The sequence below is a fragment of the Micromesistius poutassou genome (genome assembly GCF_964030765.1).
Source record: "Micromesistius poutassou genome assembly, chromosome: 22".
In the NCBI taxonomy this organism is placed as follows: domain Eukaryota; kingdom Metazoa; phylum Chordata; class Actinopteri; order Gadiformes; family Gadidae; genus Micromesistius; species Micromesistius poutassou.
The window spans coordinates 8,547,266-8,601,061 of NC_140292.1; the positions used below are offsets into that span (position 1 = coordinate 8,547,266).

Here is a 53,796-nt window from a genome sequence, read left to right on the forward strand (position 1 = left end):
CACAACAAAAATGCATGAAGGACATTTATGATGGGTCAAGCCGGTTCTGTCCGGCTCTGTAAAGCGTGCATGTCCCGATTAGAAAAGGGGAGGAAAGTATGGATGAGGAGGTGAAGAAGCGAACACATGAGCAGACTGAACCACGGTGAGGAGGCTGTGCAGTGTGCACGCCTACTGAGCCGGAGCACTGAGCTGGAGACCACGCTGTACACGAGACACGAGCACACCAACTTCATGTGGGTCGGTCCCGGTCCGGTCTGCCCCGGACCCGGACGGGTCTTCCCGGACCCGGACGGAGGGGACCGGGATGAGATGAGGCTCAAAGGTGAAGGTGAGTTTGACGGGGGTTGACACTCACCTAACTTTTGCTGCAACAGAAGATATCGCATCGTTTCTTAAATTCTTCCTTTTGGACACCGCAGTTCCCATGCTGGCATGGAGACGACGCGGGCGGGGAAGCGGCTCATTACAAACACCCACCAGGACAGAGAAATGCGACGGGGGGGAAAAAAGAGTGAAAACCCAAAATATGGACGGAAAATCCCCTGAGCGACGAGTGATGAAATCCCACCGTGCTGTCGTGTTGGATTGAACTGCACACGTAGTCGAGACACGCAAAAGAAAAAACGTAGAAGAGATGCAGGCGACCACCACCTCCTCCTTGGTCTGGAATTATGTTTTCAGAGAGCGTGCGTGTGAGTGTGTGTGTGTGTGTGTGTGTGTAGGGGGGTACCGCACACCCGACGTGCTCTGAAAGAATACACAGGCACACACGCCTCCCTCTCTCTCTCTCTCTCTCTCTCTCTCTCTCTCTGAACAGGATTTGGGGTGAATGGGTTGGTGATGGTGGCATTACAACCGTTTCACAGTAATCAGCCCTCTGTGTGCGTGTGTGTACCTTTATATATAAATAGATAGAAATGCACTAGACAGAGACATGACCAGTGTGTGTGTGTGTGTGTGTGTGTGTGTGTGTGTGTGTGTGTGTGTGTGTGCGCGCGCATGGGTGTGTTAGTGTGTGTGTCTGTGTGGGGGGGGGATAATCATTCAGATTGATTGTCTCTCTCCATTCTTGTATTTGATTGGAATATCAGACATTGACACTCTCACACACATGCACACACATGTTTACAGAAAATACTATATTGACACCATATTAACCTGTGCCCAATGGGTATATATGCACATACCCATACACGCCAAACACACACACACACACACACACAGATAAAAATGATGAAAATGGGAACATGAGGCAAAGCTCTGGGCTGCTCTGCTGTTGGCCATCAAGAGGTAAATAATAAATAGTGCTAGACCAGGGGAGCACTCACATGCATCTTTATGTAGGTGTGTGTGCATGTGTGTGTGTCTGGGCCAACGTATTTGTGTGTGTGTGTGTGTGTGTTTGTGTGTGTGCGTGTGTGAGTGTGGAGTGTCTGCGTCTGTTTCTGTGGTTGGGTGTGTGCGTGTGTGTTTGTGTGTGTGTGTGGAGTTTCTGTGATTGTGTGTGTGCGTGTGTGTGTTTGTGTGTGTGTTAGTGCATGTGGTTGTGTGTGTGTGTGGGTGCATGCGTGTGTGGAGTGTGTGCGTCTGTTTCTGTGGTTGTGTGTGTGGTGTGTGTGTTAGTGCATGTGGTTGTGTGTGTGCATTTGGGTGTGTGCGTGTGTTTTTGTGTGGAATGTGTGCGTCTGTTTCTGTGTGTGTGGAGTGTGTATGCTTGCGTGTGTTTGTGTGTGGAATGTGGATGCTCACGGGAGAGTAGGAAGGATGATTGAGGGGACAGAAGACAAGCCTGTGAGGAAGACGAGGAGAGAGATGTGTGAATGAGCAGGAGGAGGGAGAGGAGGAGGAGGGAGAGGACGATTGTGAAGATGACTGGAACAAGCACAGGGCTACACACAGACACACACAGACACACAGGCACGCATACATACACACAAACAGCCGCACACACACACACAAAGGCAAGCATACACACACGTACACTCAAACAAGCACATACACACAGATAAAAAAGAGCTTCAAAGATGAATGAAAGGAGGAATTGCAAAGTGTTTCCTAAGATCCCTTAAGGTGTTTCCTAAGATCCCTTAAAGTGTTTCCTAAGATCCCTCAAGGTGTTTCCTAAGATCCCTCAAGGTGTTTCCTAAGATCCCTCAAGGTGTTTCCTAAGACGTTTCCTAAGATCCCTCAAGGTGTTTCCTAAGATCCCTCAAGGTGTTTCCTAAGATCCCTCAAGGTGTTTCCTAAGACATTTCCTAAGATCCCTCAAGGTGTTTCCTAAGATCCCTCAAGGTGTTTCCTAAGACGTTTCCTAAGATCCCTCAAGGTGTTTCCTAAGATCCCTCAAGGTGTTTCCTAAGACGTTTCCTAAGATCCCTCAAGGTGTTTCCTAAGACGTTTCCTAAGATCCCTCAAGGTGTTTCCTAAGATCCCTCAAGGTGTTTCCTAAGACGTTTCCTAAGATCCCTCAAGGTGTGTACTTACAATAAACACGTAGAATATGTGCCTCTGCCCACATCAGCAATCTGTTAGGAAATATGCTGGATTGACTATTGCCCACTGGGTTGGAAACCCAGAGTTAATGATGGAGAGGGCTAGAGGCTGTAAGGTGTGTGTGTGTGTGTGTGTGTGTGTGTGTGCGTGTGTGCGTGTGTGCGTGCGTGTGTGTGTGCGTGTGTGGGTGCGTGTGTGTGACTTCCAGCTCAATTTCTGGGTTTGATGCCAAATGTCCTCAGTGAGGACATCTGTAATCACCGGGGAGCCTCCTCGGATGAGAGCGGCTCATGAATGAACAGAATGAATAATGACGATGATGACATCAACGAGGCGAGGGGTTAACTCCTTCCTCAGATATCAGTGGATCCCTTTATCTGGAAACCACAGCTCTTATCACTGATCTGCCATGGCTTTAATTAAACAACAGCGGGGCCAACCAACCAAAGTACAGAAGTTTATCTGATTATTGCCCATCAGATGACAGAAACGATCGCTTTTCCTTTTAGTTGGACCAAAGCTATACGTAGCTAGCATTTTTCAGCACCATAACGACAGCCTTGTTGTATTTCTGTCTGTAGCACGATGATGCTACTTGGGCCGGAACAAGGCAGGGGGACGGCTGAACAAATAACTTTATTAAATGATGGAGTGGACACAAGCACTCAGCCCAGGGGTGACAATATCTGCAAGGATTAAACCAGTCCAGGGTGGCCAACTATAGGAAAATAATGGTGGTGTGGAGGGGTGATTGAATGAGAGGAAAAGAGTATTGTATAGGAAACTATTTTAGAGAAATTTAGGGATTTTTTTAGGGTGAACTAGCCAATTGATTGACTATATACAGGCCACATCCTCCAATAATTAAACAGTCAAATGTAGTTTAGAGTTAAGTGGTGTAAAATATAGTAGGTGCTCAAGTCAAGCACCCTTCCAGGTTCTGGCACACCACCAGCATGACACGATTAAGTTATTAAGTATCTAAATCCTGTTACACTGATCGTTAAGAGGTAATTATCATGATAGGCCAGAAAATCACTGCTTCATGTTCTCTTGAAAAGCCCTTTCTGTGTTTGTAAGTGTGTAAGTGTGTGTGTGTGTGTGTGTGTGTGTGCGTGTGCATGCATACTCATGTTTGGAGCTTCAGGGAATAGCAAAAGCATAAAGGAAGCGAGGCTCCTATGGATCTATTGAAGGTATTGAAGGTGATCCAGGAGGGAGGAACCCAGGGATTCACTGTTAATCCATCCGATTCTCCTCCTCCTTTTGGATGACACTATGAAGTCATACTTGCATCACTTGACTCCTAATTTGCTGGAATGTTTCAATGGATTTGTCTTCAATAATGCTCTCTCACACACACACACACACACACACACACATGTACACAGACCCGCACACGTGCACACGCACGCACGCATGCACGCACACACACACACACACACACACACACAATAATCCATATGGCCTGTTGAGGGTTAACAATAGGTTCCAACGCCTCTCCATTCTGTCTTGCGATGAATATGTGGATAAAGAATGTGCGATGAATGCTTCTCTGTGCTTTATAATACTCTTGGCTGCCGATGGCTTTCACTTAGAGCGAAGGCCGAGTGTTGGACAATAGTCGCCAGCTGTATTGTATGCAGGCAAACCCCAGCTTCTTGGCGGAGCAGGACCAGGCTAAGCTGTCCTCCTTGAGTGCTCTGGATGGAGCTGCATAGACGGCTAATGAAAAGGGACACGAGCCTACGAGTGAATCACACGCAGGGCTGGTGGGCTCTGCATGGGCCCTGAATGGGTCATTTGCATGCGTTGAACGATGGCTACGCTTCAATTAAGGGGCTGCTGGTACTTCACCAGTCAGCAGAGGATGCACGTCGGGTGGATGAGGATGAGGTTTGTACGGAAGACGTTGAAAACGTGTGTGTGTGTGTGTGTGTGTGTGTGGGGGGTTTGTGAGTCCGTGACGTCTATTCTCGGGCACCATTCAGTGGAGATCTTTTGAAAAGGTTTGAAAAGGGGAGAAATTAAACGTGTTGTACACTCTGATGCTCACAAGCCCCCCTCCGCCCCCCCCCCCCCCTCACCCTGGTTTCCTCAACGAACAGGGTGAGCTCCTTGAACTAAATCTGAGCCCATACAAAAAAAGGTCTCCCCAGGTCAGGGCCCAGGTCTTGATGGCCCAGGCATTGATGGCCCAGAGCAGGTGATCAACAACTACCAGCCTCTAGCCTAGGTTGGTGCACAGACTCTAAACAAACCCTTGTGCTTCAGGCCGAGCCCGTCCAGCGGTTCAGCCAGCCGGACGAACAAGGTCAGCCAATAGGGGGCGCTTATTGCCTTTGCCTGGCATTGCATGTGCAGTGCAACTCCCACATCAATCTTATTAGGACGACAGGCCTAATACTAACACAGTGGCACACAGCCGTATTCAGCAGCATGTGGAACGGCGCGTAGAGGGGACGGCAGCCAGGGCGCTAGGGAAACAGGCACGGCGGAGAATTGTGCTTGACAACGTTCATTGCTCATATTTAGCCTTTGATTCAAAGAGCGCCACATCATTTAAGCACAACTCGGATGGGGACAGGAGAGGACAGCTCTGCGTGGTGCGGACGGTAGAGAACAAGGACAAAGACGCTCTCTCAAGAAGAGAAAAGTCTACACATCCTGCGTGGGGAAAGCGTTTTTAAAGGACGGATGCGCGGGCGTGGCGGGCAGTGCTGCTGACTGCAGGCTTTGCTCGCTGGGCCGATCAACTGATTGCTTTCATTTAGGAAATTGAATCGGATCAACCTGCGTTTGATTTATTTTTCCATTATTGGAATGAATTAATTGCAACGTGACATATGGATGAAGGAAAACCTCCACACCAGAAATACATCCTCAGAGGACTGCGTACTGTAGGCCTGCTGGGGTACAGTATACCCCAGATGGCACGCACAATGAGGGCGCAATCAACCACTAAGATGTTTACCGGCCATGGCTTCAGAAATATGATTTATCTAACAAAATATATTCCTGTTGATTATTTATACCTCGTGTTGGAACAGCCGTGGTCGTTTCTCTCTGTCACCTGCGGCTGCTGTAACTTAGGTTACAGCTCTGCAGAAGAATGATCTCATGTCTGGGCGAAGGCCGGCCGTAACAATGCGATTGGCTCGCGTCGTATGTCTTCCCAGGGGGAGCGGGTCATATCTGTCCACAGAGAGAACAACAAACCCATCAGTCTGAAGATATACACTTAATGACAGGGTTCATTCCGGTGCAACACATCATCTTCACACTGTCTGAATGTTGACACAACGTTGGCCCTCAAGGGGATGTCATCCACAGGATTATGTTCCTCTGATGCACATTATAAAACAGTTAAAAACTGTATTGCACTACAAAACAGTTTGACTGTATTAGCATTCACGCATCACTAGACCCATGACCTCAGGTGTGTCCTCAGTTGTTCTGAGTGAAGAGTCTGTGTGTAGTGAGTCTATAATAGGACACTGCATGGCCTGGGCTGGCCCGTGCTGAGTGACGGGTGGGATGGGGGGGGGCGGGTCCTGAGATGAGGCGATGAGGACAGTGATGAGGAGAGTGGCTCAGGAAAATCAGCACTTTGAATACTAATGTTGACAACGACCTCGACAACTGACAGCTGTTTGGCACACATCCGGACGCACACAGACGCCCTGACGACGGGGAGGAGAGAGGAGGAGGAGGAGAGGGAGGAGGATGAGGGGGAGGGGGAGGAGGAGGGGGCGGAGGAGGAGGAGAAGAAGGAGGAGGAGGAGGAGGAGGAGGGGGAGGAGGAGGAGGGGGAGAAGAAGAAGAAGGAGGAGGAGAGGAGGAAGAGAAAAATAAGAAAAAGGAAACCGGAAGTTAATGGTGGGGTGGATGACTAGACAGGAAGCTGAAAAAACGGCAGGAGAATATCACTATAGAACGTGGTATTGATAGTTATAGTTATAACAAAGAGAGAGAGAGAGGGGAGGGCTGCGATGCGTGGGTCAACACTAAACAGAACTACTTTAAAACGGCCCATGGGACTGGGAGTCAAAGCTATGATTAAGATCTGCAGCATCGCCACGAAACACACCATCCCACGTCGTTAGATAAGCTGTCCGCACCGCCAGCCGTCGAGCACCCGCCCTCGGCGCGCCGACGCTACTGAGCGGAAGGGAACGTACGTACGCGCGTGTCTCATCAGAGAGGCGTGTCAGCACCGCCCGTCTCCATGTCAACGCAGGAAGGAGAGGGAATCCCACCACCCACGCCATTTTATCACCTGTGACATTTCGGCAAATGGAAATCCTGCAGATGCCCCGAGGTCTTTGGGATTATAATTACTTTGAGAGAGAGAGAGAGAGAGAGAGAGAGAGACTAGAGAGAGAGAGACTAGAGAGAGAGAGAGACACTAGAGAGAGACGAGAGAGAGAGAGAGAGAGAGAGAGAAATAGAGAGACTAGAAAGAGACTAGAGAGAGAGAGAGAGAAAGAGAAAGAGAGAGAGAGAGAGATAGAGAGATAGAGAGAGTGACAGAGAGAGAGAGTAACAGAGAGAGAGAGAGAGAGAGACCTTAGTATAGGTGGAATGACAGACCTGAGCCGTAACAAATTGTTAATCCCAGAAAGGAGATCAAGAATTCACTTTGGATTATTATTATGTTTGTTTTATTTGTTTCATTTATTGGATGGTTTCACATCACTAAAACACTGAACCGTCTTGGTAAATTGTTTACCGTGTTGTTTATCTGTCAATATTGTAACGTAGCCTTGCACTTATTACCGCTCTGTATGAGCGTATTGAGTATTGACTTTCAGCCTCCACTGGGCTGTTTTCTATGAGGCGTATTTCAGTTGACAGTGAGGAGAGATGACACACGGCAGAGCGGGGAGATAGGCTCTGGCATTATGGACGGAGCCGTCAGCGACGTCTGCGGGCTCCGTTAGATATGGGCTGTGGAGGCTTCCTCCGTTTAACGGCAGAGCGGCGACAAGCACACTGTACGTTCCCTCTCTGCCCCGTCGCTACGGATTAAAGCCGACTGCATCGCTGCCCCTCTCTCGCTCTCTCTCTCTCTCTCTCTCTCTCTCTCTCTCTCTCTCTCTCTCTCTCTCTCTCCGACATGCTATCATGCACAGAACACATACAGACACACTTATACACACACACAAACGCACAACACACATGCACACGCACAAATGCGCACACAAACACCATACATAAGCACACATGCATGCACACACTAGTAGAACACATACAGACACACACATACACGAATGCAGAAATGCACACGCAAGCACACACACACACACACACACACACATGTACACACACACACATGCACATGTATATACACACACACACACACACACACACACACACACACACACACACACACACATACACACCCTCTCCCACTCACATGGATACACGCACACATACATGCACAGACATGCACGCAAGCAAACACATCTGTTTTATGCTTGTTATCATTCCAGTGTTGCAGTGTCCAGTGTGTGCGTGCGTGTGTGTGTGTGTGGTTGTGCACGTGTGTCACATTAACATAGATAGAACCATAATAATACGTTGTATTGATTATCCATAAATCCCGACGGGAAAACTCAACAGCTTCCTCGTCTCCAGAAAGACACGGCCCCTTCAAGAGAGACGGCAGAGAGACGACTTGAGTGATTGAATGCCCAGGCACGATTCAAAAGGGGGGCGGGGCCACGCGGCTCACACAAGACACGGTCTCAGGAGCGCGGGCCTCTATTGGTTGTTGTTGGCCAGCGCTGTCAGCGGCAGGCATCACTCCGGCAGGACAGAAGCGATCTGATCACAGGCCTGGGATCACCTCGGAGACAAATGGCCTCCCTTTCACCCAAGGTGTCAGCCATGGCCAGTGTGTGTGTATGTGTGTGTGTGCGCATGCGCGAGTGAGCGAGCGAGAGACACCGGGAGAAGAAGAGAGCGGGCAAGAGAGCGAGCGAGCGAGAGAGAGAGAGAGCGAGAGAGGGAAAGGGAGACCTTTGCTGTACGTGACGCCCATGCCTATCCCCCACCTTGTCTCACCTTGGCACTGCTGCAGTACCCCCATTACCCCCACAAACACCACCCCCCCTCCCTCCCCCCATCCAGCCTGCTTACATCGCTCCAAACATCTGCTCCGAGTGACGGATTCTTGCTATTTTCCTTATTAGATCTCCCCCCCCCCCACACACACACACACACACCTCCCCCCCAAGCTTTCCCATTGGCTGAGGAGCGATGGTCTGATTCATTGTGAGGTAAAGAAGGAGGCCAGCCACTGAAGGTGAGTACGGCTGGGGGAGAGGGGGGGTGGGGAGAGAGGGGGAGGGGGGGGGGGGAGAGGGAGAGAGGGGGGGTGAGGGGAATCGCGAGCAGATAGATGGGGAAGGGAAGAAATGAAAGAAGGCGAGATTAACAGCTGAGGAAGGCGAAGGGGTGGGGGGGGGGGGGGGGGAGTGTGAGGAAGGGAGGGAGGGGAGGGAGGGAGGGAGGGGAGGGAGAGCAGAAGAGAAGCACGTCCAGATGGGAATACTCTGCAGGAAGCAACGATGTACATCACTCCTGTCCTGTTGTGTTCTGTGGGCCACGTTCACGTCCGTCCATCTCGGCTGACGGCTTGGACTGCGTTGAAATAATACCCTGACGGGTCTGCTGGTATCCGGCTCCGATCCCGCCCACTCAGCAGCGAAGACGCCCCGAGGATTCTAAAGGCGAACCAAACCCCGCTGACCCCCGCTTGTATCAGGAGAACCTGAATTACTTCTATTACATCTTATTGTACACAAAAATAAAATTCTTAGGCTTGGTTCCTTCACTGCCACATAGCAGCAGCAATGCAGGATAAAGAAAATAAAGACACATCACTCAAACCCTCATTCCATCCCTCACTCGTTCACTCTCCTCCTCAGTCGTTCTCACTGCCTCCCCGTAGGACACGCCTCCAGGCCGTGTCGGTCGTCGGGCGTCAGCCGTGCCGCCGGCCGGCCTGGGAACGCTCCTCCAGGTCAGCCTCACTAAGGAGAGGACAGGCGTGACGCAGCCAGGCTTGATCAGCAGACAGACAGACAGACAGATGACAGACAGACAGACTGTTGCATTCTGTTTGTCTCTGCTTGCCCGATCCTACTTCTCCTTGTTTTGAAGTGCTCATCTCCACTGAGGTTAGACTGTGTGTGTGTGTGTGTGTGTGTGTGTGTGTGTGTGTGTGTGTGTGTGTGTGTGTGTGTGTGTGTGTGTGTGTGTGTGTGTGTGTGTGTCTGAGACAAGCCAAGCGATGATGTTAACAGACAACAGCAGAGTATTGATTTCCCTCTGGTACAGGACTGTACTTAAGCTGATAGACATCAATCACTCATTCATTCACTCACTCACTTCGTCACTCATTCACCTCAAAACTCACTCACTCATTCACTCACTCACTCATTATTCACTCACACATTCACACAGTTATTCACTCCCCCACTAACACACTCACTCTATCCTGGATGTATGGATGATGGATAGATAGATGATTTAATAGATGGATGGATGGATGAATAGATGGAAGTAGGGAATGACAGATGGATGTATAAATAGATGGATAGATGGACGGACGGATTCATATGCCAAAGAAAAGCCCTCATGTATTCATCTGGATCTCTTTTTTGTTTTGAAGCAGAAGTTGACCTGGATCCTGTGTGACGGGATGCTAGCCAGAGCCAGAGCTGAATGGACGGGGAGGACAGAACAAGTGTCTCAAGTCTCCTCCGTGCTTTGGAAGCAATAACAAAAAATAAACACGTTCAAACAACAAAGAAAAGCACAGGGGGTGAATGACGGCCAAACAGTAACCCAGAGCGACCGACACACTAACAGGTGGATTGTATTTACTTGTATTTGCACCACGCCGACAAACACATAAGGAGATAAAAGACCGGGTGACGGTGGGGAGAGGCCAACGGGACCGGGGACACACAGACAGACAGACAGAGATGCGGGCTGACAGGGCTGACAGCGGGGGGACAAAGGGCACGCGTGATTAAAACCTCCTCCTGCACTCCGTGGCTAAAGGTCGGATCACACGTCCTTCACATCATGTCCTGGTGGATCCTGAGCGCACACCACCGACACACAACCACAACACCACGACAGCTCAGCTGGAAGGGAGGGGAGAACAAAGAGACGTTTTAATAAGAGGAAACCAAATAAGAATCATTAAAAGAAATACAAACAAGTCTTGTTTTGTTTTGTTGTTCGCTCTGAGGGGGCCGGATTGTATTCACAACCCATCGACACTATGATAATTACTGTTGAATTTGAGCTTGTCTGTGAGTTAGCAACAATGGTGTTAGAAAAATAGTTGCGATGTTATGCAATTTTCAATAATATTTACACATAGTACATGTGGCCTTTAAAATCATATTTGGTGGTTGTATTACAAACCATAAATGGTTATCTGTCTATAGTATTAGCAGGTAGCGGTTAGACAGTAGCTACAGAGGCAGTTAATTCGGTTAGACAGTGAATACAGAGACAGGTCATTAAGGAGCAGGTAGGGGTCAGCCAGTGACTACAGAGACAGGTCATTGAGAACCAGGTAGGAGTTAGACAGTGAATACAGAGGCAGTTAATTGGGTTAGACAGTAAATACAGAGACAGGTCAATAAGGAGCAGGTCAGGGTTAGACAGTGACTACATAGACAGGTCAATAAGGAGCAGTTCAGGGTTAGACAGTGAATACAGAGACAGGTCATTAAGGAGTAGGTCAGGGTTAGACAGTGAATACAGAGACAGGTCACTAAGGAGTAGGTCAGGGTTAGACAGTGAATACAGAGACAGGTCACTAAGGAGTAGGTCAGGGTTAGACAGTGAATACAGAGACAGGTCACTAAGGAGTAGGTCAGGGTTAGACAGTGACTACAGAGACAGGTCATTAAGGAGCAGGTCAGGGTTAGACAGTGAATGCAGAGACAGGTCGTAGAGACAGGAATAGAGAAGGTCCTGAACGTGAGAGGGGTAAGGGGCGAGACAGTGGGCAGCTTGGCGCGATCACTTTAAAGTCAGCCGGTGGACTTGGGAGAAGGTCCACGGTGGATTTATCAACCTGAACGCCGTGCCCCCACATACCAAGGCCCGGGGGAGAAAACGGTTCTCCTGGGGACTTTAATCATTCCGTTCCGTTCTGCTGAGCGCCCGGGGGGGGGGGGGGAGGACGGGCTTATGATAGAGTGATGGTGTCCTGGTGGGGGGCTTGGGGGGGGGTGGTGGGGGTCTCTGGGACTAAACTAGAACCTCCACCTGTATGGGAAGAGGGGGGGGATGGTCCTGCTACTGCTGATGTTCTGCTGTATCCAACAGTTATGTAACGTATTACTGAAGAGTCTTCTGAAGGATCAACTAAATGTTCATATTGGAGTCGCTTTCAATTATTAATAATAATAATTTTGAATTGCTATTTATTGGGTTTCTAATTATTTGATCTAATTAGAGTGAAAGAGACTTATATAGGATAGGATTAGTTCTAGGCACAAAACTAACAACCCATTATAGTTCTCTTGGGAATGCAAAGCTATATGTTCATATTCACTGTTTGTCTTTTTCCCTCTTAGTACAGTATGTGCTGTTCACACCTATGTTTAATTGGCCAGCTTGAATGCCTGTGATTTGGCTGTGTGGTGAACGTCACATGTAGCAGGAACGCTGGCAACGTGCTACTGTGTGGACTGAGACCAGAGCAAACAGCAATAATATAGCCCCCCCCCCCACTCCCTTTCAACACTATCCATGCTGCACGCTGCCAGGAACATATGTCTGTGAGAAAAAACAATGGAGTTTATTTACGTCTGCACCTTCATGAGGATGACAAAGAATAAGTAGACAAGCACAAGTAGAAGAACAACGAATGAAGAGGTTTTCTGTAGTTTCTGTAGTTCTGTGTGCATGTTTGTGTGTGTGCGTGCGCTCGTGTATGTGTGTGTGCATGTGTGTGCGCGTGTGTGTGTGTGTGTTTGTGCGTGCATGTGTGTGCACATGTGTGGGAGTGTGTGTGTGTGTGTTTGTGTGCGTGTATGTCTGTGTGCGTGTGTGTTTGTTTGTGAGTCTGTGAGTCTGTGAGTCTGTGTGCGTGCGTGCGTGCGTGCATAAAGCCAATGTCAATGCTTGTGTCATGAGAACATAGCTTTAGGACAAACGGCAGCATCAGCATCACGTCTCCAGCAGCAGAGCTACAAACAATCTCTGTCATCTACTGTACAGGAGGAACCTGTGGGGAATACCAATTGAACTCCTATCAGAGACGACAAGATGTTGGAAGTAGTACAGATAAAAGAGGAATGACATTAAGTAAAACTGAATAGGCCACTTGGCTGACTCAGGCTTCCAAATCTATTTTTTAAATCAGATTTATGATGTTATATATATTTGATTCTATCTACAGTATTATGATGTTTGGAGTGTTTTTAGCAACACTTATTCCTGGGTGATATGTGTCACTTATTTTTGTTGTTGTTATGTTAGAAGCAACAGTGATTCTGTTATTTATATTTGCTAGGAAATAGCCAGTTTCCCCTGGTGTAAGTCCTCATAACATTGTAACGTGATGACATAGCCCTTTAATTGAACACAATTTGTATCGTAAATACACATTGTATATTATTTGAATATGAAAGAATATCCAATCAAGACATTGAAGCCAACAACTACATTAATTACCAGGATTCCAGACTAGGCATAATCACAGTGTCTCTTCAACTTTAATATATGTAGATCTACTTATTTTAGTAGTATCTCAATAAATCCCAATAATTACTGTTTAGCTTTAGTGATTCCAAGGCCACTAACTTACAACCTTCTCATCACATTTGTTGCATAAAGAATGATGCAAAACAGCATTGATTTAAAAAAACATTATTATAATGTAACTGCACACATGGGTGCCCCCCCCCCCCACACACACACACACACACTCACAGAGAGAGACAGAGACAAAGACACACACTCATACTCACACACACTCAAACTAACACACACACACACACACACACACACACACACACACACACAAAATGTTATGATAATAATAACAACAAAGTACCAGCAAGGGAAATTGTATTAGGAATGTGTTTCAGCTGGCAGAATATCACAAGCTCAACGCAGTGTGTCTAATGAAGCCCCTCAATGCAGTGCCTATGGTACACAACGGCGTGGAGGTATATTTACATCTTTAAAGAAGAATGTATGATGCTCCAGAACTACATAATGCAATTCTGGAAGATCGTTTGAGATGTGTGTGGTAGAAATACTATAACATGGTTTGAACCTAATCTTGGACAAGATTGTACGTTTAATCTGGTCCATCTAAAATTGGGTTTCCCAGACATGGTTTAGAGTAGTCTCAGATCCTCCTTAGTCTTGACGTAAAACATCTGATTCCCAGAATCCTGGTCAGAGGCAGGATTCCTTTCCGATTAGTGGCTTCCAAATTGCCTGGAAAATACAAAAAACATGGATTTCCTAGACTATTCTGATTAAGCTGGGGATAAAAAGAAGATAATGAGACCAAACTCCCAGATGGAAAATTAGGAAAGAGCCACAAAGACCTCCAGCAAGGACACACAGAAGGGGACAAAATAACACACTGAAACCAAACCAACCCACTGACTTTGATGGAGGTAACCGTGGAGAAAAGACAAGGAGAAAGGAGATTCTTCCCGATGGGAAAACTGCCGCTTGGAATGTAGGCTACCAGTTTTCAAACGGCATGGACCGTTCCAGGACCGTCAGTGGTCCACAGTTTGGAGACCCACCAGCGTGTTGTCATTCTACCGCTGTGCCCTCCGAAGCAATGTCCTACTTACCTATTTAACTCTCTTCTCTCGCCCCCGTTTTCCCTCACATTGCTGCTATTAAAGTCAGGGCAAAACGATCCAATGGGCTGGGGGCAGAGCGGCGCTCATAAATTGATTAATACATATTATAGTAAATACATAATAAACATACAGGCCCACGTTATGCGTCATTACACATGCCCTTGAAATGTCCTTCAGTCTGAGGCGCAAGGTACCTCGCCCCCGCCCCGATCGGTCTCTAAATCGATTCTACGACCTGTCGCTGCTTTGGAGGGGGCGGCATGCCAACACCCCACCCACTGTCTACCTCCCCCCCCCCCCCATCCTAACGCCCACACAGACACACCTCCCCAGTTCACACCCCTCCCTTCAGCGCGTCCCCACCTCAGCCTCAACCGAGCGCTCGGTCTCGTTCCGCCGGCCGTCGCCATGCCCACTGCATCACCTCCTTTACCTTCTTCTTTCTCAATCCTTGACTATTATCTCCTCCCCATTCTGTTGTATTGATCCATTCTAGCCTTGTTTTCAATGTCTCTCTCTCTCTCTGTCTCCATCAATCTTGATCTCTCTCTCACTTTCTCTCTTTCCCCCTTCCTCCCTCTCGCTCTCTCCCTCCCTTCCTCTCTCCAAATCCTCTCCTGGATGCTCATTAATTAGTTGATGAAACTCCCCTTTCCTCAGGAGAGCCAAGCATGTAAAAAAATCTCATTACAGCACACATCAGTAGGCAGGAGGATTAATCAACTGTGTGCATGTGTGTACGCTCTCGTGTGTTTTCCTAAGCAGGCCTACAGGCGTCGTAGATCTTCTCTCCTCAGTCCTCAACCAATCAGCTCCAGTTCAGTACCAACCTTCTCCAGCCTTATCACTCCCAGGTTCTGCTGACGGCCTTCCCTGGAATGTCACCCAGCGGTCCAGAACAACCACTTTGTAAAATAATACAATGCTTTTTTCAAAACAAACAAATATTAATTTTTGGCATAGGCATTTTTTTCCGTAACGCACACTGTTGGCATAATTTGTGTTTTGTCAAGCGAATATTATTACCAGGGTGCATGAACTGCCTTTTAGATGACAAAAGAAACTAAGATAATTATACTCAATCTTCACCCAGATTTAATACATTTCAGAAGTCACCTTTACAACGTTTTTTTTTCATTTGATTGAATTAAAATGGGCACTTTCACAGCGACACATTGACATGCCTTCCTAATGACTCAGTTTGTGCTTATTAAATAAATATTACACCTTTTTAAGGTCACAGTGTCACATATTAATTTGTCTAAGAATTGCACTGGGTTCCGGTGTCCATCTGAACCATAGCAGTGTGAATGCCTTGCTCTACCAGTGGGGAATAGAACCCCTAACCCTGGCAGTATTAACGTCTTGCTTTACCAGTGGGGAATAGAACCCCTAACCCTGGCAGTATTAACGTCTTGCTCTACCAGTGGGGAATAGAACCCCTAACCCTGGCAGTATTAACGTCTTGCTCTACCAGTGCGGAATAGAACCCCTAACCCTGGCAGTATTAATGCCTTGCGCTACCAGTGGGGAATAGAACCCCTAACCCTGGCAGTATTAATGCCTTGCTCTACCAGTGGGGAATAGAACCCCTAACCCTGGCAGTATTAATGCCTTGCTCTACCAGTGGGGAATAGAACCCCTAACCCTGGCAGTATTAATGCCTTGCTCTACCAGTGGGAAACATTGGAACCCTTAAACCTGGCAGCATTAATGCCTTGCTCTACCAGTGGGGAATAGAACCTTTATCCCTGGCACTGTTAATGCCTTGCTCAGCCAGTTGGGCCTGCTAGGCCCACATTATTGGAATAAATAATGTATAAATATTGCATGTATTGGGACCTAACTAAACAACCAGCCAAACACGCCGCAAAGAAACAGGTAGGTCACCGTCAGTTCATACCTGAATGGGTTGGCAGTAAATTCTGGTGGACACAACAGGTAGGTCAAGTAGAGAGCAACAAGGAATACGGGAGATGTCCAAATGGTTTTAATCAACCAAGAGTGACAGCATTTTGGCAAATCCCACACCGATTTCACTTTGTAAGGAACATTTTCTATGCACCATTAAAATGATTAGCTGAACAATGTCATTCCCAGTCAAAGGAACATAACATCGTTTTCTGTTGACCGAGCAGTAAAAACATCTCCTTGATGTCCCCTTGTGTTTTGTTTTATGACATACATGATCTTCCATTATTGTAATTAAAATAAAGACAGAATACAATTCACGTGAAACTACAAGAGTACAAAGGGTGGTTTATTAGAAAGTTTACACGTACAGGCATGTTAGTAAACTTTAGTCAAGTCGAGTTTAACTCATGAGTGAAACGTAAGCCACTTAAGGCACAGTAATGGAAGTAGTGGCTAGTGGTTGTCGTTGAAGGCGTTCACAAGTTCACAGGGATATCAAACAAACACTGACCTCACACTGAATCGTTTACCTCATCCTTGTTTCTTTTTTTACACACACACACACACATGTAAATCGACGCACAATCAAAATAATCATTCGTACAGTTGGATATATTCATTGTTCTGCTTTGAGTACTACCCATATAAATAAAGCATTGACACCTAAAAACACAGTCAACTAACTCGCTAACCAATGGGAGAAGAGTCCTCTTCACGGACACTTTGATTCATTGGCCCGCTCCTAGATGCTGTGTAATGCTGGTCGTCTCTTAGTAACGGAGTTCAGGCTGCCGTCGCCGCACTGTATCTGGTAATGCATTACATGTTGAAATGTGTGGACTTTACAGCCCCCTATGAGGAGTGTTTGGAAGCCTAGCAGGGGGGGGGGGGGGGGGGGGGTTTCAGTATAAAGAGACTCCATTACCCATAAGGCACTTTGGTGCTTCCACCTGTCTCTCTGGTGCCTGGCAGATATGCCACATCCTGGAATGACAGAGACAGATGTGGTGGCTTGGACACGCTTGCTCACACACAAAGCTGTGAGCAGGCTTTAATTGTGTCTATTCATTAGTATTTACCTTTCGTCTGTTCGCTTTTAATTACTCTACCAGACTTGCTGTGGATAGGACTGGGTGGCAGGCATTTGAAGTTTTCAACATTGACATTATCATGAAAATGAGTCATTCCCGTGGATCTTTTTAACGTACTTTGCATTGAGAAGGCAGTAGTGGTAGTAGTGTGTAAGTAAGAGAAGATACGTTATATTACATTAGCCCAGTCATACATGATTATCCAATTATGTTAATTACATTTCTAATTTATGTTTCATACAAATCATACACATATACTGTATATATCTATCTATATATTGTTAGTTTCATTTGGAGTCGTGATCAAAAGTTTGGTTACGCATGACACAAAACACTGTCCATTTATGGGCATATGGCTACTCAATATAATAAAAAAATACAGAATAAAGGAGTTTTTCTCTGTGGGCTTCAACAGAAGTGCTGAAGATCAACTGAGATGTACAAAGTGCACAACATGAGGATATATCTCGTAGGATTCTTCAGAATAAACTAAAATGTGTGCGTTGACATGAATGTGGGCCACAGTCACCTAGAGGCCATCGTGGCTCTAAACACGTGGTGACTTCTCCTCGCCTCGTCGCTCTTTCTCCCAAAGCAGTGAGACACGCTCTGGGTCTGCTCGCAGTACGTGCACAGACCAAAGGAATGCCTCGCTGAATCTAATTGAACTAGGATTTTTGGGGTTTTCTGCAAAGGAATTGCTTCTTCGAGCTCCTCAGACACGTCTACCACGAGCAAAAGAGTAGAATTAAATAAAACCAAAAAAGAACCAGATCAGAAGACACGGCCCAATCTTGCCACACCACGCACACGCACACATACACACATGTGCGTGCATGGCTGTGGGATTGTCTATTAGGTAGGATCGGTTGTGACTCTGGCCGAGCCCGCTCTGCCCGGGACCGGACCGGGAGTGTTTAGGGATCATTGATCATCTGATAGGAGTCAAGGCAGGGGTGAGGTGATCATCGGAGGCCCTCAGGGGGGGCTGTGCTGCGGCTCGCTGCCTCCTCCTGGGGATTAAGACCAGATTAAGGGGCTTCAAGTGGAGAGAAAGGGGAGGGGGTGGAGTTCGATTGAGTTCACATGGCACCACACTAATTACACATCAGGTAGCCCACACCGCAATCACGGACGAAAAAATCCATTCACAGAGCACCGTTTAACCGCTTAATTAAAAAGTCTGTCTATTTTTAAGGGTCTCACTTCTCCACTCAAACCATTAAATCGTTATTACAGTTTAGAAATGGGGCGCCGGTGGACGTGGTCGTGGAGCCAAGATGGCCGCCTGATCGAGCTTGGTATTCAATAGGTGTGCGCGTGACACACACACACACACACACACACACACACACACACACACACACACACACACACACACACACACACACACACACACACACACACACACACACACACACACACAAATGGATCTTCTGGATGATGGGGAATAGCAAGCCAGGTTTAGCCATTTGGTTTCATCCTCTCTGTGTGTGTGTGTGTGTGTGTGTGTGTGTGTGTGTGTGTGTGTGTGTGTGTGTGTGTGTGTGTGTGTGTGTGTGTGTGTGTGTGTGTGTGTGTTAAATTGAGAATGGCAGAAATAGGATAGGAACGATTAACATTAACCTGACTATTCCCTGGCCACCGCTGAGAATTCATTTGGATGTCTTAGTTTGCCAGCTGAAATCAATTTAACTACTGTGATTGGTTTAACACCGACCAATCAGTGTGGGCATGCAATTCTGCTGGGAAATAATCTTGGAAAGCGCTACCTGTGCCTCGTTAAGACACCTGTGTCTCGTTAAGACACAGGTCACAAGACAGAAGGCCACAATGCTGTGGAGTCATAATTAATATAAGGAAGGTGGCTGCCCCAAATAGCCAGACGGGTCATTTCTCTGGCGTTTTAGCCTGAGACTTTGTGTTAACAAACCTCCCCTCTACCTCCTATAATGTCTGTTTATGTGTCATCAATCATGGAGCAGTTGTATGAACGGTGTATGCATGGGTGATTGTTAGGCAATATTGTAAAGCTCTTTGGGTGGCCTCTGGTTACAAAGAAAGCGCTATATTAATATAGTCCAGTCCATTTTGGTGGTATGTCACCTTTAAGTGATGTTTAACAGCCAACCAAATAAAAAAGCATTCACCCAAGAATGGCTGGAAGGAAGAGGGTATCTAATTAGAATTTGATCGCTAAACACCATTGAGAAGGCAGTTTTAAAACGTACTACACCCAGGCCTTTATGGAGGTAGATTTGTGTCTTTATTATGCAATCAAACTGAATATGTTTGAGAGCAAAACTTTCCACACTGCAATCAAAAAATTGATTTGAGAGCAAAACTATCGACACTGCAATCAAAAAATGTTTTATTGCAAGTAAAATAAATGTGATAAAAAATGTATTAATGGGAAACCAAAAATTTTGTCTGCAAATCCAAAGGTTTTGTTTGCGAATCCAAAAGTTTTGTTTGCGAATCCAAAAGTTTTGCTTGCGAATCCAAAAGTTTTGCTTGCGAATCCAAAAGATGCCAAAAGATGTAAGACACGTCTTTATTGGCCAGTCTCGATCGGAGTGACAGCTTGGCAACATCCACAGTTAGTAACGAGAGAGGGAGTTTTGAAGTCCATGATGAGACCGAGCGGGACTCGGGAGCGGAGTTGCCAAGCTGTCACTCCGATCGAGACTGGCCAATAGAGACGTGTCTTACATCTTTCGGCGTAGGTCCCGCCCACGAGATTCAGCTCAACAGCAAGCAAAACTTTTGGATTCGCAAGCAAAACTTTTGGATTCGCAAACAAAACTTTTGGATTTGCAAACAAAACTTTTGGATTCCCATTAATACATTTTTAATCACATTTATTTTACTTGCAATAAAACATTTTTTGATTGCAGTGTGGAAAGTTTTGCTCTCAAACCTATTCTGTTTGATTGCATAATAAAGACACAAATCTACCTCCATAGGCCTTGAGCCTCTGTAAGAACAACACGTCAGCATTGCCCGGATCAAACCACACAACATTCACGTCCTTCATGACGGGCACCACGTCTAATAAGGCAAACATTGCATCAGGAAATCTTGCCGTTGCATCCTATCTACACGGTGGATTGTGGAACATTGCATCTTCACGACCTTGCATCGAGTTCACCTGAGATCGGGGGAGGAGGGGTCAATGTTGAAATCATCAACCTCAGTTTAAGCGTTGTACGAGTTGTCGGACAACAGGACCACGGTCAAAAGAATCAAAGGCGCTGGACCCCATATGGGCATCGTAGCTCGTCCCAGACGCAAACAATCGTAATCCGTCGACACGGGTTAGGAACAGCCCCATCTGACCGCTAAATTCATAATAATCTGTGACACTGAAAGGTCGTCTGCGCTGGAAAAAAGCGGGTGGGAAACGGGCGGAATTTGTGTAATCTGATCCTGGCAAGAAGTGTTGAGCGGTGTGGCCCCTGTGATAGAACCTGGTCAGTAGAGTGTATAGAGCGGTGTGGGCCCCTGTGGTACAACATGGTCAGTGCAGTGCATTGAGAGGTGTGGCCCCGGGCCCTCGGTCGTACCCCAGTGAGTTCAGCACCCGGTGACTGCGGCCTCCTCACCCTGCGTGTGCTCCCCGCTCTGGAAGTGCTGCTGCTCTGGGTCAGACAGAGGGCTCTCCATCGCCTCCTCTTCATAGTCAGTGTGGAAGTCTGACTCCTCTACAAGGAGGAGGAGGAGGAGGGGGAGAGACCAGGAGAGACCAGGAGAGACCAGTGGCAGAGGAAGAAGAGACAGGAAAAGGGTGTAAAAGACAAACAAGAGGTGGACGAGTTGAGTGACACCAATTTGAAATAGTTAAAGAACGAATAACAGAACAGTTTCCCTTTCCTTGTTAAAGAATGACAGAGACAGCAGTGAGTCGGTTGTGAGTCGACAGAGACCTGATTCATTTGAGATCCAATTTGTACCTGTGTATCCAAACCATACCTATTGACCCATCGTCATTTGACGATGATCAGAGGAGGCAGCTACTCACACCGGGCTCATCGTGGATGTGTGTGTGTGTGTGTGTGTGTGTGTGTGTGTGTGTGTGTGTGTGTGTGTGTGTGTGTGTGTGTGTGTGTGTGTGTGTGTGTGTGTGTGTGTGTGTACACACAGGCGTGGGCATCGGACTATCAACCCATGCTCAAACAGCCGTGACTAACACGCCTCGAACAACAATCTCTGCTTAGGAATCCAATTTCATCTCAGTGAAACACTGCTCGCTGTCTAATAGATTAAAGAAGAGAGAGACGCCTCTCTTCAAAAACATTACAAACTAGGGCCATAAAGAGGAGTGTTGCAAGATACAAGGCCGTGACAGGGACGAGACCCAACACCAAACCCTTCAAAAAAAACAACAACAAACAAGTCAGTGAAGGTTGAGTGTTGGTGTCGTTGTTTTTAAACACCAAACACAGATGAGAAGAGGGAAGAAAAAGACATCTGGCCTGTGTGTGCGTGTGCGTGTGTGTGTGTGTGTGTGTGTGTGTGTGTGTGTGTATGTGTGTGTGTACCGTCGACGAGGGAGGGTTTGGTGTGCTCTATGCGGGACACGATCTCCGCCAGGTCAGTGAAGGAAGCGTTTGGACACGTCACCACCTGTGCGGACACGTACATAAAGACGGGCTTCATTCACAACCAAGCTCAACGTCAACGCATTCACAAACCAATATTTGAATTACACACAAAATGGCCGTTCAAATCCACATGTCGTGATGGGAATTCCCAAAACATTGACTTCTTCAGGTCATGTGGTGCAGGGCTGACCACCAGTTGCCTGATGACACCTGAGCATCCTGCTCCTTCCTAATGTTCTACACGTTCTTCATGTTCCTAATCATCTTCATGTTCTTAATCTTCTTCATGTTCCTAATCATCTTCATGTTTTTCATGTTCTTCAAGTGCCTAATCTTCTTCCTGTTTCTTATGTTCTTCCTGTTCCTAATCATTTCCATTTTCTTAATTTTCTTCATGTCCCTTATCTTGTTCATGTTCATCTGTTCTTTTCAAATGGTTCCTCTGCTTTGCGGGTGCAGGGGGGGTTTTGTACGCAATGTAAGTGACTAGTTCTGTTTCAGAGCACAGGTTAGTTTATTCTTAGACTTCATTAGTAAGTAAGACAGCATAAACCCCCACAAAAAAAAGAGTCAAATACAAAACTAGGTTGAAAGCTAACGTAGAAGTGGTTCTCTAAATGCAGTGAATTAACTGTGGGGAAGAAACCGCGTGGAACCGAGTGGACCCCTCCTTACGTTGCTCTTGCTCTGGGTGTTGTGGAAGTCCTCCAGGTGTCGGTCCTTCATCATGTTCTGCACCACCCCGCTGCGGCTCCACACGTCAAACACCGTCTTCCCGTGCTGGTAGCCCACCTCCTGCAGCGCCCAGTGAGGAGGAACACGCCCGGTCACATGATGAGTCTCATTTCAGACACTGTATTGGACAACACTAATAATGCTAATGCTGATAATGATAACACGAATAATGCTAATGCTGATAATGATCACACGAATAATGCTAATGCCAAGAATGCTAATTGGAACGCTTATATTCCTCATTTTAACGCTAATAATGCAAACACTTATAATGCTATTGTTAATAATACTAATGCTTATGATGATAATTCTAACAATAATAATGCTAACACTAATAATGCTATTGTTAATAATACTAATGCTAGTGATGATAATTCTAACACTAATAATGCTAACACTCATAATGGTGATATTAATTAGGCTAAACATGCTAAAGCTAATGATAACACTGGTTTCATAATCAGGAGGAAACCGCATCGGGCCACAGACTCACGGCTATCTCGTCAAACTTCCCGAACTCCAGAGTGCGGTAGCGGTCGATGGGAGGCCTGATGTACTCGCAGTAGTCGCTGTTCTTCACCAGCTCCAGCTGTCGCACGCAGCACACGTAGGCCAGCCGCGTCTGGATCTCCGCCATGTTCAACACCTAGCACAACCCAGGGGGTCAAACCTCTGGGGAACCCGTTAGGGCCGGACCAACCTTCTAAGGGCCGTTCCTTACATACATCAGTTCAGTTTGGGGAAATGATGGTGAAATATGTACTCATTACAAGGTCTTTGCACACCAATTCTGACTTTTTGGATCGTACTAGTAACAGTTAAAAGTAATAGTTATAGGCCTACGTAGATGGTTGATCACGGCTTAGAATACTCTGGTTACAAAGTGATATCTGACAAGGATACAGGTTATAAAAATACCCTCATTCTCATGCTATATAAATACCTACCATTAGCTTGGCAAAGTGCCGATTTAACACAATCTGGTTCCCAGACATTACAGCGTAATCACAACCTGCCATGTGAACCGACACTAAGAGCCGATTGTACGATGATGATGATGATCATAATGCACGAGTACGTGTCCAACAGCGTTTAAACCCATAGAGAATGAACCACAGATTGACAGTTTCAACCCTTCACCCCCACACACACACACCGCTCAACACCTGTCCCGTACCTTGACCTTCTCGGCCAGGGGGTTGAGGCGTTTCCATAGCAGCCACCATCCAGAGAGCGAGTCTCCGTAATTAGTCAGGTTGGTTTCATCCTGGCTGCCCACATCGATGGCGATCACCACCTTGGCCCCCATGGAGCGCGCCACGTCGGCTGGAAATAACACAGCAGGTCAACGGTAAGAGGCGGCCGTCCGTACGTCCACACGGACGTCATCCTACCTACGTACCCGACCTTCTACACGTCTTAAAATCCGTCATCTGTTAGGGTTAGGGTTAGGGTCATCTGTTGTTCATCTATACGTCCATCCATCCCGGATTGCAACTCACAACCGTTTCGAGATGGGAGCCAGAGAAACCATTAAAGCGTTTTAGTCGTTATGGGATTCAGGCCAATGTTTCTAGAGCGGTTCAGAGGTCACGAGTTAAGTAGCCTCTTTGGACGGTGCTAAAATGCGTCCATTTCTCTGGAGTAAAATCTCTGCCATTCCTCCGTGACCCGCATTGCCTCATCCCTTCACTGCTCTGATCCGACATTTAAAATACAAAACTCAAGGTCACCTTTCCAATAAAAAAAACAACAACCAGACAGATTTGATTATTTTGACCTTCATTGGTTCACAATGTCCGTGTTGGATGGAGACACAGCCCTATTAAAAAGTACAATGGATTTTTAAATAAATTAAAAAGAGGGAAAAAAACAACTTGGAAAGAAAGAAACGAAAGACAATGTGGAATTGGGGCCATGTCACATTGTCTTTAAAATATATTCCTTCAAAAGAATACATTGTCTCACAAAAGTGAGTACACCCCCATTCATGGGACAACACTGAAGAAATGACACTTCATACAATGTAAAGTAGTCAGTGTACAGCTTGTATAACAGTGTAAATGTACTGTCCCCTCAAAATAGCTCAACACAACAGCCATTAATGTCTAAACCGCACCAAAAAAGTGAAAATGTCCAAATAGGGCCCAAAGTGTCAATATTTTGTGTGGCCACCATTATTTTCCAGCACTGCCTTAACCCTCCTGGGCATGGAGTTCACCAGAGCTTCACAGGTTGCCACTGGAATCCTCTTCCACTCGTCCTTGACGACATCACAGAGCTGATGGATGTTAGAGACCTTGCGCTCCTCCACCTTCCGTTTCAGGATGCTCAATAGGGTTTAGGTCTGGAGACATGCTCAGCCAGTCCATCACCTTTACCCTCAGCTTCTTTAGCAAGGCAGTGGTCGTCTTGGAGGTGTGTTTGGGGTCGTTATCACGCTGGAATACTGCCCTGCGGCCCAGTTTCTGAAGAGAGGGGATCATGCTCTGCCTCTGATCATGCTGAGCATCATATCCAGTTGTCTTTGGAAAATAGACGTAGGAGTGCTGCCAGCATTGCTGCAGAGGTTAAAGGGGTGGGGGGGGGGGGTCAGCCTGTCAGTGCTCAGACCATACGCCGCACACTGCATCAAATTGGTCTGCATGGCTGTCGTCCCAGAAAGAAGCTGGTGGGAGTGTCATGGTCTGGGGCTGCATGAGTGCTGCTGGCACTGGGGAGCTACAGCTCATTGAGGGAACCATGAACGCCAACATGTACTGTGAAATACTGAAGCAGAGCATAATCCCCCCTCTTCGGAAACTGGGCCACAGGGCAGTATTCCAGCGTGATAACGACCCCAAACACACGTCCAAGACGACCACTGCCTTGCTAAAGAAGCTGAGGGTAAAGGTGATGGACTGGCTGAGCATGTCTCCAGACCTAAACCCTATTGAGCATCCTGAAACGGAAGGTGGAGGAGCGCAAGGTCTCTAACATCCATCAGCTCTGTGATGTCGTCAAGGACGAGTGGAAGAGGATTCCAGTGGCGACCTGTGAAGCTCTGGTGAACTCCATGCCCAGGAGGGTTAAGGCAGTGCTGGAAAATAATGGTGGCCACACAAAATATTGACACTTTGGGCCCTAGTTGGACATTTTCACTTAGGGGTGTACTCACTTTTGGCCGGGGTTTGAGCTAGCAACCTTCAGGTTACCAGTCAACCCACTCTACCTCTTCAGCCACATGCCGCCCCAGAAGCAACCTCATGCACCACAATGAGAACACATAATGAATAGACTTTAAAGTAGGTGACCCTAGGCGACGGAAGAGTACCTGGGAGGTTGTTGATGTAGCCCCCGTCCATCAGCAGGTGTCCGTCTTTAGGGTCACACAGGGGGGGCAGGTACCCCGACAGAGACATGCTGGCCCGGACGTATCGCCACAGAGAACCTGGGTCAGAAACAACGATGACATGCAGAATAATGGACGATTATGTAGAGAGACTTAATATAATAGATGATAAGATCATATAGAGAGATTTAAGAAATAAATAGGATTTCACAATATAGATAAATCCATATTGATAGTCATTTTCTTGTTGAAGGGTGGATGGATTACAATTAAAAAAGAAGCAGTAAGTTAAAAACCTAATCATCGTTTTATTGCCGCTTCTAGGCTACAGAAAGGAATGCACACAACATAGCTGTCATGGTAACCGAGTGTTGAATCCAGCAGAACATGAAGATGCTCGCAAACTTGCTGGCCACCCCTAGAGTTTAACACAACACTTTGACACAGATTACGCCTTCCTTACCGTCAGTGTGCACTCTCATGGCAGAGGCTGTGATGTCCGTGGTAATGTTGAAATATGGGATCCAAAGGTCCTGTGTAGACGATAGATCACACACACACGCACACACGCACACGCACACGCACACACACACAAAATTAACCTACTTCTCCCCCCCCATGCAATTAGAATGATGTATCCTCTCCCGTTATGCAGTACAAACATTCAGGCCAGCCGTGGGCCAGGCCTTCCTACTGTGGCAGGGCTGAGGGGGGGGGTGCAGCTTAGGGGAAGGAGAATAATAGACGGGCCACATAATTCACTTCACTTGGTCGTGGTTTACTCCTTACATAATGCACCACTCTCAACACTCAATAATTCTCGCTGCCCGTGGTATAGTATAAATTAAAAGTCTGCACTCTCTATTACTCCCCACTTAACCTCTCACAGGAATCATTGAGTGTTTCACCATAGAGAGTTCACTTGGATTTTTCTTTTAAAAGAGAATATAAAACCCAAATATTTGCATGAAATATTATGATGACTCTTATCAACAAGGTTTGAGAGCATCTCAGTCTCCCCTGTCCTGACAAGGGGACATTCTAACACCCTCCAGGACATATCGTCTGAGGACCCACGTACCTCGATCTGCTTCAGCTTGAACACCTTGCTGATGCCCGAGTTGAAGGCTGCCCCAGAGAACATGGACGTGATCGGGTACGTCAGGTCCAGAACCTTCTTGAACACAGACGTCATCTCCTGCAGCACACGAATGAATCCACACGTAGATCGATGTCAGTTCATGGTTATGTTAGGAAAACTAAATTAGGATGATGGTCGCGCAGATATTTTGTTGCATCTTTCCAGGTCCATCTTTTAGCCCTTTGTTCGATTGTGTGCGTTATTTCCAGATCTTTAAACAACATAAATAACAAATATTTCCTGAAAACAATTATGGAAAAAACTCAGAGCCCCGTCCCCCTCACCATGGCCCACTCCCTGGCCCTCATCCGCATGCGACTGTGGCTCCGGTCTTCAGCGTAGAGCGCCCCCATCAGGGAGCCAATGGAAGTGCCCCCTATCAGGTCCACCGGGATGCCCGCCTCGCTGACTGCACGCATTATCCCCACCTGGGAACAGCCCCTGGAGAGAAGAAGAGGTGGTGGCGGTCAAGTGGGTTAGCCTCGGGGTAGCGTCCAGATCTCTGAGTTCACGTTCTGTTTCCCTCTTCAGATCAGACTCTGCTCGCAGCCGTTGACCCTTTACACCAAAAAGGTTTGACGCTAGGACCAATCAGCACACACCGTGGAGGGAGCTTCAGGTCAAGATAAACAAGGATCTCTGCAGTCTCCCGATTTGTTTTAAAATATGGCGGAGCCCCGGGGAAAGTGTATTAATCAAAACAGTTTTATTCTAAATAGACTGAATGCCAAATTTTGAATTCCTGCCCGGAAGGCTTTGCTCATATGAGGATGGGATTCTGCTTCACTTCCAACTGGACTTGGCAGGGGTTTTGGTTTTGTTTAGCATACAGGGATAAGCATTGTTTTCGGAAAGCATACAATGTACAGTGCCATTATGACAGAAGGCACACAGCTGAACTCCACCCTCCTGCTCTACAATAACCTCCAGGTCACACACCACAAATCACCACTTCATTTCTCATGATACGTGTCCTTCCTTGGGTCACCGTTTGGTGCAATAATATATATTCATCCGAAAGACGACTCTTATGACTCTAAACCCCGTCTCATTTGGGTCACCTAGCAACCACGTGGGCTGTTGCTACGCTCGGATGCAGAGCCGGGAGATCGGCTCTCAACCGTTTTTCCTATTCGTCGACGGTCATTAGAATAATGAGACGAGGAGTCTCCTTCGCCGTCGTCACACACACACGGACACTCGCCCCCGTGTGCGTGTGTGAGAGCTGAGCCAGCATCATTAAGGCCGGTCTTTATCATGTAAATGAACAGTTGTGACAATACTTTGATGCCAGTCATTATGGCTGCCAGCCCCGTCTAATGACGTGTCCCTATGATATTTTCCCCAAGTATGATGGTGGAAGGTTCCAGACCAGATCTTCAGATTAGGGATCATCAATCCCATTAAGTACATTTTTAATTGAATGGCTGATCTCTCATAAATTCTGAACGGTAGCTCTGCTCTAATTAGGTGGCAAATAGGGCTGGACAGGGTGCCAGGTATACAGCTCGTTTGTGGAGGTCTAAGCAATAACAGCACAGACTGTTTTGTTTACCAATCTATAAAGCCAGAGATGCAATAGTGTTGAAGAGTCATTAGACAAAACCTTCCCTGCAAATTTCTGTTCCACTTTTAACGTTGTTATAAAGTCTATTTCCTACACTAAATGGTTTCCATTGCCTTGTCGATCACTACCCTTTCCTTGAGCTCAGCCATTTTTTTTTTAGCAACGCTGGGTTGATTGCTCCTAGAGGCTTCTAATGGTCTCTGGCAGTCCGGGAGACGGGACAGCCCCTTGGCGGATCGAACGGTCTCACGAGGCACAGAAAGGTTGAAAGCACTTGAACTTCAGGTCAGTAGTGCAGTACACAGCAGTCATTAACGTCACTACTGGATTGAAATTTGGGTCTACTTGGAGGTTTTTCTAATATAATACATTCAACAGCATTGTAGAATACTAGAATACTTAAATCATTGAGGGGTAGCTGTTGTATAAGCGGAATAAACCACTCCGGGGGGGGGGGGGGGTCCTATTATTGGAGAGTATGCACTGTGGTGTTGGTAAGAAAGCAGTCACGCCGCGTCACACCGCCCTCCCCCCCCCCACCGGCGTTCATTCGTCTCCATTAACGCCACGGCCCCTGTCATGGTTTACTCCCAGCATGATGCACTGGTATTGATCCAGCCTACCTGGCCCCTCCTCCCCCCAGGATGATGGCGATGGCGTTGCCTGTGAGGACGCGCGCCAGCCGGGAGAAGTCAGAGTGTCTGTCGGCGGGCTTCTGGAACACCCTCTGGTACATCTCCCTCTGGGGACCGGGGGGGGAGAGGCAGGAGAACAAGGGGAGAGAGAGAGGGGGGAGAGAGTGTGTGAAGAGGATATTGGATGGGGGATAAAGCACAGGAACTGAATCGTAAGTGGCCCACACTATGCATATATAAACCTGTCTCACTAGAAAAGCTATGCAAATGTCATGAATTAAAAACACATTTCATTATCATAATTGATATATATCTGTATGACTTTCAGCGTTTTTCCTATACGCCGGAACAGTGTTTACTTAAACACACACACACACACACACACACACACACACACACACACACACACACACACACACACACACACACACACACACACACACACACACACACACACACACACACACACACACGGAGCCTACCAGCTTGGGCAGGCTCCTCTTGGAGAAGACCCTGCGTGGGCAGGAGAGGTGGTGGTGCCTGGAGATCCAGCTGCGCATGTTGAGCCAGTGGACGGTGCCGGTGGGCGGGGGCCCGTCCTCGCGATGCAGCAGCACCAGCTGCTTCTGGGCCCGCACGGCGCTGCGCTCCAGCATGCGCTCCAGCTACGTGGCCGAGGGTCAAACGAAACCAGCAGAGACGCGTGAGGGGCATTCCCTCAAGGGGATGTTTACACCAAAAAAAAAAAAATGGTATAAAAAAATAAATACACAAGGAAATGGATTTGAAGATCTCGAAAAGGTGACGTAAGGTGTGAGTGTGATTAGCCGTTACAAGCCGTGTTGAAAATCGGCCTCTTCTGACATCACAAGTGGGCGTGTCCACTTAGATATATGACGGGTAGATGAGCAACGTTCGCTACGGTCCACTGGGTAGGCTGGTAGACTGATCACGCTCACACCTGGTGGTATAATATGTCACTTAATAATAATGTGTCACAAAAACGTCTAGTGTTCAAGGGGATCCTGATTGAGCGATGGGTTTGATGTGGATAGGTTGTTGTGCCGTTTCTCAATCTATCCTCACGTGGGCGTGGTCAGATGTACGACGGACGAGCCTACCAGCCTACCCAGCTGACTTTGGTGACCATTGGTAGGCTGATCCTCCGTCGTGTGTCTGGTGTGGACACGCTCCACGGGATGGCTAATCAGCATCACATGGCGGTACAATAGACGCCCTTTAAGGGTTAAGGTTACTATAGGACGGATGGAGAGGGCCGGGGGGAATAAGCGCTTCGAAGTGAGTCATCCTGAACAGTCCTTTCTAAGCTCCTCTCGAGCCTATCTTTATGCGCTAGCGGCGCGTCAGTGCTCGGTTCAGCCCCTCCTCCATTAAGAGCTGCAGACACACGCATTGCTCTTTGAAACCTGAGCGGCTACAACCTACAGCCTTGATGATTTTACAATTACAAGGATGGACCTTTGTTGTTCTTTCTTCCCCCGATACAGAGGTCGTGCTGAGCTGTTTGGTGGCTGTGTTGTGGTCGTAGATCAGGACCTATTCAAGTGATTTGAGACCCATCTCCACCGCGCGTCCGACTGCTGTGAAGTTAAAGCCAACAGACTTGCAGTTTACACCTGTGACGGCTTGGATCTGATAAAATAGCTCGGAATCAAGAATAGACTTGCCTCTGCTCACACCTTCAAAATGAGCCTTGCAAAAAAACAAAAAACTGTTGCGTCAACTAGGAGTTTCTATTTTGATCATCGTTTCCCTCGCCGTTTAGTTTGTCGGCGTATCATGTAAAAACAGTTCATAATAGGACAGACTTTGCATCCTTCACTTTCAGAGCAGGCTTATAAAGCATAAAAGCCATGGAGCATCCAACAGATCCAGACAATTTCATAGTAGGGATGGGAAGAAATCCAGTCTTGGGATTCTTTGCGTGTATGTGTATATATATGTATGTGTTAGGCAACATTCATTAAAGAAATTAAAAAGCATAACATGTACAGATCTGCAATACACTGCTATTGCAGTCCCTAGCACATATCTTGTGGGAGGCAGCAGGCCTGACTCTGCTAAAGTGTTGGTTAGGAAAATTATGATTAGCAAAATGTGTGTGTGTGTGCGTGTGTACGTGTACATGTACATGTACGTGTGTGTGTGTGTGTGTGTGTGTGTGTGTGTGTGTGTGTGTGTGTGTGTGTGTGTGTGTGTGTGTGTGTGTGTGTGTGTGTGAGAGAGATAATATCAGAGCTATGACTCATTCTGTGCCCAAAAGAATATTGATCCTTATTTCCATTCCTCTCCTCATCTCCTGTTTAAAGCGAACACATTTCTCTTTCCTTCAATTCCCCCGGCCTCAGAGAAAACCACTTCCATTTGGTCAGTCGAGCTGACCAAGCTTGCTTTTGTTGGACAGATTTTCTCCTCTCTCAACTTCCTCCATGATCTCCATCCTCCTTCATCTTGCTCAGCCGATATTTCTTCCCCCTGATTGCTCCAATTTCTACCACCCTCTCCCTGATATCCCCGCCCAATGACCCAAGCCCCTTGAACCGCTTGCTTCCACGTGCACACCATGTGATCCAAACCACAATCTATCCACCACCACGTCCAGGTTTACAATTGTACCAACAAAAGTGTCCAACTGCCAACGGTTTCATTTCTCATTTCTCCATGGGCTTGACTTCCCCTTTGGCAGCTCTCCTGAGGACGAAGGGACGTGTGAAACAAAAAACGTCCAGAGATTGTGTCCTCACTGAGGTCAACACTCTCCTTCTAAGCTACCTTCTAAAGCGTCCACATGTAAAAAAAAAATGTGGGGCTGGTTTTGGGAACACTAGCTTAGCACTTTAGAAGACACCTCCCTCCCTCTGGATCACAGGCGTCTTTAAGAACAAGGAGGAGGCAGAGTGGTGGCGCGCCATGCTCCAGGTAGAGGCCTGCAGGTAGCCTGCGGATATTGGGAGCAGCACACCGGCAACTACACCACCCAACCAGCCCCCCCCCCCCACCCCGTTCCGAGTGTCCAGTCCAACATCCCCCTTATCTCTGATTCCTTGGAAGAGTGACCAATCTACTCTGACACAGACATCCATCCACCCCTCTTCTCATCTTTCTGCTTCCCCACTAGGGTCCTGCCTCACCAAACCGCCCTCTCCTCCAACACCAGGGATCTGGTCGTGCTGTCGTGCTCCCCCCCTCTCCCGCTTACCTCCCCCACGGTAGGGTCATGGTCGTGCTCCCCCCCCTCCCCCTTACCTCCCCCACGGCGGGGTCCTGCTCCCCCAGACCCACGATGATGATGCAGTCGGCCTGGCGGATGCAGCGCTGGGTCCAGGGCGTGAGGCCGTTGTCCGTCTGGTAGAGGACGATGCGGTGGATGTCTTCCTGCTGTCCCAGCCAGCTGGACAGACGGTACTCGTGGACGCTGAGGACAGACGGACAGTATGTGAGTGTGTGTGTGTGAGTGGTTCATGACCGGCAGCTTAATAGTAAACTCAAGCACCTGAAGTGAATGCAATATCAGAGAGAGAGAGAGAGAGAGAGAGAGAGAGAGAGAGAGAGAGAGAGAGAGAGAGAGAGAGAGAGAGAGAGAGAGAGAGAGAGAGAGAGAGAGAGAGAGAGAGAGAGAGGTGACACCCAAGACAACAGACGGAACAAGGCTGCTACAGAGAGCGTATTCACGCACAAAGCAGGGAGGTGAGATGAATAGCGATCATCTCACCTGTCCAGAGCGGCGGCCCCCAGACACTGCTTGATGTAATCACTGTTCAGCAGCAGAGTGGGACCTGCAACACACAGTCAACCTGATCACTGCCCGAGGTCCGGCCTGGACCAACAACACCCATCCTAATGGCCCATCCTAATGGGCCGAGGTGCAACGTCTTGTCTGGAAATGAGCTGTGATCGCAATTACACAAACCTGGTTACATACAAATCAAAAATAACAATCCTGTACCATAAATGGGTTAGTTTGTGTTAGGTTAGGCTAATGTTTGTGCTTGTTGTTTCTCCCACAACATTCAGCGGATCTTGGCCAGCAACTTTAGCTTTCTTCTGGTCAACGTGCGTGGGACGAAACGCCTTCTACAAGTCACATCTAAATCAATCCTCTCTGACACCATAACCTGTATCTCTCCCTGCGAGTACAAACGGTACGACCGCCCGTACAGTCTCCAGAACCCTCCGGTTGACCTCTGAGCGGAGCTCACCGATGGCCAGCAGGGCGAGCTGCAGCTCCAGGGTGAAGGCGGTGAGCGGGACCTCCTCCGACACGGGCAGCACCGTCACGGTGCACAGGTTGGAGGCCTGGTTACCCGCGTCCCATTTGCTTCCTGGGGTGTGAAGGGCCAGGCTGCGGGCTGAGGGTCGCGCAGACACACACGCACATGTGCACACACACATACAGAGACACACACGCAAACAGACACACACACACACACACATGTGCAAACAGACACACATGCAGACACACACACACCCACAAACATACAGACACACGCATGCACACACACACACACACACACACAGAGACACACACACACACCCACACAAAGATGGACACACACATTGTGTTGGTTTACAGGGCTCTGACAAAATGAGCTAAACTAGGAGAGTGTGTCGACAGCCAGAAAGACGGAGAGAGAACAACACGTGTTGTTTTCTCTCCACTCGACCTTGATAGAAGGCCCCACTATGTACTGTTGACTCGACAAGAGACAGAGTGCAAGTGATTCTCTTCAGCAGCCAGGGGTGTACACACGGCTGCACATCGGTGTTCTGCAGTACAAACATCTATCACTTGAAGATAAGAACACACACACACACACACACACACACACACACACACACACACACACACACACACACACACACACACACACACACACACACACACACACACACACACACACACACACACACACACACACACACACACACACACACACACACACACCTACCTGTCAGGGGGCCATTGACTTGCTGGAGGATTTTCTGGCCCAGTAAGTGAATCAGACGGGTGACAACCTGAAATGCAGAGCAGTGCAGGATGTTATCGGCTCTGCCGGCATCTTCATCCACAACGACAGAACCAACATAGGAAACAATGCTTTCAACTTGTGAGTAGAAGCCTTATGAGCAACAAACTGAACAGTTTTTTGGGTTGAGCTATTTCTAATCTGTTATTTCTATACCGCACATACATGCAATTTGAATCATACACAAACCTTAAGCACCACAACGGAAGGGAACTTAATTTGCATGTGTACCATGCAATATCCCATCCCTATTGATTTATTTTTTACAAAATTTTTTTTTTTTTAAAGTGATTATAAAATTAAATGGGAAAGTGACCCTAGTTAGACTTTGTATAATTACCTCCTGCTGTCAATGATCAAACATTTATGATAAATTCTACAAACCGTAAAATTGTATGTTTTTTATAATTACGTTTTTCTTTTTTATAAAGTTAAGTTCTCCAGTGGTCTCGCAGAGCGGACTCCAGCCATGCCACAGACACAAGACACCAGACACCAGACACCAGACCCCATAACCCCCCCCCCCCCAAGACCCCAGACCGTCCCCACCAGTTCGTACGAGGTCCCGCCTACCTGAGGAACACCGGACCAACCCACCAGCTCCCCTGAGGCCCCGCCTACCTGAGGAACACCGGACCAACCCACAAGCTCCCCTGAGGCCCCGCCTACCTGAGGAACACCAGACCAACCCACCAGCTCCCCCTAAGCCCCGCCTACCTGAGGAGCACCGGACCAACCCACCAGCTCCCCTGAGGCCCCGCCTACCTGAGGAACACCAGACCAACCCACCAGCTCCCCTGAGGCCCCGCCTACCTGAGGGAACTTCCTCTTGATGGAGCTCAGCGCGCCCTGCGGCAGCTTGGCCAGCTCAGAGTCCCGCACGGCGTGCACCGTGGTGGCTCGGTTCTGATTGGTCAGGGCCTCCACCTGGATCACAACAACAACAGCAGGTGTGAACATGACACCTGGGGAACGGCGACACACTTCCGTGGTTCTGTTATTAAACGACATCACTCAAATAAAGTACCATCTGTGTTCCATTCGGCAGAAGCTGATCTGATTAAATATATTGAATGTTGTAGGTTTTCAAATAAATCTTGTTAGAATAAAGTAGGCGGCATTCTGTTGCATTGGTCTTCTGCCGTGCAAACTATATTCTAACAATTTGTTTGCCTTACACAGACAAGGAGCAGAGGGAGAGGACAATCCGATAATCATGTGAAGCAAATCAAATGACGTGTTGGAGTCAATGTGGAGCGCAAGAGGAACGGAGGGAAATGACGCCAGCCCTAACTTCAGGTACTTTGCACCGAAATCAATAGCAAGTAACAAAATACCGGCGACCACAACACTAATCATAACCCTGCGTTCACACGGAGCTTCGATTTTTGTAACATCCATAAATATCCCCCGACAGTCTGTGTCACGACACTTCCAAAAAAGAAAAAAGAAAAACGAAAAACATGCAAAACCAAAACATCTGATCGAAACAGGGAGGGAGCGATGACGTCAAGAGAGGCTACACCTATCTCAGAGTGCGGTCCACCTTTCATAAACGTCTTAATTTCCAGCGTCACTGGCATTGGAACTGAGCCTCCACGGTAACAGTTACCATGGCACCCGGACGCCCGTGCCTTATTATTAGCATCCGCGCGGAGCTGCAGGCCACATCAGCCACCAGAGGAGTGGGTGAGGGATGGCGAAGAGATTTTCTAATGGACTTTCTGACAGGATGGACTTTAGCTAAATAACAACTTTTGACGGTGTCAGCGATTTATTTTGATCATGAAAGGTTTAAGGTTACATCGTATTAATAAGTAAGGGATAATCACCGAGAGGCAGGGCAATAAACAGTTTGATATGCCCGGCTAGTGGACGGCTTACCGCCCAAGACGAAGTCGAGGGTTTATTGCCCTGCCTTGAGGTGATTATCCCGTTTATTCTACTTCTTGCTTGCCAACATAATAAAAAAATTCAAATACTTTAATAATTCTGCTTTTTCTTATTCGTATTGCATGCTTAATAAATGTATACTCTGTTTGAGTTCATCTCCCTCAAAAAGTAGTCCCCTTTAGAACTACGGTGAATAACGTTAGCAAATTTTTCGTAGGTGGAATCCGGAAGAATCATGAATATTAGGGTTACGGTTATGGTTATGGTTAGGGTGAGGGTTACGGTTATGGTTATGGTTAGGAGTCAGCGTGTGAGTTTGCCTGTCCAATCCTAGCACTTGAGGCAGAACTTTTCCCGAATTCCGTCTACGAAAAACAACCCACCGGGGAACATAGGACCCGGGGAACATAGGTATGCTCCCCGTTAGCTCAGCTGTAGCTTATTAGTTTCTATAGCAACCACACAAGGCTGCATCTGATCACTAGTTTAATAACGAAGTTGCTACATTGTATCTCGCTTGCGAAACTATGCATCGACTGACCCTCCGATAGATTTCCGACACATTTTAGAAACTTTTTTAAACAAGGTTTATTTTTGAATGGACCTCATGTTTGACTTTTCTGTGATAGAAAAAAAATACAAGCGGCGTATTGATCTATTATTTGATGACGCTGTGCTCAGTCAGCAGGCAACCTGCCGGGTTAATGCCCTCCTCCCAGCCAATCAGAATCAAGCATTCTTAAACGAAGTAGAATAAACACATATACTTCTGTCTACTTCTATTTATTCTCCACGTGTGGTATGAAGAGCCAGTGAACCCAGTGTTTCAGATGGAATTTGAACACTATAGGATTTAAGAAAAAATGTGTTTTGGGAGAGTTTTAGGAAAGAACCTCTTATCCCCATAGTTACGTCCCATGCCAACTTTATGAAACTTTTTTAGTACCGTCACTGTGTGACCGTTATCAGCGTTTATAGCTGCGCTGTTGTATATGAAATCCGCCGCACACCGTAGCAGTCCTATTTTGGTTACAGCAGAACTTCTGATCCAGCAGTCATACTATGTTACAGCAGAACCTCTGATCCAACAGTCCTATGTCACAGCAAATCATCTAGGGGGGGGGGGGGGGGTTGGCATAGATCCTGGGGAGGAAACAAATAACAAACCTGTTTTGTTACGGAGACATTCTAGCGAAGAAAACTCTTCCAGGAGGGGATTTGGATAAGTGTGATTCTACAATGTGTACACCGTGTACACGGTGTTGATTTGAATCCTTTACAGACACCTTTCCACAGTCTGCTCCCGCTGGCTGATTTTGTGTTCCCCAATTAGACGCCTACAGAGTCTAATCAAATATGACACGAAAGTAAAACCACTGGGTTCACCCAGATTGGAGCTCGCCTGCCATCGAACATTGGATGATTCATCGAAAGTCTAAACTCCAGATGATTCATCCAAAGTCTGAGCAGCAAGAACAGTAACCCATTTGTTTTGTGTGGTTACCACGCCGATGAGGTCTCCCCGTCCGTACTCCCCCGTCAGCTCCTTCTTGCCGTCGTCCTTCTGGATGACGGAGCGCAGGCGACCGCTCAGCACGATGTAGGAGCTGTCCGACTTCTCGCCCTGCCTGAGAGACGCACACGCACACGCACACACAGACTATAAAATCAACAAAACAAAAGCCAAAAACGGGATAAAATAAACGTTTTTTTTGGCAGAACAAATAAGAATACACTTATGTAAATCTAAAGACTGGTGTAAATGATTGTGTTCATGTCCCAGTGGGACCACCTTGAGGACATGATACCGTAGATGCTCTGGATAAACGTGAACAACAAACTGAACAACTGTATTATCCATCTTTTTTTTTTTTTTACGATACACTATCCCCAGAAAGCGATGAACGAGGACACTCAGGAGCGACTGAAACTAGGGGAACCGTGTCCACGCGGAGCGAGGCGGGGGTGGAACGCGGCGTGGCGGGACGGGGCCTACCTGTAGACCGCCCTGCCGGCCTCCACCGCCACCCAGTCCAGGGCGAAGTCTATCTGCCGCACGAACGGGGACATCCTGCGGACCACCGTGTGGGCGATGTTCAGCAGCACCTTGGGCTCCACCCGCATGATCCTGCAGGACGCAGGCAGGCACACACACACACAGTAGCTTTACATTTACATTACCACTATACAATTGAACCCTACTATATCGAAATGACAAATAAAATATGAAACTATAGTGAAACTAATATGAAACTATAGTGTGATGATGATAATGATACGAATAGACGGAAGCTGAATAGTATTGTCATCCTCGTGTTCATTCATTAAAGAAAAAGGAAGTCGAATCCGATCCAAAATACTACAAAACCCCACAGCTGACATGTTGTGATCCCAGCGGTGGTGTTTCCCCAACGGTCATTGTGTGTGAGTCGCTCTGTGTGTGTGAGTCGCTCTGTGTGTGTGTGTGTGTGTGTGTGTGTGTGTGTGTGTGTGTGTGTGTGTGTGTGTGTGTGTGTGTGTGTGTGTCTTTACTCATAGAAGTGGCTCTTTGAGATGGCGAGGAAGCGACAGTCGCGCTGGGCGCGCACGGTGAAGATGAGGGGCTCCCCGGTCAGCACGGCCAGCTGGCCCACCAGCTCCCCGGGGAAGGTGACGAACAGACACGACTCCTCCTCGCGGTCCACCATCCTCTGGAACACGTGCAGGGAGCCCGAGATCACAAACTGGATGCTCACCTCCTGGGGGAGCAGAGACAGAGAGACAGAGGGAGAGGGAGAGGGAGAGGAAGAGGGAGAGAAACAGAAACAGAGAAACAGAGAAAGAGACAGACAGACAGAGAGCAATAAAGATCGAGTTAGAGATAAAGATTGAGAGAGAGTTAGACATGCAGACAGACAGAGACAGAGAGACACAGATGGAGATAGAGACAGAGAGAGATATAAACAGGGAGAGAGATAAAGATAGAGAGAGAGATAAAGATAGAGAGACAGAGAGACGATTAGATAGACAGACAGACAGACAGAGAAAGGGAGAGAGAGGGTAAATGAAAGGGATGATACGAGAGAACGAGGGAAGGGGAAAGGGAGAGAGGTGGGGAGTGAAGACATGAGAAAGCAATCATTGAGTGATAAAAAAAGGACCCACAGTCCATCACTTGATCATGTGACACTTGTGAGGAAAGGAGGAAGGAGTTTATCGGATGGAAGAGATTTGATAGAAGTGTGGCCTGAAATATGCGGCCATTATCTAAACTCCCTAGACTCCGAAATTGTCGGCCCTGAATACTGATAGGGAAATGCACACTCTATTGACTCACTGGTCAGGACTGGAGCCGAGGAAATTAGGTCATCACCCGCTGTGTTTTAACCTGGAAGGATTCATTTGAGTTGCAGAATAAGGGCATCACCAGGGAGATAGTCATTTATGCGAGCTGAGCCATACACCTGGCTGTGTGCCAGCCTCATAAACAGCTTAGAGAGAGGATCAAAAAATGAAATAAAAACCCTCACAACGCCAACCTAATAAGTCCTTCATAAAGATATTAAGATGCGTGCGTCTCCGAGGACAAAAAGGTTTCTCTGAGCGCATTGTGATGCTCAAGTGAAAACACACTTCAGTCACAAAACCGATTTAACCAAATTTCTGTTGAACAGATTCCCATTAGGACTTTTTGGGGGCACTCAAGAAGGACGGTTTGGAAGGACTTGAGATCCACTCAGACAGAGGCCATTTTGCACCAAGGTGCAGTTCTTCATAAAGCAGATAGAGAAAGCTCTGATAATATGATCAAATTAGTAGAGTGCATGTTGGAATTGAGTGGCCTTGATTTAAAAGTCGATAGCACACTCAAATATTTGCAGAAATGGTACGAATAACAAAGACAAATCTAAAGACAATGGCTGTTGATGGTGCCCACTCACTCTGGACCGTATGAATCAATCCACAGAATGGCTTTCCTCTCAGCACATGAGACGGACGCAATTATGAATGATGTATCTATGTGAAATATATCTATGTCTGTTGTGACACACACAAACCAACTGCTGTGCTTTAGCCTCAATCCAATCCTCACATAGGAGGTAAAGGAAGGTGCAACCTTGGCAGCCCTTTATATTCACTCTTTCTCACACACACACACACACACACACACACACACACACACACACACACCATTCTTTACGTTTACTGCCTCAATTCCCCTACACAGCTCCCCTCCCTTGCCTATCCCTCTCTCCCTCTCTCTCCCTCCCTCCCTCCCTCCTCTCCACCCTATCCTCCCCTCCCACTCTGCAGTAGGTGGACAGACAAACGTGGCCTTGAGAAGACATAAATGCAGTATTTATTCCCTGTACTGTACTTTATACGCTGTATTTATACCATAGTGACACCAGTGAAGCCCCTTATTTTCTACTCTTGTGCAGTGAACAAACAGTGGACAATTAATAAATGGTTGGGGTCTAAACATAACCGTTTAAACATCTGCTGCCAACTGAGCAAGCCTGGATGGAAAGAATAAACATGAGGACAAAAGTAAACTCGCCTTCTTAAAAGTGTACACACATTCACTTCTAAATAACTGACTCGTTTGGCTGAGACCGTACTGAGAAGATAACCACCTTCTCATCATGTACACCATTCCATTCAGAGTGACCTGCAGTGCGTCAGAGTAGACACACCGTATTATCGCCGTAATTGGAAGACAAAAAAAGCGACGATAAACTCTGAAAAAACGCTAAAAGGTAATTTATTTATTGCGATTTAGATTTGTCTTTGTCTTTTGGTCTTACCAATGGAAAATGCACAGAACGTCCTTTGCAGAGGTAAAAAGGATTAGTGTAATCCCCAGCAACGTTTGATGGACTAATTACTTGGTTTTTCAGGGTAAAACTTTTTTTGGAGTCGCAATCTTTTGCATCTTGTAGTTTCATTTGATTCAAATAAATAGGGAGGGAGCGTGACTGTAGCAATCGTGGTGTGATACTTCATGATGCACAGCCATTGCCTCTGTTTGCTTGTCACTACAAGAGGCAATGGCTGTGCATCATGAAGTATCACACCACGATTGCTACAGTCACGCTCCCTCCCTGAAGTGACGAGATGGCAACAGGGAGAGTTGTTCTAATCGGATCTGGAACTCACACAAGAGTGGAGTTGCTATGCGACATGGGGGTTGAGTTGGTTATATGAGGCTGTTTGCAGTCATGTGACACTCATGTCGCGCAAACTTCAGATGGGAGGGCAGGAGGTGAAATAGCGAGCGTGAAGCGGCGGTACCCGATTCATATTAGCAGCGTGGAACGAAAAGTTCCAGAAGGCAATAAACAAAAACGATATATTGGAATTGATTTGTATTTATTTTTTTTTTTAACCATTAGGCGGGACGTAGACTGCAAAGGACCAATGAGAGGGGCTGCTCTGACCTGGTCCCCCTGATGGGCCACCACAGACCCAGCCTCTACGTGGTGGAGGGTCACTCTGTTCTCCAGCAGACCCGGGTCCTACAGCAGAGGAAACAATAAAAAAAAGACTGAAAATCCAAGACAGAACTTTTTGGCGGTTATTGATGTGTGAACCGTGAAATAATAAGTAAATGAGGGCGCAGTGAAAGAGAATCGATATAAAACATGATTGATGCTTAATGTCCCCCGCATTCATCTCTAAACTCTACAGAATAGTGATCCGTTTCACGCCTCGCCAAACAATGGTCACTTTCACATTACAATGGATTTTATTTTTACAACCTCCATCCTTGTACCTGCAGCTGGAAGATGCCCAGGAGGTCTCTCTTGGCCGCCTCAAAGACCTCCCTGCTGCTGTAGACGTCGTCAGAGCGCCCCCTGCAGCCTGAGTAGAGGAACACGTCCGCCGGGGGTCCGTCCGTGGCCCCGCTCTTCTTGGGGGTGCTGCGGGGCTGAGAAGATTCACAGCACACGCGTTCAATTGGAGTCATGCACCGAAATCACTGCTTGGCTGACGATTTATGGATAGTTTGAATGGTTCGTGTGTTTTCTTTACATTCAGCAATCACTCGAGGATTTAATTATACCAAACAAAAACAATGATGGTGTGTGTGTGTGTGTGTGTGTGTGTTTCTAATGTGATAATTAGATGGCACACTAAGCTTCAAGGGTATTAGTTGAATAATGGTCTTAACGTAATGCGTGCGGAGGGAAGTGGGTCGTCGGAACGTGTAAAGGAGGCAGTGATGGGGGGGAGGAGGAGGCTCCTACTTTATATGAAGTGGGTGATGGTTCATCAGTGGCGCCTTTGGACCCAGAGTCAGAGTCCACTCCCAGGTCATGCCCTGAGGGGTGCCCTGTTCACAGAGCGGAGCGTTAGAGCACACACCTTCAACTCACCGTGAACTCATCTGTATTTCAATTCGGACGTTTAAATTGTCGTCATCATCATCATCATCATCATCATCATTGGTCTCAGTATCATCATCAGTATTGCTTCAACTTCCATTACCATTTCAACTGAGCGCATTAAAGAAAATAAATGCGAAAATAGACTCTGGTTTACTATGAGGGCTTGTAAATCATAATGCATCAAGGGATTTTTTGCTACAAATACACCATAATCCAGACTAATGAACACTTTGTTCTTTAGTCTAACAAGAGTAAGCTGTAGCAGTCTAAAGCACAATGTCTCGCCATAATGACAACCATTTCCCTATTAATTACTATTAATTACTATTAATTATAAGAATAACCAAAACGCCATTACTACCAACACAATAACGAACATATTCCAAGGCTCCTATGAGACCAAATTGGAGGCAGTCATTGCGGTATGAAGTCACGATGTACAAGTCCTACGAACCAGCGAGAGAGACTTTGAGGGTACAGCTGAGGGGTAACCCAGTACATTCAATGGAAGCACAGTGAACATGCTAATGCCGATGTTTAATCGCAAGTGCTCACGTCCAGGTCAGTTATGTGAAGGTGTTGAACCACTGCATGGGACCCGAGCCCCAGTACCTCTGTACCAGTAGTTCAAGTCCAAGAGCCCCTTGCTCGTGGGTTTTTGACGGCCAACGCACCACAGGCCTTCCTCACCTGTGCTGTCAAACGGGAAGGTGATGGAACGCCTCTTCCTGTGTGGATTATTATCCTGTTGTCCGCCGTCTATCAAGCCGAACAGGAACAAAAAGGGCAGAAGAATAAGATCATCTTCTAGTTCTTCTTGAACAACACGATTGTATTCATATGTAGGCTAGTGTGTTGACCTATGTAGGCCAGGTCAGTGATTCCCAATCATTGGAACCAGTACCCTAGGGCGGTGTTTTTCAACACCGTGTGAAGGTGGCAGCTGGTCTTTCCACTGTTTCCCATCTGCTATGGTCCTTTTGCAGTAATAAATGTGTGTTAAAGGGGCGCTGGCACTATTTGCTCAGTCACTGGATGTGTATATATCTCTTTTTAACTATTTGCATATGAGGTGGTCCATCCTTGATGACAATCTAGTGGCACACCTAAAGATAAAAGGTTGGGAAACACTGCCCTAGGGTCTATGAGCAGTTTGGAGGCGGTATGATTGGTTGAAACAACACAGACTTTCAATACTTCCAAGAGTAGGGAACCACCAACCTAGGGAAAGCTGGTCTTGGGAAAAACATTAATCATGATTATTTGCACCAAGAATGGGATCAGGATTATACAGCCAATTATTCATTGATATTATGGCTAAATAAGGATTTGAATGGAATTTTTGGCACTGAATGCTTCAATATCTCTGAAACAAGTTTGGTTTGCTCCAAAAAGGGAAAACCACATTTCTAAACAGAGTTCTACTTTAAATCGTGGGAAGCTCAGATCGCAATCAGAATCAGATGTCACTAAATCGACCAGCTCCAGACCCAGGTGATGAGTGATGTAGACACAGCTCATAAGTGCGGGATACATGCGCATGGTCTATGTGCTCAACATGAAAAGAGGCTCCACGGACCTGCTTCAGGGAGGGCCTCTGCGGAGCCGGGGGTCTGGGTGTCGGGACGGCGGGAGATCTTGCTGGGGCTGGCCTCGCCCCCCGTCAGCCGGCTCAGGTTGGAGAGGAGCACGGCCTGCCGCTCCTGGTGGGGGGGCAGGGTAAAGGACCAACAGGAGGACCACCCAGGTTGGTGAGGGGGTGTCTTTAAGAGTCTTTCGACTCTTGTTAGGATGGTTATCATGAGGGCTGAGTGAGTGAGTGAGTGACATTTTATCAGTACGTCTCATTTCGGGGGTCAACCGGTTTGCACTGGATGCAAACACACTGTCAGGGTTATGGAGATTTAAACGGGAATCTGATTAAACCGGCCTGACATGAAGGAACCTTCAAGAGATGCCTAAAACGGTATTGATATCATTTGTAGAGAAGAAAAGATGCTTAGGGGCAAGTTGAAAGAAAACAAACAACTGCATTCCCTTACAATAAAAACAACTAAAGGTATGATAGCTCTGGCTCCGTGGAACGCTCCGTCGATACCAGATATAGAACCAGTATCACACCCCAGGACCGTTTCCTCTTTCCGCTGAAGAGGAGGGTCTATTTCTATTTATTTTGCTTCTGGTTTCACGCTGCGGCCCGGAGCAGCTGATTGTATTTGAAAAATACGAGGAAAAGACTGGATCAACAAAGTCCTGACTATGTTCTCCCATGGGTGGGCCTCCACCCTTTTCCTCCGGTACTTCAAGGTAACATTCTAGGAATGTCTCAAGAAGAGAAAATGTCTTCAGACCCCTTCAGCTAATCCCCATGCAACACCATGAGGTGTGTGTGTCTTACCGGATTGAAGAGCTCAGTGGTGAGGCCCAGGTAGTTATGCAGTGCCAGGAAGGTGACCCTCTGAAGGCGAACCATAATGATCTACAAGTCCAACAGGGCAAGCCAATTAAATTTTTTAACATTTTAGTACACATTTTTCCAAACCCTTAAAAAAGTAGTAAAAGTCTAGTAACATAAAAAACATAATGTAACATAACAATAAACATGTTCTATGTCACTTTATCACTACATCCAGAACAGGTCAAATGTTTTTATCATTATTGGTGTTGCATTCTTTGAACAATACACACATATCATGTAAAGGGTTTCTTGACGTTAGTTCAGCTTTAATACACATATCATGTAACAGGCTAATGATGTGTAGTGCAGCATTAAACACTTATACTGTATACACATATCTTGTAACGGGTTATGGATGTGTCGCTTTCAACCTGTCCAGATACTGACGTTTTAGTGCAGCTTTAAACTCATCCAGGTTGACGATATTACTGAAGTATAGTGCAGCTTTAAATGTGTACAGGTGGATGAGGGGGTTACCTGAATGACGCGGACAAGCGTCTCGGGGTACTTGTCGAACACGGACTGGAAGGCCGACGCGGGCAGACGCAGTACGGTGGAGCGGGACGCCGCTCGCACCAACACCGTCTTGAAGGGAGCGGGGTAACCCTGGATGAAAGAGGAAAGTGGCCACTTGTGACTGTTGACTTATATTTCAGCTCGATTCCAACAGGATTCTGATCTGTTGTCTGTGACGCGCTACGACCGGTAAGTTAAATAGTGTCCGAAAAATAACAAATGTTCCCCTGTTCATTGTTTTGCAGTTCTCACAGTCAAAGCATCCGCCTCCCCCACCCAAACCAAATAGTCACACTATCCTTATAGAAAGAGAGTGGACTGGAGACAATGGCAAAATTAAGGAGCTTAAGTCTCAGAGAACAGGACAGGGTCAAAATTGGAAGATGCAGGGCAGTGGCTGTGGTGTGGGGCCGCTGAGAGAGAGCAACTCACCGTGATGATGTCCAGGATGCTCAGCAGACTGTGCACACTGTCACCGGGAAGAACCTCCTTCACCACGGGCTCCGTGCCGTCCTGGGCCAGACCAAACATAAAACACAATACCTATTATGATCCTTGGATGGCTGCAGGGAACAGGCAGGTAGTGGTGAATGCTGAACAGTAAATGTGTGTTTAATTGACATCACATGGTGGCTTTAATGCGTGTTAGGCTTTATGTCAGACGTTGAATGTCTGTGGATTAGTGGTTTGTGGTCTGTAGTGTATAGTATAGATCAAGCATTTGTGCCTAATAAGGGAAGACATGGTTAGGCATTTTGTTAAAATGTCCCCCATGAGCAAGGGATTTTTGTTAACAACGGTCTGTTAAGAATTCTGTCTGTGAATTTGATCGGCCCAAAAAGTTCATTCATAAATGTATTAATTATACTTGCATGCATAAAGATATGTAAAAAAATTATAATAAAATAAAAAATAAAAAACGGTGAAAAATAATGAAAACTAATTAAGATTTGTTGCGTCCACATACGTTCTCATGAATGAGGAGCTCCAGTCGGCCATCTTGGACAACGTAGATGCTGTCGTCATCGTCGCCCGGTCGGCAAAGCTCCTCCCCCTCCTGCAGCTCAATCAACACCATGTGACGACAGAGCTCCAGGAAAAGAGGCTTCTCAAAGTGGCCCAGCACTCTTCAAACCCCATGGGGAGACAACAAAATGCATTGCATTGTTATTCACCAAATCATAGACACAGTGGTGGAAAGCACTTCACTTTTTAGATTTGGCAAAGTTAAGTTTTGAAGTTGAAGGCTTTTCTATTTAATCTATTCAGTTAGTTCAACTTGTACTTTTATGTGATACTAGGCAAACTAAAACAGGATCAACATCGCAAATTGACTAAACAACACACATAAACAGGTTCATGTTTCATGGATGAGTGTGGATGAAGAACGTTGAGATCAGTATAGGCTATTTTATATCAAGTCACTTAGAAAGGTGCTGTAGGTACTATTTGGGAGTTAAAGAGAGAGAGAGCGACAGCAGAGAGAGCACAAAACAACCAGTCCCCTCCTTCTAGGATCAATGTCCACACACACACACACACACACACACACACACACACACACACACACACACACACACACACACACACACACACACACACACACACACACACACACACACACACACACACAGTTACCTGACATTCTTCAGCATATAGAGGACCTCTGACGGTAGGTTGGAGCTTTGAACGTCAAACTCTGTGAGGTCGGCTTCCAGTAGGGAGGGTGGGGGTTCCTTGGGCTGTAGGGTGGGCGGATCCTTACGAATTCTGAGGATTCTGTCAAAACAACACACGCAGATATACATCACACACACGATCATGTGCCATGTAATGTAGGCCTTCACATACACACGAGAATGGACAAGCCCAAGGTGTGGCTATGTGAGACATACTTGCGAGCTATGCTTAGCACTTTGGTCCTTTTGCGTATGCGCTGAGGTTGCTTGGACGTGGAGGTCAGGGCACCGGGGGTCGTGGCGGACAGCGTCTGAACCTGCATCACAAAAGGAGACTTACATTCAGTGGGAAGTAGGAAAAGCCCAGACATGCCCTCCGCACATAGGTTTACATGAGACTGAGTGTAGAGGGGAGCATAGATCAAAAGCTGCAGACAAACTTTATTGCAGACGTTTCGGTGGCAGACCTGCAACAGGAGCATCGAAACGTCGCAAAGAAATATATTATTGCAAGTTAGACAGGTAGTGCAGGTTACTTGCATTCATTATGGGGACAAATGTGAACAGTATGCAAATCAGCCATAGCATTTATTCATAGTTTGCTCAGAAAACGACTTGAGCAAAGCATTTAGACCGTTTCTTTCATCAATCAAGCATTTACAAGCAAACAAAATAATACTACAATAATGGGTGACAAATAAAAAGCTTAAAATGTGCACATCCATTTAGCGTGCATCTTCTGAGGCCTGCCTGGAGGACAAGAGAGGAAGGGAGTGTGAAGTAGGTCGACCTTTCGCATGATCTTCCGTCCGTAGAAGAGCACTTTGTCCCTCTTCCTGAAGCGGTAATGGGGCACACCAGGCTGCCGCTCACCTGCATCAAGAGAACAAGAAAGAGCCTTTGCTGCTATTTTTTTGCAATTGTAGGCACACTTCCGCTGCATAGCTCCATGGAGGTATGCGCCGGTACGTCACCTGCGTAGCCCACAGCGGCCACCGTCGTAGACAACAGACAGCTCCACGATCTACAACTAACCACCACTCATTCACTCGGCTCATTTACGCAGACAGCGAAAACAGGGTTCTTGCACCATTTTTAAAGTCAAATTGAAGACATTTTAAGACCTTTTTAAGACCATCACAAATATAAATTAAGACAAAAAATAATAATAATAATAATAATAAATAATTACTTGATAGAAAAATTAATTTATTGAGTCATTAATAAGACATTACTATCAAACTTAACATTCTAGTGCATCCTCAAAATAACCTATCCTAATTTGGAGTGAAAGTAGCAGTAGCCACGGATACTGAACTTTCCGCTCCACTTTGTTGAAACAATTCAGGCATCGGCGTAGTCCCGCTAGCAGCCACGGGGTATCGCTTATGTTTCTGCGATCTCATGTGGGACTCAAGAGCTTTCACTCCCATGCTCCCTAGTGTGAATGACTTTCGGCATAAACGGCACCTTGCCTCGTAGTCACCTATCTTCTCCAACCACCCACGAAACCTGTCCTCCTTCAACCATTTCTCATTAAATTTGCACCGTCCCATCTTCAAACTAGCGCCGCTAGCCTACTGATGTCCACCAGCTAGTGACGAGTGACGACATCAGTAGGCTAGCGGCGCTACTTTCAGGTTAAATAGGTAATGGTAACGTAAAACTCCTGAAATGCCCTAATCAAAGACACACTATAATGGGAAATTTTCGCACACAACAAATCACCTGATCAGATTAAATAACCCACTGCAAAATTTAATACCTACAGCACATTTACAGTAAATTTAAGACAATTTATGACCTTAAATTTCACAACAAAAAAAAGTATGACTTTTTAAGACTTTTTAAGGACCCGTGGGAACCATGGAAAAATGGACAGATATGTAGAGAGAGGGAGACTCACGGGCCAGCTTGTGTCTTCTGTAGAGGAAGAGGATCACCAGGCCAATCAGAGACACGGCCACCGCCGCTCCAATCAGCACGCCGGTGAGCTGCGAGTACAAGACCAGATCCAGTGAAAGACCGGTCACAGGAAGACAACCATATAGGGGTGGGGTGGGGTGGGGGTGGGGGGGGGGGGGGGTTACAGGGACAAGCTTGTCTTGAAAAATCCTCATGGCCATAAACTCAATTGTGATAATGACATAGTTATAAATTGTATTAAGAGACTGAGTGTTTTTAATGGAATGCGGGGGAGAGCGTGTACACAGTATTCCTTTCATTTTCTATGACTTGTGTATTCTGAAGAATACAACATCGATATAGAACCCATCGTTCTTTGTTGGTATGCACCAACTATCACACACTTGACTGTTAACACCAAAACAACAAGCTAGCTACTCTACTACTATTGATGTGGTTGTGTTGATCCGTTTCCTATAGCTGCTGTGCAATCCGGATGAAATACATTCTGCCAAATGACTCAATGTACATCAAAACATTACACACCATAGTTGTCTGCATCCTCTCCTCCACAAACATCTGCACCCTGGCTTTAAGTTCACTTCTGCTGTTCGCCCAAACCTGTAAAGATACAGCAATGTAGCGAACAAACCAACCGAATTCATATGCATTTGATTGCACCTCACACTGTTGATAGAAGGCTAGTCATTATCCTAATGCAGTCCTCTGGATGTCTAGAGTTAACATTACTTACCGAACTCGTCCACCCGCAGAGCTCCCCGTGCTCGCCATCCTGGCAGGTCATCCTATCAGACAAGAGGTGTAAACCTGGTTTGGCTGTGATCGTCGTCACTCACTGGGATACACAACGTTCAAACGTCCTTAGAGATCTCTAAACGTGCCGTGAGTGACACATTAACAGTGGAGCAACAGACTCCAGCTTGGCCGAGATGCTGGAGCTCTGTCCGGACCAGTATCTTGTTGTTTTAGACCGATTAGCCGGTGTTCGTACATATGTCGCAACAGCAACGCAATTGACGAGTAGCACATAGTTGGTAGCTCGCCTTCTCGGTAGTTTTGTTGGCAGAAGGAGCTCCTATACCAGCTGACTGGCTGGGCACAGTACTAGCTATGCTAACATATATCAGAGCTCAGCCAAATTTCCATTTGCATCTTGGTTATAACACAAATACAACGATAGCATGCTATGCTACAAATGCAATATTCAAGGGAACCTTTGCGAATACTCTGTTGTTACCTTTTAGTCCGCGTGACCTCCGATAGACAGCCCGGAAAATACTTTCAATACACCATGAGTCAATACAAAGTTAGCAAGCTAGCAAACAAAGTTGTTCAATGTAGATGCTGTCACTTTCTTTGCTCCGCCCACTTCCTAGTTAACCAATAGATGCACTGCGTATTCCTGCACTCTTGTCGGGGGGGCAGGATCATGAAGATCATAGCGTTATACCGGTTTATAGAACGCAATTTCCGGTCTCGTAATTCCTGCGAGATGTGTATGCCGGTTAACAGTCCTCACAACGAGAATAATAAGAAGCTGACATTAATAATAATAATTAAGACAGGTAAAATAATTATTGATTTTTTTTTACCAAGAATTAAACAAAACAACCGAAACATGCAACGAAAACGGCATGTTTCTATGAGAAATCCCGCCCTCTCTCGCCCCCAAAACCATGTAACGGAAAACCCCGCCCCTCTCTCGCCGGAACGAGATGAACACGTATATTTGTCGGCCGGTCTTTTGCCATTTCAGATTCTGTTTACATCCATTGGAGTAAACAGTTTTACTCGTATGTTTCTTATATATGTAGAATCTATAGATCCCCTCCATCTCTCAGATCTGCTGTCCACTACCTGCTCCCTTGCCCCCTCCCCAGCTCCCTGCGGTCTTGCCTCACTGTCCTATGCCACTACCTCACTAACCTTTTAAATTCCTCACTGTCCCTTTGAACTGTCCCCTCCATCTTCAAAACTGCTGCAGTCACACCAATCCTCAAAAAACCTGGTCTTGATCCTTCCTGCCTTAACCACTATCGGCCAATCTCCAAACGCCCCTTCCTCTCAAAAACCCTGGAACGCCTCGTTGCCACACAACTTATAATCGACCTGCATCAAAATAACCTATTGGAACCCTTCCCGTCTGCACCCCTCAAAGAACTCAATGACATCCTCCGCCACCTGAGTGCAGCCTTCAATACCATGAGCCACAACATCTTGCTCACTAGAAGACCTCGGAACTGAAGGCCCTGCACCCAGCGGGCTCCGGTCCTACCTTTCCAACAGATCACACTTCATCTCTATTCATAACAACTCCACTGTCTCATCCACAGACACACTAGGCGTTCCCCAGGTCTCTGTACTTGGCCCATTCCTCATTATATATTTTACATTATATATAGCACATTTAGAGCACTGCTGAGGAATTTGATGTACAAATTGATCTGTCGCTTGAATATGTCACAGAACAACATAACTCTGTTGATCAATCCCAGCTGCAGTGGAATTAGGTACCAGTCACCAATGTGGAAGTACTGGTATGAATGTCTTTTATAAATGCTTGTGATTTTTGTTTGTTGTTTGTTTGCTTGTTTATTTATATGCTTGTTTTTATGTGTAGTTGTGTGTGTTCTTTTGGACTTTGAGTCTGGCAAATAAAGATGATGATGATGATATACATCCTCCCTCTCAGACAGATTCTCTGCCATTTCTCCCTGGAATTCCACTGCTATGCTGATGACATTTAGATATGCCTCAGCACCAAATCGCCCCATAAGCCACCCCCTCTCTCACATTGACTCCTGCCTGTTTGCAATAAAAAACTGGATGCAATTTTTTTTCTCAAACTCAACAGTGATAGAACTGAACTCCTCATTGGCTCCAAGTCCACCCTCAGCAGAATCATCTGCCCCACTCTCACCATTGATGGCCCCACTGTCTCCCCTTCCTCCCAGACACGCAGCCTTGGGGTGATCCTTGATCCAACCGTCTCCCTTGAAACCTCATATCCACAAAGTCGTCAAAAACACTTTCTACCCCCTTTACAACACTGCAAAGATCAGGCCCTCCCTCACATGCTCTTCTGCTGAGACCCTGATCCACATCATCACCTCATACTGTCTTGACTACTTCAACTCACTCCTCTATGGCATCAGGGCCAGTTCAATCAATCCACTCCAACTGGTCCAGAATGCATCCGACAACTAACTCACACCAAATCCTGGCACCACATCGTCCCTGTCCTAAAGGACCCTCACTGGCTTCCTGTTGCCCACCGAATCAACTTCAAGATCCTGGTCCTCACCTACATAGGCCTTCACCACCAACTGGCTCCCCCATATCTCACAAACCTCCTCCCCCCAGCCAACCCTCTCAGTCCCTCAGATCCACCTCAGCCAGCCTTCTCTCCACCGCCAAGTCCAAACTTTTTGAAAACTGCAGTATTTTGGACAAAGCATTCTCCAGGGCAGCTCCCAGGCTCTGGAACTCCCTCCCCCTAGACACCAGAGACTCAGAGTCCCTCCCGGTTTTCAAATCCTGCCCTAAGACCCATCTATTCTCTACTGCCTTCTCTTATTCCCCCATCCACCCCTGTGTGTTTGTGCTGTCTTCCTGTTGTCTGTTTAACAACAACCGCCCTGATTGTAAAGCACTATATAACAACCGTTTATTATCATGTTCAATTCAATTAAAGAGCAGACGAATACAAACATACTCTGTTTTGACTTGATACCTTTCTGGAGACAATTTGAATAGCATTCACCCTAAGCAAACAGTTCTATAATTTTTAATGAGCTTGACTTATCTCTCTGTGGCAGTTGGTAAATAATCGTCACGATGCCCTACTGTAAAGTGTAATATTTTATTGAATGATAGATACATCAAACACGCTTCACAATTCTGTGCAATCTAATTTCAAATGTTCAGATATTCCACATCCAAATGATGAATACTTAGCTTAGATGTCAAAATAGATCGATTTATGAGAGGAAGAATTGTATCAAAGGGGTAAACATTGAAACGTTAAGAAACCTATCCCAAACCAACATAGACAACAAAACTCCAGAAGGCATAGCAATGGTGCCCCCAATGGGGGGGGGGGGGGGGCACGGCCAGCCTGATACAATTTCTGCCCTCCGTCTGGCGCCACTGCCTATCAGACAGACAGACGGATGTATAAATATATTATTTGATTAGGTTATAAACGGCTAATTGTATTTTAGTTGGAACAGTATTTTGGTTACCAAGTGAAACATACATAGGAGATTTCGTTAGTGGGGACTTTTGTTTTCACAAGTTGCAGAAATCCACCCTGTCTGTAACTTTGTCAAGTTTGCAAGTTTCACATCTCATTTAAGAGACTGACAATGTCATTTTGTATATGCTGTTTACTGTCTCATTGGTAAAACCCCAGGTCATGGCAAAGCGTTCATTCAGGCCCAGTCACCATTATACCCTCATGATTCCAAATAACGCTTATAGCATTTTACAATACATGTAAAATGCTAAAATTCAATA

At 46.7% G+C, this 53,796-nt stretch overlaps 2 protein-coding genes across 3 annotated transcripts in view; both read right to left on the minus strand.

Moving 5' to 3' along the window:
* The window catches only part of nsmfa (NMDA receptor synaptonuclear signaling and neuronal migration factor a), a gene marked incomplete at both ends in the record, with an annotated part of 27,180 nt that extends 26,751 nt beyond the window's left edge, over positions 1-429 (minus strand). The window contains 2 exon segments of the mRNA XM_084486422.1: positions 176-204; positions 359-429. Coding sequence (XP_084342548.1) covers positions 176-204; positions 359-429 — 100 coding nt within the window.
* Positions 430-17,184: 16,755 nt separating this feature from the next.
* LOC311367982 (patatin-like phospholipase domain-containing protein 7) lies at positions 17,185-50,635 on the minus strand. Of its 2 annotated transcripts, none has more exons than XM_084486852.1 (36): positions 50,516-50,635; positions 50,012-50,063; positions 49,804-49,878; positions 49,259-49,346; positions 48,143-48,225; positions 47,569-47,669; positions 47,312-47,452; positions 46,641-46,800; positions 46,106-46,186; positions 45,635-45,763; positions 45,098-45,178; positions 44,279-44,402; positions 43,390-43,458; positions 42,559-42,644; positions 42,084-42,239; positions 41,749-41,826; positions 38,861-39,066; positions 38,325-38,456; positions 37,833-37,956; positions 35,249-35,362; positions 34,358-34,424; positions 33,608-33,757; positions 33,121-33,184; positions 32,655-32,823; positions 29,870-30,052; positions 29,376-29,494; positions 27,470-27,626; positions 27,126-27,242; positions 26,508-26,577; positions 26,027-26,143; positions 23,891-24,039; positions 23,207-23,359; positions 22,654-22,773; positions 21,916-22,000; positions 20,980-21,078; positions 17,185-18,387 (listed from the first exon to the last, which is right to left on the minus strand). In XM_084486852.1, the coding sequence occupies exons 2-36, from the start codon at positions 50,060-50,062 to the stop codon at positions 18,353-18,355; spliced, it is 3,933 nt and encodes a 1,310-aa protein (XP_084342978.1). In that variant the 5' UTR covers position 50,063; positions 50,516-50,635; the 3' UTR covers positions 17,185-18,352. The 2 variants fall into 2 exon arrangements, with proteins under 2 accessions (XP_084342978.1, XP_084342979.1); XM_084486853.1 differs by having other exon boundaries at positions 20,941-21,078.
* Between the last annotated feature and the right edge of the window lie 3,161 nt (positions 50,636-53,796).

What these genes read in the sequence shown, in the direction of transcription:
- LOC311367982 (XM_084486852.1), bottom strand. Translation starts at nt 50,062, where the DNA reads ATGACCTGCCAGGATGGCGAGCACGGGGAGCTCTGCGGGTGGACGAGT. An exon ending in TGGCCCATCAGGGGGACCAG is followed by an intron (nt 39,067 to 41,748) that starts GTCAGAGCAGCC and finishes CTGCTCCCCCAG; the next exon opens with GAGGTGAGCATCCAGTTTGT. An exon ending in TCAAAGAGCCACTTCTATGA is followed by an intron (nt 38,457 to 38,860) that starts GTAAAGACACAC and finishes TGCGTCCTGCAG; the next exon opens with GATCATGCGGGTGGAGCCCA.